The sequence below is a fragment of the Schistocerca serialis genome, chromosome 9, assembly GCF_023864345.2.
Source record: "Schistocerca serialis cubense isolate TAMUIC-IGC-003099 chromosome 9, iqSchSeri2.2, whole genome shotgun sequence".
NCBI classification, from domain to species: Eukaryota; Metazoa; Arthropoda; class Insecta; order Orthoptera; family Acrididae; genus Schistocerca; species Schistocerca serialis.
This window is the reverse complement of record NC_064646.1, coordinates 447,645,674-447,717,762: the sequence shown is the minus strand read 5'-3', so window position 1 is coordinate 447,717,762 and position 72,089 is coordinate 447,645,674.

The following is a 72,089-nucleotide window of genomic DNA, read 5'->3' as shown; positions in this document are numbered from 1 at the left end:
GTTGAGTCCCATAGTGCTCAGAGCCATTTGAACCATTTTTTCATATGAAGGCGAGTATCAACTGCTAGAAGGGGCAGTATTCACGGACTTGATGAACAGATAACGCCTTTTGTCCGCTGAAGCTTCCTCTTCTGCCTTGACTCTAACTGTTAGACACAATCGGTTTTGCAGCATTGCAATTCCTCTAGGAAGGAGAAGATAAGTTTCAATTTTTGTACGAGTTTACTATTTCCCACATTCATAGACAGATAATCAAATGACCTCAAACTGACTGCAGCTGAATTTAGTATCTTTTACGAAATTTTACAAAATGGTAGGGAGAGTTGGACTACAGAGTGTTGTCGCAACTGTCATCATAGGAAACGTGGACAGGAGCAGAAATGATTGGTGAACATGTGAATATATCAAAGAGATTTACTTGTGTATCTCCAAAAGCATATAGACTCATTACAAAAAGTGCATCAAGATACAGAGTCCAGCTATTTCCATGTCAACAACGACAGGGCACCCGGAACCAAGTGTGAATGAAACAGTCATACTGGAGGATCTCAACGTTAGAGTGGTGTGAGTGACTGCCACCACCAGCCCCGTATCGCAGAGGCAGAGGGCGCTCATGGCACGGAGTTATGGACGTATGGCTTAGCAGGCCTGCACCATGGGGTCTTTCAGGTCTCACTCGACTGCTCAGCGTCTGATGGAAACTTCCAACCCCATTACCAATTGTGTATCAATATGTGATACGGCACTTAGCTTCCAACAGTCTGTGCATCAATCCAACCACTTTACATCTATATATAAACCCTGCAAATCACTGTGAAGTGTATGAGGGAGGGTACATCCAATGGTGTCTCTTATTAGGGCTTCTTCCAGTTCCATTCACATGAAGTGTGCAAGAAGAATGTTTAAATATCTCTACAGACACTGACTAATCTAACTGTGTATTAATGATCCCTATAGAAATAATGCAGTGGTGATTTTGAGTACATTCCTAGAGTCGTCAGAGTCATGTTCAAAGCCAGTTCCTCTAAATATAGATATGTGGTGTCTTCTGTCAACATGTCTGACAGATGTTCTGTCAACATGTCTGACAGAACAGACAATCTACATTACGTGTGAGATATTTGAAGCATAAGGACGACAGCATCCCAGTCCTGGATTGGCTCAAGTGGATATATATATTTGATTTCTTACTTTGTTATGCTAATTATTGCTATTCTGATCAGATGAAGCGCCATCTGTCGCACATTTTTTGAACATTTGTATGTTTTTGGTTGTAATAAAACCCCATGTCATTCCAAGCATGTGTGTCAATTGGCACCTCTCTATCTACATTTTCCGTGATTTATTCAGTTTTCCAATTTATACTGAATTTTTGATCACCTGATATACACTCCTGGAAATGGAAAAAAGAACACATTGACACCAGAGTGTCAGACCCACCATACTTGCTCCGGACACTGCGAGAGGGCTGTACAAGCAATGATCACACGCACGGCACAGCGGACACACCAGGAACCGCGGTGTTGGCCGTCGAATGGCGCTAGCTGCGCAGCATTTGTGCACCGCCGCCGTCAGTGTCAGCCAGTTTTCCGTGGCATACGGAGCTCCATCGCAGTCTTTAACACTGGTAGCACGCCGCGACAGCGTGGACGTGAACCGTATGTGCAGTTGACGGACTTTGAGCGAGAGCGTATAGTGGGCATGCGGGAGGCCGGGTGGACGTACCGCCGAATTGCTCAACACGTGGGGCGTGAGGTCTCCACAGTACATCGATGTTGTCGCCAGTGGTCGGCGGAAGGTGCACGTGCCCGTCGACCTGGGACCGGACCGCAGCGACGCACGGATGCACGACAAGACCGTAGGATCCTACGCAGTGCCGTAGGGGACCGCACCGCCGCTTCCCAGCAAATTAGGGACACTGTTGCTCCTGGGGTATCGGCGAGGACCATTCGCAACCGTCTCCATGAAGCTGGGCCACGGTCCCGCACACCGTTAGGCCGTCTTCCGCTCACGCCCCAACATTGTGCAGCCCGCCTCCAGTGGTGTCGCGACAGGCGTGAATGGAGGGACGAATGGAGACGTGTCGTCTTCAGCGATGGAAGTCGCTTCTGCCTTGGTGCCAATGATGGTCGTATGCGTGTTTGGCGCCGTGCAGGTGAGCGCCACAATCAGGACTGCATACGACCGAGGCACACAGGGCCAACACCCGGCATCATGGTGTGGGGAGCGATCCCCTACACTGGCCGTACACCACTGGTGATCGTCGAGGGGACACTGAATAGTGCACGGTACATCCAAACCGTCATCGAACCCATCGTTCTACCATTCCTAGACCGGCAAGGGAACTTGTGTTCCAACAGGACAATGCACGTCCGCATGTATCCCGTGCCACCCAACGTGCTCTAGAAGGTGTAAGTCAACTACCCTGGCCAGCAAGATCTCCGGATCTGTCCCCCATTGAGCATGTTTGGGACTGGATGAAGCGTCGTCTCACGCGGTCTGCATGTCCAGCACGAACGCTGGTCCAGCTGAGGCGCCAGGTGGAAATGGCATGGCAAGCCGTTCCACAGGACTACATCCAGCATCTCTACGATCGTCTCCATGGGAGAATAGCAGCCTGCATTGCTGCGAAAGGTGGATATACACTGTACTAGTGCCGACATTGTGCATGCTCTGTTGCCTGTGTCTATGTGCCTGTGGTTCTGTCAGTGTGATCATGTGATGTATCTGACGCCAGGAATGTGTCAATAAAGTTTCCCCTTCCTGGGACAATGAATTCACGGTGTTCTTATTTCAATTTCCAGGAGTGTATATGCCAGACAAACACGCATGGCGCAGGTGCAGAGCTCTAACCACATTTTCATCAGACATAGAACCCCCTCCCCCCCAGGTTAAAAAATCCACTTGAGCCAATCCAGGACTGGGATGCTGTCGTCCATATGCCTCAAATATCTCACACAAACTGTAGATTCCTCCCTGCTGTACACTTTATTTTCAAAAAAATCGGACCATTCTGGCATTTCCACATCGCTAAGGTATCGTTACTTCTTGTGATAACCCAATACAAATGTATGGTATAGGCTATACCACCTCTACGTTTTCTCTCATCAGTTGAAAAAGTATTCGTATTAGTTTAATATTCGCTACGTCCATCATACAGGACTAGAATATTAAACTTGTTTTAGCCCATGACAAGGTGGTAGGAGCATGTTGTACCTCTGTCACAAGATATCTCCTCACACACTTAATACATTTAAATGCCTCATTACCTGTCTCTTAAGGTAGCAAAATAGCATCACAGAAGAGATGTAAATATCAAGTTAATACTAAATGTCACGTTATAAATCTGATTCTACCACGATGCCATTTTTCCCAGTGCAGATGGGAGATTTCGTTGAAAGATTTCGCTGCAGCGAGAAAACGCCTCCTGATAGTTCCATCTAGCGTATCATATCTGTGGTAGTCTCGCCCTCGATTCCTCCTACCTTGAGGCACGTCATTGATATCTAATTGTCTGAATAATTAATGAAATTGATCACGAGAGTCCCTACAAATGGTGAGTAAATTTTTTCCTCCAGTCGGATTAGACTCGCCACGTAACCGTTGCAGACGCTTGTATGACGTCACTGGGTGCTTCCTAAAACTAGGTCGTCACTTCTTCCGATACCAAAATGGGTAGTATCTGGCGCCAAATAGCTGAAGATATGCACTGCTAATTACGTACAGTCTCTTGGTTACCTTGTCATACTACAGGAAACAAGTCACTTAGAAATCCGGTGTGATGCTCCCAAACTAATGCTGCTGATTCCTAGGGCTCTATAGGCCCATCACTGACTGGGTGGAGAGCTATCACAACGTAAAAAGTAACACATTCACGTACATGAGAAAAGTGACAACCATGACTAGTATATGTGGACTGCACAATGAAATTCAATACCACAACACCTATAATTCATCGATATCGAATTGTTGTTTGTAAATACCCCCCTGAGCATGTTGTAGTCTCGTTTATCGTATTCCTGTTTTTACTAGTCTATAAATACGACAGTGTAATAGTATCAGAGTCTTCCTCTTCGTTGATAGCATAACGTTTCGTGAGAAATACGTGAGTTTTTCTTAAATGGAGCATACATCCATAATACGAATCTAACGGCCACAGAGCTTTCAATCCACTATCCACTAAATCATTTACATCGGTGCAGCAGCCTCATAACTCCGCGCACAATTCAGAGCTACTGCAAGATTAGGGGATATTCGTGAAAACACAGCACTATCCAGTTTTTACTCCCACGTGTTGCTCGATAGCGGACCGACCATGATACTGTATTCTGCCCCCTGGGTAGTACACATATGCAAAGTGATAGTTATTTATTTAGAAGCAAATCAAGTACTTTCGCGCTTATCCAACTATCGTACATCGAGAGCCTATTAACAAACAATTAAAAACCAGATAAAATCAACGTCATTGTTTCTTTCCAGCAACAGCAGCCATCTTAGTACCACTTACACTTACATCGGATTTGCAGCACAACAGTCTGTAGGTGATAAACTGACGGGATTTGCGGTAACTCGGCTCCTACGACATCACATCTCAGTGTATCGACGACACACCCCTTAAAAATCCATGCAGCTGAATTAGAGCTTGACATATTCTTCCGCTTTATCTCAACAAATTGCCAGTTCTTAGTGTTTGCATTTTTTCCCTCAAGATTCCTGCAAATGAATCTGAATCTGACATGTGCATTCTACTTCAGCCCGCTCCAGATGCTTACTGCTAGGCATATTTTTACCGCAGTTAACGATTCCGATGACAGTGTATGGGATATCTAGTCCTATTAATGTGCAAGAGATTTTTGTTTTATGCAGGTCAACTGCCAGCTGCACAACAGGTCGTCCAGCTTGCAGACATCTCCTTCACCTACTAACATCACCATCTAAAAGAAATACACTGAAATCGGCTGTACAGTGCGTGCTCGAGGGTTCATAGCACCAGTATTGTCGATTATCCATCTGCCCAATCTCACACGATAATTGAGTAAAAATTTGCCTATAAACTTCCATGTACACCCTCATCCATCGCTAAATTCCTGGGAGAAATATGTCATCTCGCCCAGAGATATTCTTCCCCTCATGTATTCCAATTTACATGTACGATGCTAGCGGCCTCCACATGACGCCTCTGCTTCGCGTATGTCATATAACATGAACAGATACCGGCTTACACGAGTGGTAGGTGGCGACTTTGTTGTGTCGACCTGTCGAATCGATATTGCTATTCACCAGTACGAATGGTTTAACCATAAACGTTTCTATGTGTGTCCTGACGATGACCTCAAAAATATAGAGGAAACTAGGAATATATAGTGAGGTATAAAGGATATGCTCGTTCAGATAGAATAGGGAAAACTGTGCGTCAAAATGACATATACATCGAGGGGCAGCTGACGGCTAAGTAGGTTATGTTGTGTGCCAGGATTCATGTCTTCGGCAGTAGCAGTGTTATGCATCAAGACATGTTGCGCTTGGTATTGATACACTAAAATTAACAGCTTGGGAGTCATCACAGGAAGTATTTCTAAAGCAACGAAGTGCTGTGAACACACATGGTCTGCAGATGTGGTATGCGCTACAGTGGAGCGAGAGTAGAATTGTGGAATCGTATTCCTTCAGATATTGGGAGGACTGAGATGGAGATGTACTGTTCGAGATTTCGATCACTCAGTTACTTTAAGATCAACAGAAGTGTTCTGTGTGTGGAACTCCCTACCACCATTAACAAATGTTCTGTTAAAGCTATAGTCTTCCATTCCACGTACATGCTCATAAACTCCAGTCTGATTTCGTTGCTTACGACGAACATACAGTCCATCTAGAGTAGCAATGGCATCAGGTGTCTGTAACATAGGTACCAAAGGTTTGTCAGGGATATATAAGTAAAATGATGATGCATATGCTGCTCTCTCCCACCATTAACAAATGACTTCCATTTCATGCACAAGCATGTTGATGCTATTCTAGTTTGGAAATGTAATTTGCTCAGGAAGAAAAGAATTCCCTTCAGCACTACAGTGGAGTTAGATGAATATAACTTAATCTCAGTCTGTCAGGACTATTTATATACAGTGACGCTATGTGTGGTGATCCCTTCCACCATTTACAAATGTTCCATTAAAATTAGAGTCTTCCATCTCATATACAGGCATATAAACTGTATTCTAATTTTAAAATGTAATTTGTCTAAGAAAAATACCCACTAATGCTACAGTGCACTGGAATCAGAAGCGTGTAATATTGGTCCCAAACGACTGTCAGGGCTATTTATGAACAGTGATATTGTGTATGGTACTCTCTTCTGTAATTCACGAACGAGCCATTAAACATTTATAGGGCAAAGTTTTTGTCAAAATTTTAAAAATATTGAGTTTATTACATTCCTTATTACTAATATACGCATCTAATAATCTTAGAAGTATTTTGTGTTTATTTTCCTTGGGACTGAGAGTAAAAAATAGGCGCCTGAATTACAGATCACTGTCCATCTTGCGTGGGGTTTCAACTACTGTGGATGGTGGTCATTTAAAAGACCACTTTCTTATGTCAGAAAAACATGTACAAAGAAACATGCCATTTCGAATGCAAAGATGATACAATAAATTAATTAATTTGCTGAATTACAAAATTGGAGCACATTACAATATTCGAACGAGATAATAGATCTAAACACAATGAAATATTACAAAATGCAGGGCCACACATTTTCTTTAGAATGTAATGGGTGAAGAAAGAAGGCTGTTTTGTACTACAATGAGCACACCCTTTGCTCATAACCTCACATGAAAAATGTACCCCTTCATTCGTCACTATCTGTGGTTAACTGTTTCGGACATTTTTTCCATAAACTTTGCATTTGTGATAAAAACTTTGGGGATGCCTGTGTTCTACATTTCGTCTTGGTAGTAAAATCTCCAGTTATTCCGTTGGCCAAGATACTTCCTAATTTTAGGTGTGGCATTAGATTTCAATTATATTCACCATCAAAACTGATTTTGTACCTCTGTCTCTCCATTTTGATATGGAAATATCACGTTCCATAGTATAGTCATCCTGTCATGATTTAATCTGCTTCTCTGCCTTCAGTAAAGTATTAGGAAAATATCTTCTATTTTGGAGCATTTTTCCACAACCAAATGCTTCTCTAGTTAATAATTTTGAAAGAAATGGCAAATTCGTAAATATCTGTCAAAAATATGCAGTACCCAAAAATTGGAATGGTTTTTACAGGAAGCCAACGACTTTACCGCAGTGGTGAGACCGGTTCCCGTCAGATCACCGAAGTTAAGCGCTGTCGGGCTGGGCTAGCACTTGGATGGGTGATCATCCGGTCTGCCGATCGCTGTTGGCAAGGGGGTGCACTCAGCCCTTGTGAGGCAAACTGAGGAGCTACTTGATTGAGATGCAACGGCTCCGGTCTCGAAAAATGACATACGGCTGGGAGAGCGGTGTGCTGACCACATGCTCTTTCATATCTGCATCCAGTGAAGCCTATGGGCTGAGGATGACGCGGCGGCCGGTCGGTACCACTGGGCCTTCATGGACCGTTCGGGAGGAGTTTTTTACAGGGACAAAACAACTGTCTCTCCTAGGGGGCCTCCTTCCTTAAGTGAGAAATGCCTACATAAACCTGAAAAGTTAACACTACCCTGTAATGCTATACCATGTAACCCAAATTTTGAATCCTCGTTTCGTTGGCTTTATTGACATGTACTGATTTAGGAAAGTCCTACTTTTGAAAACCAGCATGCTTTCATCAATATTGGAAGATTGGCTTCGTCTTTCTTTTTTTAAAGAATTGTTTTAGATGGGAAAGAAGAAGGTGATGCTCATACAATTTATCATATACATATTCTCCATTTTTTGGTCTATTAAGTGAATCATTTACATGCAAAACCTTTAACATCTTCAAAAATCTTCTGACATACATAACTGAAGCTACAGTGTTTACAGATTAATTAGAATCACATGACCAATAATGTTTTATGTCGAGAAATCAATGGCTCATTATAAGACATACACCAAAGAATGCTTTCAATTCAGTTGTGGTCAAATTTAGGTCAGTACCTTTCTGACTAAAAACAATATTACATTCTCTGACAATATGTTCTAAGATGATGCCAGAAAAATAAACAGTGAGAAGATAGCTATAAGAGTTGTAAATTCACACCGACGTTTATTTCAAAACCCTCAAAGAATGTACTGAATTGTGAAGGGAAGGATCAGTAAAGAATTCTGAAAAAATGTACTGCACGTTAAGCCTATTTTTGCATTGTCACGTTCATCCCACTCTTCATTTTCGTCTTTGTCCTTATCAATTACAGGGATACATATGTTTGTTGAGATAATGGGGGAGTGACATCACTACAAGAGTCATGGAATGAATTATCTCCATTGCTAGTAATGCGGTCAGTATTCGGGGAATGTATCTTTGGCAGCTGAATCATCTCAATACTCAGAATCAACAGCTTGATCATCTTCTATTTCATCTATCAAGCATTGGAAATCCTGTGCTGACATCTCTTCCAATTCTTGAAACGATATGTCTTCGTCATTCTATGCATCGTTAAAAAGGAAATCTGAGAATACGTCATTTTACATTATATCAAAGTTCATTTGCTAATACTTCGTTAACCAAACACTAAATCTAGTTTGTATGTAATGTAAATTACTCGCATGATATCTAAGTATAGCGTAAATATTGTGTGGTCCCTCGTACATATATAATACAAGAGAACGTTTACAAAAACGTAATAAACAACCCTCCAGTTTCGCTACCATGCTCTCGGATTTCTTTGTGTTATTACGTGAGTTTTGTATTTAGGTTGTATAAACATACATATAATGCAAAACACAACAATTAACCCAATAAATTTCCTACATTATTTTTAACTAATTTTCTCATCAACAAATACTTACATGGATGAATATATCTCGCACACACACAATGGCGGCAAAGACACATTTCACGTGGACTGTGTTCTCCTAGCCGGCTACCATCTCAATATGAACGTTCTAAAAACCTCAGATAACGAAAAGTGGTACCTTAAGACTCAGTCATCCATATAGAAACACATAATGTGTTGTTAAGGGCCTACTTTCAATGTAATAAGTAGGATGTTTGACACCTATTAAAGGTGAGCAATATGTCAACCACTAGCCTACAAAGGGTTATAACTGAAGTATTTTGCACCATATATATCCCATACCGATTTTTTAAACGTACATCTGTACCGCTAGCATTTAAGCAGAATCAAGCTCATTACAATCCATTTCCATAGTTATAAATCAGACCATTAAAATAAGATTCTTTTTAGTGGAGGGATCTCTATATCAAGTTACTAAAAGAGTGGGTAGAGTCTGCGACACAGTCACTGCGAGGAAGGTTGTTGTTGTTGTGGTTGTTGTGGTCTTCAGTCCTGAGACTGGTTTGATGCAGCTCTCCATGCTACCCTATCCCATACAGTAAAGCTGCATGCCCTCGGAAAAAATTACGGCCGTAGTTTCCCCTTGCTTTCAGCCGTTCGCAGTACCAGCACAGCAAGGCCGTTTTGGTTAATGTTGCAAGGCCAGGTCAGTCAATCATCCAGACTGTTGCCCTTGCAACTACTGAAAAGGCTGCTGCCCCTCCTCAGGAACCACACGTTTGTCTGGCCTCTCAACAGATACCCCTCCGTTGTGGTTGCACCTACGGTACGGCCATCTGATTCGCTGAGGCATGCAAGCCTTCCCACCAACGACAAGGTCCATGGTTCATGGGGAAGGCGAGGAAGGTAGATCCTTGAAATTCTAAGAAAATAAACATAAGATACAAGAAAAAGATTTGAAAGAACTGGCAACTACGGCAATGTCCCAGACACCTGCTTCGTCAAAACAGCACTTTTTAATATTAGACAGTTCTAACTTATATTGTTCTATCATGATTCTTTAGACGCTTTCTTGTTCTTTATACCTAATATTCCTGCTGACATCGCATTGTCACCTGTATTTGGCAGACATGGTTTCTCAGTCCTGACAGAGATGTAGTAGAGAAATTTACCACATAGGTAGCTCCGAAAGTCATCACACAGATATGAAAGTGTTTGTCTGTTCGATTCCTGATTCTACCAATAAATTGAAGGGTAGAAAATTTAGAGCAGAACAAGCCAACATGACAAATCGCAGACATTAATATACACTGAACAGGTGGAGCATACACACACACACGCACACACACACACACACACACACACACACACACACACAAACTGCCCATCATGAGCTTCGCTCTTACATGTAGATGGTACAGCGCAATAAGCTTAGAGAACAACACTGTACCTGGGTACAGTTTCAGGAGGGGTGGTACAGCACATTAGACGGAGAGTATAGTGAAGGACTGCATCTGGCTGCTGTGAGTGATTCCGCAGTACTGTGTAATCATTTATCCAATCAATTTGATATTAGTTGCAGTCAATGGCCTGGTGCAAGTGAGGGCAAGAGTGCAATAGATATGGTTAGAAATTTGTAGCTGTAGTCAGGTGTAACAATCTCCCACCTACACAGAGAGAGACGGGCATCGTAATAAGATCTGCTACATTACCAAATTTATGAAGTAATATGCAGTATTAACTAGATATTTACGACAAATCGGTGCTGCTATTTCAATAACGTAATAGATTTTCTAGATACTGAGGCAGTTGGATACCTCAAGAGAGCACAAATGTGAGAAGGCATCCTTGAGCAGAGATGGAGCATGCTCTTAGCACTCTGTCATGAGCAAAAAATGAGTGTAATATTCCAGAGCTGTAATGCAGAACGTAGCAGATATCAGATTGATAGGAAGAGTTTCTTCTACCTGATGAGATAATACATAGATAATGTATAATCTATGCTATGTTGTTGTACAAGGTTTTGACAACAACTAACGATAATTTAACGATGTGAAAACGGATCTATGCTCCGTTTTCCTGTGGCTTCTAAAATAACACATTAAAAAGCGAAGAATCTACATTTCCTGTGAGAAGTTGAAGGTGGATGGACAACCTGCCCGTCTCGGTTTAAGTACAGTGAATTGTTTAACCTGTGAAGTGTATGTCAGGGTGGAACTGCAGTACGAGCTCCATGCGCAAGCCACGTCTGCTGGCCTCTCAGTGTGTTAGGAGTTAGCGAGGCCTGTATGCGGTCAGTGGCGGACCTGAAGATGCGGCATACCCTCTTGCAACTGGCCGGTACAAAGAGACGTTCTTAAGTTAATCGGCTCTTGGCCGCATCTGTGGGACAAGTCCAGCGGCGTCCCTCGTAGCGTAAAAATTGCACACCATCAGTTTAGAAGCCAAATTTCACTTCTCACAATAATATGCATGCAGCAACTTCTCTAATATGCTACTGGAAAACAAAAGTTGCTTACTTCATATGGATAATAAGACTCTGACAGTTTCATAAGGCTCCTACCTGATTTATATCACTTCTGTTCACTGCAACTGTCCACTTTACTCTTCTTTAAATCGTTCGGCAAAAATATGAGTATATAAAATGGACCTTCTTCTCTGTTGAAAATCCTAAATCTGTACAATATGGCGTTGTTTGATTTGGACGATTATTCCTCCAATGTAAATTGGTTGGTTGACAGGTGAGCAGTTACACTGATAGTCCCTTAGTCCATTGACTGTTGTGGACGGTTGACGTGTGGACACCGGGAGATGGGCAGAGAGGCAGCTGCCGGCACGGCCAACACACCTGCAGGTCTCGAGCCTTCCCCCGGCCAGCACAGCCACGTCTCCTGGCACTGCTGCAGTCGGTGCGCGCTTCATGTTGGCGAGTGTGTGCCATCAGATGTACTTTTCGCCACATGTGTTTAGTGTAAGGTGGAAGCTTTGTGGTGGAGAAGAGTGTGTGGCAGTCCATGGAGGGTGTTCCTTGTGTTCCCAAACATCAGTGGATATGTTTAGCTCTGTGTCCTATTTTAGGCTTAAATGTAATTACTTGATTTGCATAATGTATATGTGTCTCTCAAACATTAAAAATACGTTTTATTACGAAGATGAAACTTTGTAGCGTGACCATGAGTGTTTTAATTGATTTATTTCACTCTTGCAAATTGTGAAAGGATTAATTTGATAGGGTGGTGCAAACAGAGTGGGCTATTTTTCCCACCAAAAATTAAGTCAGCACCTTTCTCTCCAGCCTTTTTCCCACCAATTCACAAGTGGGGAGGGCAGGATCCATGTCTTCCACAAACTGATTAAATAAATAGTATACAAACAAAATTGAACAACGTCGTATTGTGCCAATTGAGACTGATTTGTTTTTCTTGTTGTGAGATTCCTCCACACCAGCAACTCAGCACAGATTCAATATTTAGGAGAAAATCTGAGCAGTCATCTTAGCTTGTTTTTCGTTTAGTAAAGTCATCAGAATACCAAAACAAATAGCAAAGTTCTTTAGACAAAATATCAATACAGTGTGAAAACTGACAAATGACCCTAAAAAATAAAAAGTGAGAGACCGTTCACATGAGTACTAAAAGAGATCTGTTAAATTTCAGTTGCAAGATGAATCACACAAATATAAATGTTGCCTATTGCACAAAGTATCTAGGAGTAAAAGTTACGAACAAACTACATTGGAACGATCACGTAGATGGCGTTGTGGGATAGGCAAATCTAAAACTGCAGTTAATTGGCGAAACAGTCAGAAGATGCAACAAATACGGTGAAGAGAATACCTATACTAAGAATGTACGTCCTCTGCCAGAATCTTGCTGTGCATTGTGGGATCCTTACCAGATAGGATAGGCGGAGGACATCAACAAAAATTCAAATAACGGCAGCTGGTTTTGTCTCGTCGTGAAACAGGGGACAGAGTGCCTGGGATATGATACATGAACTGGACTGGCAGTCATTGAAACAAAGGCGTTTCTTGATGCGGCGAGACCTTCCACCAACTTAGTGTCCAACTTTGCTCTCCAGTTACGTAAACATTTGGTTTGACGTCCACCCACATAGTGAGAAATTATCATCGTAATAGTATAACAGAAACCAGAACTGACTTTGGGGTTATTCCCCCCCTCCCTCCCTACCTGCCACACTATTCGACGTCAGAAAGACAGAGAAATAGTATGAAAGTGGTTCGATGAACCCTCTGCCGAGCACTTAAGTGTGAAGTTCAGAGTAGTCATACAGATACGAAACATAAAAGAAGGAATAGTAAGATAAAATATTTCATCAAGTAAAGCCAGTGCCATATGCGTATGTAAGGGTGAATATCATACAGGATTATGTCAACAAGCGCGGCGCTCTTTTTCTTCTTCCGGCGTTAGGATTTTGTTTACGCTGTTGTTCATTTACATTGTGGCGTCGACGCGTCTCGAACAGGGCCACAAAGCACCCCACCTCCAACGGCAGATAAAAATGGAAAAAGATGTTTGGTCGTAAAATAATCGCATAAACTTAAGTATAAAGAAGCAAACGGCTCTAGGCACATCTTTCTCATAGACAAACACATACACAGTGGAATATAAACGACTTGCACCACGCTGAAACGAAGAGAATAATATCATCCCTCTACTTTACATGTAAGAAGCACGTCAACTTATCAAATGGATTTTGCTTTGTAGACATATGGAACTCAGTTGCCGAAAATATTACTTTAGATCTTACTACAATTTTCTGCAGTAAGACGTACTTCCTACTAACGCCAGAAGTATATTGTTGATTTTATAGAAGAAAATATACTGTTAACTTAACGTGCACAATTCGTTGTTTTCCAAAATTTGCCATAGGCTATTCTCACATACCTTCAGTGTCGAAAGATACAGCAAATTGTACGGACAATTCCAAACGCCGGGATGTGTAAGTTAGCATAATGATATGTTCAGTATCTCACTAAGAGTACTCTTAATGTGCTTTCTTTCTTTGTGTAAGTATAACTTGCATAATACTGTCCGTATTACGATAAAGTATAACCTTGTCTCCATAGTAAGCATATGGAGTGGAACAATGTTGTCTGTGTGATTTTATTTTCTTACATTTTCCGTGTATTTTTACTAATATGCACGTTTTACTAGCAAGCACAACACCCATACATTGTATTTCCCTCCACTAATATTTCCAACTGCTAAATGTTTACCAAGCGAATGATTTCCAATGATTGGTTTCGCTTCCTCCAGAATTAATCTTTTTTTCTCACCACATTCTATGTACTTTGAAACATCCATCATTTAAACTAAAGAAATAATGTAAATGAATCGCTATAACTGTAGATGCTATTGCGCTATGAATGAAGCTGAACAGGAATAATTTGCATTATTTTCAGAGAATAATTCCACCACACTCATCTAACCTATCGGGAGGCTTCTCTAAAATTCCATCCACTGAATTTGCGTGCATTTCTACTTTGAGACTATATCGCCAACACCCACTCCCTAAAGACTGCCGTATGTGCGAATTAATTCGTCAAACACAACTTAGCTTCGCAACGTAATTATTTACTACACAGTAGCAGCTACGATAATTTGTTGTCTCCAATTGACGTGGTAAATAACGGAAGAGGGGACGCTGAAGATTCACATAGGCTACGACAATTGCTTTAGATAATTATAAGACATTTAATATATATTGCTCAATACATGTCACCTCGCAGCATTAGCTCCAGCGCCCCAAATTCATGTTTCTTGTGCATGTTAAGTACGTCTTCCACACCTGTACAATATGGCCGCTAATAAATTTTCGTGTCTTTCCTATTAATCGCTACAAGCATATCTCCATTACTCAGTAATCATACTTAAGTTTTATGATGGTTTTCACATTAATACCTTATGGCCACAAATCTATACTATCAATACTCAGAGATAGTAAACTTTCTTCGTTTAGGTAGTCTACTCATTTCACGAAAAACATTCATGTCCGTTTTATTCCTTCAGAAATGAAGAATGAAAATTTTTGTAGGATATCTCAGGAAATATACGTTACTAGAATACCATGGATCACGTGAGGAAAGTATTTTGTGAGACTCAAGTCTGGAACGTGAACCACCTCATCGAAAACTTCCAACTCATTGGAGTTTAATGACAATTTCATAGGCGATAATTGCGTTGCAGATTTATGATCAGCACATAAATGGTACTCCGAGTATCAGATCACTTCATGAGAAGAACTCGCTGTGTCCTCTGAGATGTAGACGGGGACATCCAGACGATGACTGGGACACTATTGCAGATGTTGATCTGTAAGACAAATAGCAGGTATTCGAATACTTTAATGTACGAGGATACACACTACCACTGGACCGATACAAGGATGTAACTAAGCGTCGACGACGTCACCACTGTACATCAGTTCAGTCATAGTTCCACATACCGAAATATGCTGGTATGTACGTCGAATGGAAAAGTACATTAACTAATTCGCAGACCGAATTTTGTTCGAAGACTTAACAGCCGTCTGTATCTCATAATCTAATTCGAGTGTGTTCTTGATACGAAACCTGCTGCGACGGAAGTCCTTTGTGCAAGGAATGATTTCATGTTGGTCAGTATTCCACACTACTTGTACATGTCGCGGTGGCCACTTCGATCGTCTCATCCAGTTATAAATGGCGAACGGTACACACGCTGGTCTTCTCCACCCACACACGTGTCGACAATTAAATAGTATGAGCACAGTGAAATGGGGCGTCTCTATCCCAACGGCTAAGACATCCGCAAGGTGGGAGGGAGGGACATGGTACTGTTATCCGAGTGCGTAACATCAAATGTCAGACGTCGGTTCCTGAGACATTGTCAGCTAGATTAACAAGATGCTGGATCTTACGATACACTCTATTGCTACTATTTGCAGGTAACAAAAGCACAGACATTAATCACGTGGCCTTGTCTGTCTCACCATCACGCTGTTTACAGGAAATCATATCATGACAGCCTCATTCAGCTTGTCTATTAGAGGTGTTTTGTGAGAACAGGGATCACAGAACAGACAGCATTATAAAATGTGCTGTTGCTGCTACCTCGATTGCTGAGACTACTATGAGTATGAAAACGAAATTTATATTACGATTACAAAATAATGTAGTGGATTCGTTTGATAACACCAATTCGGTTACGTAATCAATCCAGCTATACTCGATTGTAATACGGAATAGATAAATTGCCATATCACAGGTAATAATACCCTTGGGTTAATGACGGACACTACCTACAATGGTGAAATCACAAAACAGTGACGTTGTTCCAATTACTGAATCAACAAACTGGAAATGCGTTTTAAAAGCTAAATAATCTAAACGATCATTCTATCAAATTTTCAACGCCTTGATAAAGATGGCGTCGCAAGATAATCGAATTAAAGAATCATTCCCTGGAAAATGTCTTTGGCTCGCCGCAATGCTACCTTCTGGCTCGCTTCGATTCATGGACATAGAAAAGTTTCACTGGTGCTTCGTTTTGAACTCAACCATAAGAATCTCCGAATTTATCAGGTGTCTTCTTCCATTCCTGCCAGTCTATCCACTGCTACTTGGAACATGGGCCTTCCATCCACTAAATTCCAAATTCAACCACACCATCAATTAACGACTCATCTTTTGCTTAACTGACATTCACAACGTATTGGAATATACTGTCATCTTGAGGCAAGCTCTGCATGCCTCTCTCTCCCCCCCCCCCCCCCCTCTCTCTCTCTCTCTCTCAGGAAAAAGTATTTCCTGTGTAATTCTCAGTTTGGTTTATGCGAAATCTACTTTTTTCACCGCAAACACTCCCATGTGTCACGTCCTACTTACGTTTCAGAAAATTCTCAAGTGTGTCATTGCCCGCTCTAAGTTCGGGGGAAATTTTCCTTTAGCCGGTCAGTGGTCTTCCCAGTCTTCAACTCCAACACGGAGCGACAACAGTCCCAGCTTAGTCTCCTAACTGCTGCCTCAGTGCTGGACGTTGCTTACCAGACCAGTGGTCTTCAATGCTGTCAACTGCAGCGTGCGTGTCTATAAGCAACAGTCAAAACATTTTTGCGCATAAATGGAGGCTCTCCATGTTTGACCAGCCTATTACCGTCTGAATTAAGAGAAACTTGGAATTATTTACGTAGATTTCATAAATAATCCTTAGTACATTTGTACTAAGAACTCACGGATTACATATGCACTAAATCCTTAGGCACTGAAGAATGTGGAAAATAATACGGAATACAGACGAATATGTTGTCTCGACTGTGACACGATGTTTACTCCCGTGGCCTCTGTTATCGATGCAGGCCTAACGACAGAGACATTGTAGTGTCCTGAGTTGGACTGCTCTATTGACTTGTAGGTAATTTCCAAGAATGTTTGCCTATCGAAGCAGCGGCTACCAAACGGTAAATATCGAACCAGCGATTCTACATCGATTACGCGATGTGGTGGCGGGCGTTATGAGCATGTTTATAGTAGTCGCTACAGAAACGACAAGAGAAGAGAGTTGCTAAAATAGTTGTAATTACAAATAAACGACTTACCTCACTCGTCGTCAACGTTGCCGTCATGAGAAAGTCCATTTGATATGTATGCTACGGGAAGCATTCCGTTTTTGGGTTAACATGGGTAAACTCTGTCAATGTCACGCAAAAATATAGGTAGAGTGTCACATTTCCGATAAAAATTCAAACAATTTTCTACATTGCACAACCATGGCATTAGATTCTTCCACGTGAGGCAATCGGCCGAAGAAACGCCTTCAATACGAGACATCGCACTCACTACTGTCATAAATCTTTTGGATTTCCCTAGCATCCCAAAAATAATTCATCATAAGGCCCCCCTCCCCGTCACGTGATCGATTTAGAATCGCACTTTCGATATCTATCGTTTACTGCCCGCGGCTTTGATAGGCAATTCTTGGAAATTACTGACTGGTCGATATTTACAGCACCACCATCGTTTCGTTTTCGTATCTAAGAGGCAAGTTGTGTCAAAGCGATTTTAGAAATTAGGTGATTTACTTATTACGAATAATGAAATCAGTAAGTTACATTTCGGTACACCATTCGGCGGACAATGCTGTTGCATTAGTATCCTGAATCACTATATTCGCTAGACACATTTCTTGTAATACAATATCAAAGTAGAACTCTGCGAAACACAAAAATATTTACAAAAACTGATAAAACCAGGCATTCAGTGAAATAACTATCTCGTGTCAACGTTCCACATCATAACATTGTTCTAGCAGATGCGAAACCAGTTCCCGCATGACGTGCCTTCTCGCTGAATCGGATGCACATAGCACCCACGTTACGTCATTGCGCACGCAACAAATGAAGACAGTTGACGATCGGTAAATTCATTTCCGGGGAAACGATCCCTGTCAGTTGGCTCAAGATTGCCGATGCGATGCCTTGCGAGCCGAGTGCTCTTGTGCGAACGATGGTAAGCCAAATTTCCATATCGGCTCAGACTTACGTGTGTAAAAGCTACATATATCCTGTATGTTGTGTTATGCGAGTACGACATTTGATATTATAACGAATGACATGACAACCTAAGCAGTTGCCCAGCATTTAGCAGATCGAGATACGAGGCGGGGAACGTTTATCGCTTATCGTCCAGCGATATTACACTTTTTCCAGCGACACAAAGCGATTCGTCACCTTTATTTATTTTTTTATTCCTTCGGCAGTAGTTGCATGTGATTCTTGTTGTACTGCATTTACGGGAGTTTGTGGGATCTAAACAGAATTTGATACTGTATCTCATGAAGTGAAGTAAAAACGCTGTTAGCAAGTTAATGAGAATTACGAATTTTCTATAATTTCTGATACGTTAACGTTACTTTGTTTTTAGATAGATGTGAACGCTCGTAAAGACCGTTAGTGTTAGAATCGTTGCATTCGATATGAATTGGCAACACATGTAGGGAAGTCTTATGTGAGTAATTGTATCTTTATGCATGTAAAGGCGTGTAGATAAATAGGAGTTAACATAAATGTATTCACGTAGACACACAAATTGCGCACCCATATTGTATCCCTCCCAGTTTTAGGTCTACCTGTTACCTGTGTGTCCACGTTCGCATCTCTATTTCTTACGTTCCGACAATATTTGTTTCAATTAATGTGTTTTTTTCATATTCTACCGTTCCGGTAAACGTGTTTGATAAAATTATGATTTTTTGTTTCACGTTACAATGGTCTGTGCACAGGTATGGCCGTTGCTGGCTTGTCAATTCCGAACTATAGATGTAATCAGCATGAACCTGTGAGTATCGACTTTAAAATTGTTTCATCAGAATTTGTGTGAATAATATTCTGCTTTTCTGTGTGCATTCGCATTATAAATAGTACTTCAGGAGAATATCACTATACCTGTATTTCGTTTTACGGATTTACATTCGTTACTAAAATTTTCGTATATATTACGCATTTCATTGTATCTCACATAATATTTTATTGTTTTGTAGACAGGAGGTGGTCTGGAGGACTGTCGCTGTGTACCACTGGTACACAGTTACTCCAGGGATGAGCTGGAGGCAGTTCTTAACTTAATTCAAGGCTCCTGTGGCGGTAAGTATCCTGTGGAAGAAGACGAGAATCCCTGGGACGGCGACTGGCCGGGTTTGCCGGAATATTACTGTAAGTACCCACAGCTCGTCTAGAGTTCAGTTTTGAATTTAAAGTTAATTCTAGTGGTACTAAATGATTCAAGACCGTAGTACATTATCGCATATTTTGTGCATCGTGAAGATTCTAGAAGTTTTTTGTTTCATTGTAAACAGTATACTTAAATTGTGATGTATTCATAGACATATTTGAGGTGTGGAAGCGACTGATGCCATTACGTAATTGAGGAATATTTGTGGAGGGATATTATCTACACACTAGCTTGAGAATAGTCAAGGAGGGAGAATAATCAGTTTTGGGAATACGCACCGAGAAGGTGTTGTTTCTATTTTTGGTGTTCCTCAACACTTTATTTCTCTGTCTCCATTCTCATCGTAGTACTAAGACAACTATTCCATCATTTCTTGGATTATGTAGTTCGTCCGTTGTTTAATGTGACTTAAATGCTTAGAACAGAAATGGTAGCAGCTGATACATGGTCATCAGGGCATTGATTTGCATAGTGATATCAGACAACTACGAAACAATCTCATTCTTACGTGATAATGCAATTCTGTGAGACTACTGAGATGAAAAAGGATATGAACACTCTGACAGCATTAATCCGGTTAGCTATATCGCATATATGTCTACAAAGAGAAACGAATTTGCCTTATATCGGTGTAAATTTTGTTCTTGTGTTTTGAGGAAGAAATAGTAAGTGTGATGCGCTCTTGGCGAAAGCGTAAGTAAGAATGATATATAACCAGGAAGAAAAGAGAATCGTTTAATATATTGCGCAAATGACTCTGCGAAGAAGCATTGTAGAGGACAAAGCGAGACAGAGAAGAGTTTATCCGTTTAAAAGAAAGGTGTCTCGTGTATGTAATTCGTATGTAGTCATGATACCAGACCATTAGGTTGCGTACGAAAGTAGATCCCTGAAACTCAGAATGTTGGAAGCCCAGTTAAAAGCGATAAATCACGTGTGAATTACAAGCAGTACAAATGCCAGTTCTTCATCTATCACATTTATTCTACCTCAGGTGGGGGTTTCGAGCAGCCGCTGCCACAGGAGGGAGCAGAGGACATTGTGCCCAGAGAACGCCGGCTGCTGGAGGTGCTTCCAGAGGAGGAGGAGCAAGAAGAAGATGCAGAGAAAGGTAAGGAGTCGGATCAGGTAAGACATGGTTCAGGTCTTGTGCGGGGGCAAGCACTGGAAAACCTGGCAATAAACGAAAGTGACACAGAAGAAGAAACTGATGACGTAACATGTGGTTCAGGTGTCGTTCGCTGGCTGCTGAAATTCTTTTGTGTTCGACTCTCATAGAGGTGCTCCAGCACCCTTCGCACATTTTAGTACCATCCTAGGAATAATGTAATGCAAGCCTTGTGTTAAATTATCTGTGTGCACCATTGTCAGTTTAAATGAAGCCTAAGTAGCTTTCCTGTTGCATAAAAGTAAAGACAGCCAGAGGATAACATCTTCTTCCCATTGTTAATACGTGAAATGTAATTAAAAGCATTTGGCAAAAATTATCGTTAGTAATAAGTGTTTACCCGCCCGGATAGCCGAGAATGCTAAAGCATCAGCTTCTGGGACACGGGGAGGCAAGGCAGCCTCTGATTAAATCGCGGCTTAGTGGTGAGAGCTGGTGAGCTGGCCAGCCTGGATGTGGTTTTTAGGCGGTTTTCCACATCCAACTAGGTGAATACTGGGCTGGTACCCACGTCCCGCCTCATTTACATGCTACGCAAACATTCTGAAAATGTCTTCGCACTTGAACATATCTACACAAGACACAGGCAGATTGGGTACACAGTATCTGCTCAGGTTGAGTAATGACTGCAAGAAGGGAATCCTGCAGACAAATTAATGTCATTAGCGCTGACAAAGCTAATATAACAATGTTGACCCCTCAGCTAACAGTGAATGGATAACAGGAAAAACTCGTAGCATATTTCTTCTGTCAAATATGCACCTTATAGTCGGTGATACCATGAGAGAGCTTACCCCACACAGTATTTGCGGCTCCCCTTTTGATAATTACAATTCATGTATTTCAGTTATTTAAGTGATTCGTTGTGGTTCATCATTAGTGTGATGATCTAAATGAAGGAAAACATAGTTGTAAAAGAAATTGTTACTGATTTTAGCGTTTCACTACCGTGCTGCATAGAATTGAATATTAATATAATCAGACAAATCACAACGACAAGCATAATTTCAGTTCGTTTAATACACGTATGAGTCATCAGTTTAAAAGACAGAAAGTCAGATCGAACCCAAGTAGCATGAAATGTGCATTATTATACAGACTTTTAGCAGTCAAGTAAGCACAGTTTGCTGTTGTTGTTGTTGTCGTCTTTAGTCAGAAAAGTGGTGTAACGCAGCTCTCCACATTGTTCTATTATATGCAAGCCTCCCCATCGCCGAAATATTACTATCACCTAGTTCCATTTGAACATCCTTGCTGTATTCAGATATTGGTCTCTCTCTACAATTTTATCCCCCACACGTCTCTCTATTACTAACGTGATGATCGTTTCCTGCCTTAAAATGTGTCCGCATGCTTCTTTATTGAAGTTTTACTGTAGTACCACATATAAAAACTTTCTATTCTCATCTTGTTTAAACTACTTTTCGTGCATGTTTCACTTCCGTATAAATCTAAACTCCAGACAAACAGATTCACAGCAGTTTTCCTAATAGTTAAATCTACATTACATGCGAACAATTTTTTCTATTTCGGAACTGCGTTTCGTGCTATCGGCAGTCTCAGTACTCCAACCATAATCAGTTATTTAGCTTCCCAAACAGCAAATCACATCTTTTTCCCTTCAGTGTCTCATTGGCTCTTCTTATTGCATCAGTCTCACATGATTTGAAGCAACTTCGGCCCACCATCCCTATTCAAAACTTATTCTTGTCAAACCTCTTTCCAATACGCAATTCATTCCATATCGTGCTCTTCTATGTCGGTAACTCTGTCTGACAGAATTAAAATACCATCTGCAAAACTATTTCTTCTCACTGAACGAAAATTCCTTTTCCAATTTTCTCCTAGATTTCCTTTATTGGCTACTCAGCATAGAGAATTATTATTGTATGGGGATATGCTACAAAACTGCCTGATTTCGTATTCAGTCGTTACTTCGCTTTCGTGCCCTTCGACTGCAGGCTCGTTTCTGTACAATTTGTTTATTGGTTCTAGTGTCATATTTTCTCGTTTCGCCGGTTACACTTAATATTTTGTGCATCATGCACGATTTTGTACTGAGTTTGTCTTTCAGCCTATTTAATTATTTTGTCAATTGATTACTTCGAGTCCTAAGGCTACTCACTCGTCTTTTGTTGCATTCTTTGCACCTCTTTCATTCAATCGTTACCTGATGCTCTTCTTGAACCCGTTAACAACCTCTGCTTCTTTGAACTGATTCAGGTACCATGTCGTTAGTATCCTATATTTGTTGAGTTTTTTGTTCAGTGTTACGCTGCTGTTCGTAACCAATAAACTGTGGTCATGGTCACCATCTGCCCATGGATATGTTTCAGGATTTAAAATGTGTTACAATTTAAAATGTGTTACAATTATATTATCCCTCCTGTTTCTCCTCGTCTGTTCCTCATCCACAGATCTCTTTTATGACTTCTAAACATGATACGTTACATTCTTACCAACATTGCATATTGATTTATTAGAATGTAAATTAGAATCGGTTTCGAATACGCTACAGTAACTTAACAAAATATTCATCTACTATACTTTCTTCTTTTTCTTTACATTGAGTGGTATCTCCATATTCCTAAAAATTATTCGTTTCCAGCCGTTATGAAGCCCATTGTATTACTCAAAATTAAGATTTTTATATACATATTTATATAAATATCTGTTATTTATATCATACGATTCACCAATGTACAAAGATCTCTCAAAGAAGTATTAATAATATACAATTAAGTCAAATAGGATTTCTTATTTTATTTAGTCACAAGATACATTTTGGCTCCTGTTAGTCCATTATCTGGGTGGACGTCACTTAACACACTATTTACGGTGGCCCTTGAGCGAAGTCACGCAAATTGTATGTTTCTCTTGTGCGAATGGTAGCTGTTAAACTGCAAAATTTGCGGATCGACCAACGGAAAATGGAATAAAAAACAGTGAAACACTTGCAAAATGATCCGGGATAACGTTTTAAATTCTTCAATGTCAGGAATTTCCATTAATTAATGTCGCAACTGCACAACACATTGCTCAAATCGCTCTCTTGTTTATACACTTTAACCCACTTCACAAATATAATATAATGCAAGACGACCGAATATGAAGCTTCTTCTTATACTTTAGCGTTATAAAATAATTTCACACATGTAAAGAACGAAATTTATTATAGTTCTTAAAAATTATTTAAATATTAATGTTTAACGAAATCTTTTAATGGAAAAGGACATATAATCTCGTAATCTGCTTAATTTTTATGGGAGAGATTATCAGCAGAAAGGGGTCCAGCCATGTGCAGTAGTATAACAAGCTTCCTGGCAGATGTATCTCTGAATCATTTAGAAAATAATGTTTTTAGGGAGTAAATAGTCTCCAATAAAAACAATATATTAACTGAACTATTTTGATGATAAATTGGATCTACATCATGACACAAGACACGGAACTCAAGCACTGCTTACCCAATAAAATAGTTTCCACGATTGTATGATATTCATTGTGTGACATGAGGATTACAAATCTTAATTTTCGTTGCTATTAAACTTTACAACATACAACAAAAATTGACGATACATAACATCAACACATGCCACACAAACACACAACAATTAGGCCCTACTCCACAAAGCATACTCAGTTAATTTGGAAGAAAACAGACTTACCATCGAATTTGGCACAGTTATAAAATATTGCCATGGTCATTGGCTACACAGAAAACAGAAAGGTTATACACACAAAAGCACGAAAATAAAGCATCACTTACCTAGGCCCAATTTCGCAATTAATTGCTCAACTATTTTTTAAAACTAACGTTTCCGTTCTGCACTGTGAATGAGTTAGGATACCTTCTAGTACACAGAATAAACGAAATTCCCTAAAATTCAGCAACAGCGTGGTATATAAATTATCAGTCACCAATTTACTAGCCTCTCAGGCAGGAGATTCAAAACCTGTGTCAAAGCACACAAGACTGTCTTCATACCGAAAAACGGCTTTGCATTTACCGAATGTCACTCATATCTCTTGCCTATACGTTAGTGCTTATAAACCCGCATAGGGTGTCCCGCTACATTCCATATGCGCTCAAATGGAAACGAAATCAGACGGTCTTTTTGATCATCCTTTAAATAAAACAACCCTTTGGAAGTGTCTATAGAAATTTTCTTGTTCCATGTTCATTATTATATTATCCCTCAACTGTGTTATAACCATTGTTTACCAGTGTTTGGAGTTACTGGAGTTTTCCAAGGCTCAAGAACGTCATGTTCCAAGCATGTCGATGTTTGAGTTTTCGCAGAGGAGTTCTCAAGAATCTGATTCACATCTATATGTTGAGGTGTTGAGTTTCTGCAATCAACTGACCCTTATTTTCTTTTTTTTTTTTTTGAGAAATATATCAGCGCATAGCGTATAATTTGCCGACGACTACAGAAATGCGTCGCCTATGATATCTGGCCTTTTGAGTACCGCGCGGAGTCCTGTTACCGCGGATAAACAACGAAAATCCGCCGATTTAACATACATTCGCTGTTAGAGGTCTCTGGTCAGATCAGAACGACGTGGCCTGCACTTTAGTGGAAAAGGACTGGTCTGACATGGAGGGTTGGATCCGTCAACAATCTCCGCAAAGCTTGCCTAGCGTTGTGGCTCTTCACTGAAATCTCCTCGCGTGTGGGTAAGGTATTGCACGGCATGCGCACCAAACTTATCACATCATAAAAAAGACAAAAACCAATTTGGTAACATTACACAATCATCTGTTCGAGCAAATAGCAATTCACTTGCATAAAATCACGAGGGTTGAATCAATTGGCAGCTTCTGCTACTCATGGTTATTTCAGAAATTTTAAAAACTCGTTTTAAATTACTACTTTACGTCTGTCATTAATGTACTTTTCTGCACCAGTAATATGATGCATGGAACGAGTCCGATATCTGTTGTTAACGGCCTGCAACAGTAGCATAGGACAGAATCATTTACATATTCGTACAATAACTAGTAGCGTACGGAAACAGGTGGGAAGAAGATAGTTGCACGGCAACGACAATAAAATACGACGTACGACAATAAAATAATGGCTTAAGCTGAGTGAAGGGACTCAGATAAATGTTACCAATAACAATAATGGATCCAAAGGACCCGAAAGCGATGTGTGACTTAATAAAACACTATATAATCGGTGATTCAAGACGTTATTGTTCATACTTCCTTTGTACTGAATACTATCCCATTCACCACCGCGAAATATAGTTCCAAGAAGAGTCCTTCGCTCAATATTATAATTTTTGTGTAAAAAGGTAAGTATTTATTATCGTTAGGTAATGAGATATAGGGTATTGCTATGGCATCATATGTTATGTACGAAGGTTAGTCAAGATCTAATTCCACCTACTTTCACCTTTATAAATACTGTTTGGTAAATGAAAAATTTAATTTGTCGCTATTCCTCATCGCTTCTCTTCTAAACCAGTGCCACAGTAACATCCCCTGTCACCAGATGTAGTCACTTTCCAAAACGATCTTCATCGATGTTCAAATTACGCAGCGATCTGTGATAGAATTTTTGAATGCAGAACGTGAACCTCCCATTCGTATTAATGGAAGACAGAAAATGTGTGCGGTGATTCAGCAGTGGATATCAGGAACTTTTGAAAATGGATTTATCGCTGTAACAAAAGTGAAGGGCAAACACCGTTGGCTGATGAATCTCTGAGCGGCAGACTGGTGCTTTTAAGGCTTCCACATAACATTCAGCGAGTTGACTTCGCATGTGGTGGTCACCGGGTGACTGCATATGATTTGTTTCCCATTACCTCCCTCAGTAAATTCAGGGTGATTAAGATTATTCAACAACTAGGATACTCGACTGTTTGTGCAACTTGAGTACCAAGAACGTTAACCGATCACGACAAAGAGGGCAGAATAAGAATGGCCTCTCCACTCATGCAGCGCTTCCGTTTGGACAGAGAGGAGTTTCTTGAAAGAAACTACCCAAAGAAGAAACTTTTAACCAGAATCATGGAGGCTGTAAATGGAATAGCAACACAGAAACTCATTGGAGGAGGAAAAGTTCAAAACATATTACCGTATTGTGGAATTCAAAGTGTGTGATTATGGTCGGTTTTTGGAGCAGGGATCGTCAATCAATACAGACCGAAACTTCGCTACCTCCTAGCACTTTAAAGCACATCTTCAGAGAATTTGCCCAACGAAAGTTATGGCGGATGTTCTACTTTTACATGACGATCAAACTTCCAATTTTTTCGGCCCTAAAAGAAGCTCATCGTGGGATTCACCTTGAAGATGAGGACATTGTGAAAACGTTCTTACATCAAATGCGTCGGAAGCAGGACCAAGCTTTTATCTGTATTGAAATATATGCCATTGTTAAAAGACGGATCCAGATAGTGAGAATAGACGGCAATTATATTGAAAATAATTAAATTAATCGTCAATGTTGTGTTTTCAACCCAGGTAGTTGCATTCTTAATATCTTAAAAATGAAGAGTTTATTACTTTTTGACTTCCCTCGTATAATACGATAAATGTAATTTCACACATTCATATCTCGAATCAGAATAAAATTTGTTAGTACTCCGGTATTATTCTTCTTTGTTACGGTCCTATTTGCTTGCATCACTCAAAAAGGTAGAAGAAGGAATGTTTACATAGCACATGAAGATCTATTGTACACTGTATTCGAATAAATTGGTACCTGATACTTCATAAGTATCTGGCATACCAATTCCCCTCCACAGCTTCCCCACCTCAGCAACTACTCCGTCCATACATGCATATGATTAAGACAGCTTTTAAAATTAATAGGTCGCATGTGCATTTGTGAGTACTGCTTTGCCAGTGAGACAATAGTGTGGATGCAGGCCACTCTTAAGCAGCACGATTGTTAATTTACATGTTTTCTACTTTAACTATATGATGAACTGAGATAGTTAACAAAAAATTATTACTTCAGTTGACCTTGAGTTTTACAACACGTAGACTCTTGTATTTGTGTTCAAAGTGGACTTCCCATCACAGGTAAGATATGGTACTTGTATTGAGAGTGGACTTCCTATCACATGTGTAACCGAATACAAATGTTAATCTATAACATGCAAGGATGGTTGAGACGTAACGAATTTTTCTTATACCATGCATCAGTACATAATAAGAAAGCACAAAAATACCATTCTTTACAGTAATTTCAATAATATTAGAAATCTGACCTTTTATTTCTCTCCAAGTTAACAGCAGTCTACACACATGAGACGAACTCACGCTATTTAACAGCATTTCATAACCAGTGTAAGAACTCACTGTTCAGAAGAAATCAGGACAGTCAGTTTTACGGTCTTCTAATGGTACTGATCTTATTTCGACTACACTCCAATCCCCTTGTTTTGCTTTTGTTGATGTACATCTCACATCCTCCTTTCAAGATACTGTCCATTCTCTTTGGCAAATAAAAATCACCAAACAGCCGTATATTTTCAGAAGTTTTTATTTTATTTACACGACCATTTTGGGAATCTCATTAACGCCAATTCTACGCCACTGCATGTTAAAAACAACGAGTATACGTGTACGATATGTCAAGATATACAACCATTGACATTAGAGAAAATAATGCATAGAAATAAAATCGCTTAAAACCTAAGTAATGCAGTATGCAGCCTTAAGAAGTGTACCCATGCACAAATAGCACAACAAAGCAGAGTACGTACACCCACTGGTTAGCATCGAAAATAGTTCCTTTGAGATAATAGACTTGCAATAGATCATACCAAACATAGAAAATGTACAAAATCAGAAGGTCAAACGAATATATCTTGTCTACATTTTTATAAAAAATATCCATAATTCTTATAGATGAGAATCCCCCTAGTTCTTACGAAAAACTACTCTCGCTAAAGTTAAAATCTCTCGATATGTCATATGGAGTACACTATATTCTGCATACATAAAGTCTAAATATTATCAACAGGAGTGATATATCAGATGTAGTCAACACAATACCAAAGAGCGCTAAAAGAGGAAAAACCCAAAGGGCGACAAAATTTCTAAGTAAATGACGGTAACAAAAGAATATGCGGGCGATACTCATGAAATACCTTGAGGGCGTAACACTATACACCAAAATGAAGATGAAAAGATGTAATATGTTGTTCCTAAAACATCAGCTAACTGTCCGGAAAATATTAGGTAGGAACAAGTAGAGAACCCCTATAAACATGTCAACCATAGGGGTCTCACTTGACTATGTCATTACTGTTCACTTGTGAATATAAGATACCAACCCGTGTAATGAATGATGAAACCCAGCCAGATAGTAACTAACGCATAGAAAGCTGCAGCACAGAAGGTACTGAGGGAAAGGGTAAGGTTAAAAGCAAAGTGAGTATACGTAAACCAACCGGACAACAAAGCAAAAGGATACTAATTAACGTTCATACTGGCGCAAAAAGGAGGATCATTTGTTCTATCTAAGACTGAAATGTCTGGCACCAGAAGGTAACAATGACAAATGTAATAAAATTGACTCTAAAAGTTCTTGTTGGTTGCTGTAAAAATCGTGTAGCTGTTTTGGGGATTTCTTACTGGTGACCTGTCAGCAATTAAAGTTTGTGAATAGAAACTCTTCCCATAATACGAATGCAAGTATACACAACTGCATGGTTAACACAGGTACAAAAATTTAAAAAAAGTCGAAGGTCTCAGTAGGCGAAAATGGACATACCATACGCAATTTTACGAGCCCAACAGGCAGTTGTAAATACCGTACATCAAGAAATGATGCGGTATTTCAGGTACAATAGCTTCCCACTCGCATATACAGAAACCAAATTATCCAGAGCCAGAGTAGCAGTTAATGCGCCCTGCGGCCGATAGAGGACACTTGGGCTAACACAACGCCAGGTGGCTTCGCCGTGAGTATCATAAGGATGTTTAAAACAGTTGTATATCCAGATTACTTACAATGACAAAAGTAAAGCGAAAAGGTACAAAAACATGTAAGATGACAACAAAAATACGGATGTGAAAATTACAGCATATGCAAATATACTCAAAATTGCAGCAAACGCCACTGTACATTTGTTGTTATAAAGAGTGGCCGCAAAGGGTGTACGATTTTTACTTCCAATCGCTACTGAAAACATTATCAAAAGTATGAAAAAACAATTTCTTTTTCCAGTGATGTGCTCATTAAGTAAACTTTCATGGAAGGGTCTTCTATGTATGAAAAGTTCTAGGTCTTCCAAGATATCCAGTTAAACAACTTTACTCTCACAATGAAGACTGTAATTTGTTTTCTGTTCACGAAGCTGACGGGTGCACTGACGTAAATGAGGTCCTAGTACACTACCACAGCTAGGATAACAGTGTTCCCTATTTTGCGTCCTGAACTCGCTCCCAGTCTGTCCGATGTAAAATCTGTCACAAGCTCCACGCTCAAACTTGCAGACCGGCCATTGAAAATTGTAGTAACAGGCTGCTCTATGCTATGTCGAAGGAGCTTCCCCAGTCTGTTAATAGCATTGAAACTTACCACCATATTATGCTTTTTAAACTCATTACTAGTCTTCAGAGAGGTTGGGCCAACATGGGTCTTAACAGCATATCTGACATCTTCCTTCTTTACACTGGTCTCTTTGTGAGTCTTTGACAAAATTTTTTCACCCATGTCCATAATATTACTTTCTCAAAATCCATTAGCAGTCCCTATATGTACAGTGGTGGCTAACAGCCTGTCGGTTTCCACTTGGTGAATTGCAAAATGTCTTAACCTGTGAGACACTGAACAAAGGAAACACTCCTTGTGTAATCGGGGGGGATTAAAATTCGCAGCAATAATGATATGTATTGTTGTTTGCTTTCCAAAAATCTCGTATTCTGAATAATGGCCATCCTGATTACTTGTAAGCGAAAAATGTAAAGCTAGCCCTCAACAAAAACTCCGTAATGAAGTTACAATTTTAGTGTAAAGAGTTGAAATTTTATTGTGGCTTGATCGACTCATCCATGCACTTGTTAAAAACGACTGATATATATCGTCAACATAAAAATTTGGTGTTTGGGGTTCTTTGTTTGTTCCACTGTGCTATTTCGCCCCCCCCCCCCCCCCAATTAAGTGGCATTTAAGGGATACCAAGTCATGACGTTTCATTCTTCACTTCGCATATAATATGATGCCTTCTAGATGTGCTATGAGTATCCCCTGCAAGTTGTTTGCTTACTGACGTTCACTTAATAATTGGTAGGCCGCTATGTTTTGCCTCTGGTAGCGTTTTTTGATATTGTGATAACTACGTCTGGAATACAATATTACTAGTGTTACTTAGGCTATAGGTAAGCACACTACTTTGTACTCCATATATCATATCGCGAGTTTTTATCTTCAATGGGAATAATTTTTCCCAAGAACTAGAGTGATTCTCGTCTGTAAGTGTTGTGGATATTTTTTATAATAAAGCCAGACAAGCATTATTCCTTTGTGTTGCTGATTTACTAAACTTTTTTAAAAATGTTTGACACGTTCGATTATAACTCTGTGATGTGAAAGTAGTTAGTTTCGATGCTTTGTTATGAGTTGTGTGCACAGATACTCTTCTTACAGGTGCACACTGCATTTTGTAAGCTTTTGAGGATTTTTACCACTGCAATTTACTTTCTGTTACATCAGCTCAACTGCTGTATACCTTGTCACCTAAAAAACGTATACTCGTTTTTAACATGCAGCCACTTGGAGATGGCATTATTGGGATGCCAAAACTGGTCGTGTTAATAAAATAATAATTTATAAAACGTACGGCTGTTTGAATTTTGTTTCCCATAAATATCTGACCAGCCGCTGTCCCGTATCCACGATGGATCGACAGAGGCAGTCCGTTCGTTTCAACTTCTTCTTTACGCCCTTTGTTGTTTCTGACATAACTACATTGCCATCGGCAAACCCTATAGATTTTAATTCTTCTCCCTAAACTATAAGTCCTACACAAAATTTTGCTGTGGATTTGATTACTGCTTGTTCTTTGTATACACTTAATAGGATCAAGGATATGCTACAACTCCGTCTCAGTTCCTTATCAATCACTAATTTCCTTTCACGCGCTTTGACAGTTTCAACAGCCGTCTCGTTTATGTAAAAGTTCTAAATAGGCTCTCACTCACTGTGTTTTACCTCTGTTACATTGTAAATTTGAGTATTCCAGTCAACAATGTCAAAAAATTTCTGTAAGTCTACAGACGCTACAAAAAGAGGGTTGCCTTTCCTTAAACTATCTTCTAAGATAAGCCGCACGTTCAGTTTTGCCACATGTGTTAATACATTTCTTCTCGATCCAAACTGATCTACTCAAAAGTCTCTTTCTGCCAGTTTTCTCATTCTTGTGTAAGGAATTCGTGTTTGTTATTTGAATCCATGACTTATTAAACTCACAGTGCGTAATATTCACATCTGTCAGCATCTTCTATCTTTGAAATTGCAATTATTAAATGTTCTTGAAGTTTGAGGATACTTCGCATGTCACATACATCTTGCACACCAAATGGAAGAGTTTGGTCTTTGTTGGCTCTCCCATTTCTACAGCAGTTCATATTGTTTTCAAGTTCATCTCCCTTACATAGACCATCCATGTACATCCGGTATTGTACCTTACACATACCTGTTATCTACATAATGATGCTAGTACCTCACTTTAGAAAAGTGAATGATAAATAATTACTGTCTTGTTACATTCGAAATGTTTTTTGTTAGGATTTATTGTTCAACACAGCAACAATTTTGTCCATAACACCGTAACATTTATGTCATCGAAATAATTTGCAGAATTAAAATTAATCGAGTTACATGTCAGTTGATCCTGAAGCAAGTTGGATGAAGAAAGAAGCCTGTTCAGTTTTAAAAGCTACAGAATGGTTGAAGTATGTAATCTAAAATGTACTTAGGTTTTTGGTAAATGTGAGATAATATTGAAATGATAAAAATGTAATTGGAGTAGTTCTCAGAGTGTTGAAGCAGCAGAAAACGATAAGCTAGATAGGTAAATGAAAAAAATGGGATAATAATACAGCATAGGCCTGCAATAGAGGATTGCAATCTTGCTCTGTCTTCTGATTTTTTTTTCAGTTTCTCCCATCCTCTTCCTTGGTATTGACCTTGTGCTTTACCTGATAATCTCCACCCCATCTTGAGCCTGCCTCGTCCTCATCGTCCATGCAGCATAGGATGTAGTGCTTCCTACGCAATGTGTTTATTTGGTCTATTAAATGTGGGTCCTAACCATGTCAACTTCCTGCTTCTTATCGGCAGCTCAGCTATCTTCTTGCTGCTTCTTTCCCTGAGTGTTTCGTTAGAGATAACATTTGGTCACCTTATCTCCAGGATGTTCCACAGAAATCTGTTGTTGAATGTCTGCAGCTTAGGGATTAGCTGCTTTGTCACTTTCCATGTTTCACATTACACAGAAGCACAGATTTTACATTACTTTCAAGTTTCAGCATTTTGGTCGTCAGTGTTATTTCCTTCGTTTTACAGATGGAGCGGAGAGGTATAACGTGCCTTTGGCTTTGTTGGTGATGCTGTTGCTGTCCTCAGTTGCACCACAATATAGTTTTGTCATGCACTTCCCTACATAAGTAAAATATCAGTCAAAGTTGGGTCATAATGAAACCTACATTCACAAACATATCCAGTATTACACATGAAACTAACTTAATAATAACAAATTTCACAACCAGCCGTGTACCTTGCTGGAAACCAATGGAAAAAATCAACCTCACTCCCATGTTGAGAAGACAATTAACATCTAGAAAAAATTCTTCCACAATAATCTATCAATTCACTAACTTTTAAGAAATGACACAGGCATAATCTAAGCTTCACAATATCCAGTAAAACAGAGAAAATCCATATGTACAATTACTGAAACTATTATCATGAAATGACCAAACATGGTACTTTTGCCTCTCCACACTCTTCTCAAAGATATTGATATAAAAATTTCTCCTGCAGCACTTTTTGTGCTCAGTTACACTTTAAATTCTGATACTTCAATAATGATGAACTTCTGAAAATTTCACGTAAATATTTGGTCTGGTATTGAGTTCCACAGCTTATCCACATTTGCAGATAATTCGTTTGATATATCTGATATGCTCCCAAATTTGTTTGACAACTCGTCGTCACCGGTTCACCGTGACGCACAAAAAATTTTATGAGTTTAAACAATGATCGCTACAACATCAGAACGACTTGGTTTGCCACCCGCAATTCACAAAGGAGAAAAAGTTCATAGATGCTAAATCAGCTGATAGATGACAGTGTAGTGCGTGGTAGGATCACTCATGGGAAAATTCCTGTAGCAGCGATGGGCCAGTACCCCACTCAGAGACGGAATAAACGTACTTGTAGTACCCAAACTAGTCTCGTGAACAGAACGGATAATTGGGATACGACATGGGTGAGAAACAGGAGCACGAGACATTGGGTTAGTGAACCTGGGAAAGCTTCCTTCTAGTACATTTGGGAATTGATCTTAGGGGGCTCGAATCAGCTAAATATTTGAAACAAAACGAAACAAACTTTACAGAAATTACAGAAAAACGTAAGAAAACACCAGGAGGTCAACTGTAGATGGATATACTACGTTCTACAGCGGTGTAAAGCAGTTAGAAAGAGAAGGTAAAAGTGTTGCCTCTACATCGTAAGAAAACAGTAAGCTAAAACACTTGACTATGAAATGCAAAATGACGCACTGTATTAATAGAGATTGAAGGTACAAGATCAATCCCAAGAACAATAGTACCTAATGCTCCAGATGAAGGAAATATTGACTACTAGAAACTCTTTTACAACTTATTACAGATGATATTGAGCACCTTCCGTAGAAATAAGATTTTCTTCACGGGAGACCAAGACGATAGAAGTGAAAACATACGAATTTCAATAGCAGTAGGCACATTTGGTGAAACGATTATGATGAAAACTGAAAACACCCAGCAATTTCGCAGTTTTTTTTTTTCAAATCTTAGTAGAGTATATACGATGTTTGCCTTCGAAGTATCGGAAATTACTGACATTATGCAGGGAATATGGTTGCATAATTCGATTACTTGCGATGGGAAAGTTTACCAGAAGACAGAAGGTCTTGCTACTACACACTGGCGCGAGAGATGAGAATGAAGAGTTGCTTACATAGTTTCATATTATATACAAGGAAATTAAAAATGAACAAATGTCGTATACAAAATCAGGCAACAGATATCTGGGCTAAACATCACTAGTAATTGCCCAGCAGTTTTTAAAAACGATTTATTTCGCCACTGCGAATGAGTTAGGGTATCTATTAGTCTAGAGCCTAAAGACTGGTTCCGTAAGATTCAACATTGGAGTTAATAAACTATCACGCTCCACTTTACCGCCCGCTCAGGCAGCAGTTTCCAAGCCTGGTTCCAAGCACACGAGATTGCCTTCTTACCCAGAACTATGGAGAATCTACCATTAACTGGCCACAGAAGAGTCTATTTTAGCTATGGGCCACGGAATTTCCAATCAATTCTGAAAACCTCCCTGGGCTCACATACATGTTAGTGTGGACACGACCTTCAAGGTATTATGCGCAGTTCGCAAATGAGGCGTTCCCACCAAGAGTGGATTTTTGCGAGTGGTTACATTAAGAAATTCCGAGTGGTTTCTCATGGTTTTCCAGTGACAGGAAGTTAGTTTTTTCGAGTATTATGAAGGAATGAACCAATGACTTCATCGCAAAACATAAACAATTACAAGTTAAAGACCTTCTTTGTGAAAATTAATCTATGAACGTTACGCGGACAAGATAGTAAACAGTAGAGTGTACGAAGGGATGGTTGAAACAATTCACAGAATGCAATACATATTTTCCATCGGTTACAGAAACAAAGAAGAAAACATTTGGAAATGAATATATAAAAAACTATACTTTGATCTACAGTAGGGGAAAAATGAGCAAAAAGGAAGTAAAAATGTTGCCATCTCCAGGGCGAGAATATAATAAAATACCTGACTAAGAAACGCAAATGAACGCATTGTATTAATAGTACTTACAGGTACAAGTGTAATCCAAAGAACAATAGAAACAAATGCTCCACAAGAAGGAAATATTGACTTTCACAACTAATGTTTAAGAGCTTGAAAAAAACCTCATGTCCTTTATGGGAGATTTAAATTTTAGCATTGGAAATATACCAACCCCAATACTAGCAGGCACGTATTTAATAAAATAGTAAAAATACTCAGCGACTCTGCTATTCTATTTAAAAATTTAAAAGACATGAAAGGGATTCTGCCTCAGGAAAATGAGAAGTTACCTGCATTTGCAAATGATATAGTCTCACAGTTAGCTTACTTTTAATGGGAAAGTTCATCAGCAGTAAGAGGGTCCTACGTTATTTAAAAATGTAGTAAAACATAAAAGTGTATCTGTCTCAGAAAAATTAGAAGTTACTGGCACTTGCAAATGATACAGTCTCATAATCAGCTTATTTTTAATGGGAAAGTTTATCAGCAGAAAGAGGCTCCGGATCAAGCTTCCTGACAGAGGTATATCTGATTCATTTGGAAATTAATGTTTCAAGGTAGTAAATAGGCTCCACAAAAAACAGTATACTAGTTGAGGTATTTTGATGATAAATTGCTTGTACATGATTACACCTGGGAGGGGACTCGAGCGCTGCTTACACAATACAATATTTTCCACGATGGTATGAAATTAATTGTCTAGCATGAGGACGACAATAGCATAAATTTCATTGCTATTAAAATCTACAACATACAATAAAAACTGAAGACATATAACACCAATTCGCGCCACACAAACATGGAGCATTTACGCACCACTCCGCAAAGCACACTGACTTAAATTGGAAGAAAATAGAATTACCGCCGAATTTGGCACAATAATAAGGTATTGCCATGGTCAATTGCTACACAGAAAAAATGCACTCTATGCACACGAATACAAATGAATGAAGCATCACTTATATAGCCGAATTTCACAAATAATTGCTCAGCTATTTTTAAAAAATAACGATTCTTTCTCCACCGTGAATAAGTTAGGATACCTTCTAGTCCACATAATAAATAAAATTCTCTAAAATTGAACAAAAGTGTGGTATATAAGATATCATGCTCCAGTTTACTGGCCCCTTATTCAGGAGATTCAAAACCTATGTCGAAGCATACAAGATTGCCTTCTTACCGAAAAACGTCGGAAAATCTACCAATAATTGACCACATATGAGTGTATTTTAGCGACGGCTTCGGAATTTACGATGAATTCTGGGAAGCCCTGTGGCACATATCTTATTACTTCTTGAGTACAAATAGCTAGTTGTGGTTCAGAAGAACGATATTTTTTGAAACCGTGCTGACTATGTGTCAATAAATCGTTTTCGTCGAGGTACTTCATTATGTTCGAATACAGCATATATTCCAAAACCCAACTGCATTTCGACCTTGGGTTAATACAACGCCATGTGGCGGAGCCGTCAGTATCATAAGGAAATATAATATAAGATGTATATCCACATTACTGACTGAAATCCCTGGGATAGCAGAACTACGTTGTCTACTCCAATGACTTTATTTATTCACCCTGAACTATGACCTCTAGTCAAAACTTTTCCGTGGTTTTGATTACTGCTTGCCCAGTGCACGGACTGAGTAAGATCCAGGATAGGCTGCAAGCCTGTCTCAGTTCCTAATCAACCACAGATTCCCTTTCATACCCTGCAACACTTGCATCTGCCGTCTGGTTAATGTTATAGTTCTAAATAGGCTTTCGCTCCCTGTATTTTACCTTCGAAAAGATTGTATTCCAGTCAAAAATATCAAAAGATTTCTGTAAGTGTACAGATGCTGTAAAAGTAGGGGTGCCTTTTCTTAAACTATCTTCTAAGGAAAGTTGCACGCTCAGTATTGCCACATGTGGTAATACATTTCAAAATAAATCCAAACTGATCTACTCCAAAGTCGGCTTCTACGAGTTTTTCCATTCTTCTCTAAGAAACTCGTGTTAGTATTTTGCAACCATGACTTATTAAACTGACAGTACTGTAATATTCACACCTGTCAGCAGATGATATCTTTGAAATTGCAATTATTATATTTTCCATGAAGTCTGACGGTAATTCGCATGCCTCATACATCTTGCACACGAAATGGAAGAGTTTTGTCTTTGTTGGCTCTCCCATTTCTACAGCAGTTCTGACGGAATGTCGTCTATTCCTCTGGCCTTGTTTTGACATAGGTCTCTCAGTGCTCTATGAAATTCCTCTCGCAGTATCAAATCTTCCATCTCGTGTTCATCTACGTCCTCATCCATTTCTATAATATTATATTCACGTTAATATCACTTATATAGACCATCGATTTATTCTCATCTTTCAGATTTCCATTGTTTGCTTAGGGTTGTTTTTCCATCTCAAGTCTCGATATTTACACAGCTACTTCTCTTTCCTCCAAAGCACCCTGCAGACGGTATCTATCTTTCTCGTAGCAGTATATGAGCCTAATTTCTTACATATGTCCTCTGGCCATTCCCGCTTAGTCATTTTGCACCTCCTGTCATCCTGATTATTTAGACTTTTGTATTCCGTTTCCCCTACATCTTTTGCTCCATTTCTATATTTTCTTCTTTACTAAATTGAATTCAATATTGTCCTACCTATCTGATGATCTGCTGCCTTCCTTCTTTCATCTCTCAAATTGATTGGCGACTCCATGGAGTGCTGTGTACACAACTACCATATCATAAATAAAATTAGGAGGAAGGTCAGCAGTAATTGTTATGCTTTATTAAGAGTAAAACATATTTTTGATCACATAATGATCATCTTCACTGCTTTTGCGTACAAATTACAGCTCGTAGGTAACTGGTGTCTAGTTATTAGCAGTAACAGAAGTTATGAAACGATCACTGCTAATAACTAGACACCAGAGTCTACGAGCTTTAATTTGTACGCTAAAGCTCTGAAGGTGATCATATTGTTATCGAAAATCAATTTTGCTGTTACTAAATCGTCAAAATTACGGCCAATTCTGGCCTTCCTTCCAATTTCATCTCTCGAAGCTACTCATTCGTCTTCTGCTGTATTCCTCTTCCCTGTTACAGCCAATCGTTGCCTAATGCACCCTATGAATATCTCAGCAACCCCCAGTTCTTTCACCTTATCCAGGTCCTATCTCCTTAATGTCCTACATTTTGGCAGTTTCTTCACTTTCAGTCTATAGTTGACAAGCACTAAATTGTGACCAGAGTCTGCATCTGGCCCCTGTATTGTCTTATGTTTTAAAATCTGTTTCCGATGTCTCTGTCTTACCATTCTATTATCAATCTACAAGCTTAAGGTGTCTTCAAGTCTCTTCCAAGCATATATTCTTTTTTTCATGAGTCTGTAACTAAGTGTCAGCGATGATTAAACTATTCTCTGTGCAGAATTCTACTAAGCTATTCCTCTTTCATTCCTCCCCCCCCCCCCCCCAAGTCCACATTCACCTGCTACGCTTCTTCCTCCTCGTTTCCAACTATCAAAATCCAGCCCACCATTACAGTTAAATTATCGTCTCCCTTAACTATCTGAATAATTTCTTTCATGTCATCACACACTTCTACTATCTCTTCATCACCTGCAGAACTAATTATCATATGAACCGGTGCTACAATGGCAGATGCAGCTTTAGTGTCAGTCAATTCACTGTGCTGTCCAGGCCAGGTAAAGGACTTTCCTACTTTGGTATTCATTGTTAAACATACTTCTCCATTACCATATTTCATTTTTTATTTATATCCCTGAAATCATCTTACCAGAAGAGCTGCTCCTTCCTCCTGCTTCTGAATTACACCAATTCCAACTATATCTAACTTCAGTCTTCTTAAATTTTCTAACCTACCTGATTAGCAGTCTAATATTACACTCTACAATCTATAGAATGACAGTTATCGTTCTCATGATATCTCCACCCAGAGGTGTGAATGGGTAACGACAGCATTTACCCATACATTAAATTTGCATGCCCTCAGGAAAAATTACAGCTGTACTTTCCACTTGCTTTGAGCTGTTTCACTTTACCATGACAGCAGGTTCGATTTCGTTGTAGTTACAAGTCCAGATCAGCCAATGATACAGAATGTTGCCCTGCAACTGCCGGAAAGACTGGACCCTCTCATCAGGAGAAATATGTTTGATATTTCAACAGAGATCCGTCCACTGTCGTTGTATCTACGGTATGGATATCTGTACTGATGAGGCACCCCGTGAATGCAAGGTCCGTAGCATAAGGGGATCACCCATAGTGAAGGGTAAGCAGGTTCTCCCTTAAATCTCAGTGAATTATCGTTAATGTTTCCATCTTTTATTAGCTATCACGTTTTGTTTGTCCATTACAGCAGTTGGTAACAAGATTTAGACAGCACCAAAATTTTATCATAATATAATCCTCAGTTAATTATCACTAATTCATTGCTCTATCTATAAATGGCAACCGTTCTTCATTGTACAAAAACATTCATAGTTGCCATGTAAATATCTTTCTTGTCAATAACCATCCCCTCATTTACTAAAATAAATTGTATGCACTTGCAGTAAATGTACATCACTTGAATGAAAGTAAACATCATTCTACATTACATGACTATTCGTTGACCATCCAGTTATAAATATCATAGCATTTTAAACAATTATCCAACATTAAAAAGTTCAAAAATTTGTTGAAAAGAATGCTATCGTCATCATGATCATAAGAAAATTCATTTGTTTTCCAATCATTTCTTTTTAATCCTAACATCTTACAAAAATCGTTGCTTCATAAGCTCACTTTTACTTGTCAGCTAAGTGCAACATCTCAATGATGTTCATAATTAGCTTAGTACACCATTCCTAGGTAATTACTTTATTGAAGACAAAATTAGCTGTACATAATACATAGTGACTTTTCAATAGAGTTATTTCTCGAACCTCACAGGAATATGTATATATCACTCTTTGGCTTTTATTGTTTGATTCAATGTTAAGAATGTTTTTTTCCTTTTCTAGTGACCACTTGGAATTGTTCTGCGATGGTGCTACTTATAATATTATACCATACACATACATGTTTCCCATATAACAACTAATAGCATGCAACATTATAAAAGTTAGTGAGAAATAATTATTGTCTTTTTATTTTCAACAAGTTTCTAATTAGGTTTTGTCACTCAACACAGCAACAATCCTGTCTATAACAGTGTTACTATCATCGAAATGATAAATAGAACTAAAATTAATCAAGTTATATATTAGCTGAGCCTCAAGCAAGATGGATGAAAAAAGAAGCCTGTTCAGTTTTAAAAGCCACAGTCCAGTTTAAGTATGTAATCTAAAATGTGCTCGGGCTTTGTGACAAATGTAAGATAATAGTAAATCGCTAACAACGTAATTGGATTACAGCTCAGAGTGTAAACGCAACAGAAAAAGGTAGGTCCCACAGTTAAATGGAAAAAAAGGGCAAATAATATAGCGTGGAACAGTGAGAAGTGAAACACTGCTACATGGCTCAGAGTCATGTACTCGCAGGGACATAATGCGTCTATATACCCCTAAGCGTGAAACAATATAACGAGTTGTTTAAAACACACCATATCATATTCACCAACTTGTTGAGAATAATACGCCATTTAAATTACGGTAATTCACCATCATTTTATAAATATTCTCTGTTGACCTTCTGCTTCAACTGGACCTCATTTTGGACCTGCCTCGTCTCCATCGTCCATGTAGCACTCAATGAAGAACTTCCTTCGCAATATGTTCACTGAGTCTCCTAAGTGAATTTCCTAACAATCTCCACTTTCTGTTTCTTATTTGCGGCTCATTTAGCTTCTAGCTGGTTCTTTCTCAGAGTGTTTCGTTAAAGATGACATTTGGCCTCCATATCCCTAGGATGTTCCTCAGATATCAGTTGTTGAATGTCTCACAGTTATGGACTGGTTGCTTTCTCACTTTCCATGTTTAACAACCTCAGTGACGTATTGAGAAGACAAGTAAAACTTGGTGGAAATTCTTGAACAATAATCTGTAAATTCACTTATTATTATAAAATGGCTACAGGATAATCGAAGATTCCCAATATCCAGCAACACAATTACAATTACTTAAATTTGTATCATTAAATGACCAAACATGATATTCTGGCCTCACCTACTACTTCTCGACTGATCTCGATATGATAATTTCTCCTGCTCCATCTCTTGGCCATAGGTGATCAATTGCTCTTTAAATCATTAAATTCCGGTAATTCTGAACTTCTGCAAAATGTATGTTAATATGTCGTCAGGAATTGAGTTGCACATTGTGCCCACATTTATAGATAATTCGTTTGATAAGTTTTGTATACTTATAAATTTTTTTGACAACTCGTTATCAGTGGTTCACCATGAAACAGACAAACTTTTATGTATTTAGACAATGATCGCTACAATCTTAGTACGTCACTGTTTGGTATCCTCAATGGAAAAAGAAAAAAAAATGTTTTAGGTATAAATCAGCTTATATGTGTCAGTGTAGTGAGTGTTGGGACCAAACATGGGAAAATTCCTGTAACAGAGATGGGCTAGTAACCCATTCAGAGACAAAATAAACGTACTAGCACTACATCGTCTAGCCTCGGGAAAAGGACGGATTAGCGTGCTACAATATGGGTGAGAAATAGGAGCGAGAGACAGTTGTTTAAGGAAGCTTGGAAAGCTTTGTCCTTGTACGTTAGATAACTGATGTTAAGGCATGCGAATTAGCAAAACACTTGAAAGGAAAGGAAACAGATTTTACAGGTATTTCAGAAAAAACATCTTGAACTAGATCGGTATATGGCTATACTATGATCTACAGCGGAGTAAATTAAAAAAGAAGAACAAGTAAGGGTGTTACCATCTACATTCCTACAAAAAAATAAGGTAAAACACTTGATTATGAAATGGAAAAGGACGCACTGTTCTATTACGAATTAAAGATACAAGAGCAATCCAAAGAATAATAGCAGCTAACGTCCAACATGAGGGGAATATTGACTACTCTAAGGTCTTTTTCATACTATCGCAGGTGATATTGAACAGTACGAATAACAATCAGATTTTCTTTATGGGAGATCTAAATGCTAGACTAACTCCAATAATAGTAGGCACATTTGGAGATACGTATGTGGTGAAAACGGAAAATACTCAGCAATTTCGCTATTTTCTTCAAAACTTAGTACAACATAAAAAGGGTCCTGCCTCCGAAATATCCGAAGTTACCGACATTATGCAAGTAATGTGGTCACATAATTAGCATACTTTTAATGGCAAAGTTTACCGGAAGAAAGACGGTCTTGCTACTACATAGTGACACAAGAGAGGGTACTGAAGAGTTCATACATAATGAAACCTTTTGCACACAGGTATGACATTTGTAGTTTAGCATGAGGACGAGAAAAACATAAATTTAATTACTGTTAAAATCAACAGCACAAAAAAATAGACAATGCTTCATGCTAACTCACTGCCCAAAAATAAGTAGCATTTAGGGCAACATTCTACAAAGACCACTGTTTTACTTTGAAAAAAAAAAATAGACTTACAACCAAATATATCACAATGAAAAAAAATACCGTTATGGTGAATTGGTCCAAAACATATGCAAAATAAGGCATCATACTTCTGGGCCAAATGGAATTAATAACTGCAGACCTATTTAAAAAAAAATAACGAGTTCTTTCTCTACTGTGAATGAGTTACGATACCTATTATTCCACAGCAATAAAGACTGACTCCGTAAAATTCAACAGTGGGGTTTATAAAATATAATGCTCAAGTTTTCTGCCTATTCAGCAGCAGTTTCAAAACCTGTTTTCAAGCAAACAAGATTATCTTCTTACCAAATACTACGCAAAATCTATTATTAACTGGCCACACATCAGTGTATTTTAGCTACAGACAATGGACTTTCACGTCAATTCTGGAAAACCGTTGGTGTCACATATATGTTAGTGTGGACACGACCATGAAAATTAATCTATGAACGTTAGATGTACAAGACAGTGAAAAGTAGAGTGAACAAAGAGATGAATGACACATTGTAGATGGCATTCCAACAGTGGGCCAAAATGTATCGAAAAGTAAGCTACATAATATGAAATCAGTTTTATGAAAGATATGAGAAAGAAACTTAAAATGTTTCCTTTAGAAGCCTTACAATTTAGAATTAGTATGCTGATTAGTCAACTCGCCTTCAGCACTGGGGCAATCACCCCATCGACGCACCTTTATGAAGACACCCGTTTGGTAAATATCGTATACTGCTGAGTGAAGAAGCCTTATCTACCTGCTGCACATCTTCGTACAACAAAAATCGTCCATCCTTCAAAGTCTTTTTTGAGAGACCAAAACCGTGATAATCGCAAGGTGTGTGTGTTCGTGTGTCTCCCACTTGGATTGATGTGGGGTTTCCTATCGTGAGGTTTCCTACAAGGGTGCAGTAGGTAGCGAAGCTGTCCCGAGCATCCGGTTCCCTAACGAGGTGTTTGCGAACTGAGCCTCCACCACTGCTTGCCTACCCCAGTCGCTCACCCTGAGTACATATGTTGTCACCGTTTCTCAGACAGTGTCGTCGTCGATAGCTTTCGTTCCTTGCATTTTCCTATACGACTTCTGTTCTATGCAGTGTACACAATGGAAGTGATAACAACAACTAAAGGGAGGCCGTGTCTTATCAAGGATGGTCATTGCTACTGTATTTACAGGAGGAATGAAGAATATACGAACTGGATGTGCTTCAATTATGAACGAAGTAGGTGCAAAGGTAATTTAAAAATTGCAAATGGTGAAATGGTTGCTCAACAGCAACATTATTGTCCACCTGACAAAACAGATGCGGAGATAATGAAAAGACTACATAACTGCAGAAAAATAGTTCGTGCAGAAGAGACAGTGCCTGTAGCCCAAACTTTTAAGCAGAAATTTCAAGATTTGAAAGATAAAGTATTAGAATTCGTGGCATATATTCAGAATTATGACAGCTCAAAGACTATTGTGTAAGGCGAGAGGAAGAGCTATTGGGACAACCCAGAACCCTGGCTACAGTTCGGAAATTCACCTTAGCGAAGACCTTTCGAAATTAGCGGAATGTAATAGTTTTTTGAAGATTGCTGATGGCTCTGTTCCAGACAAGATACTTCTAGTATTTTCTTTCGAAGAAGCAGAGAAAATCCTTTGTGACAATGGAAGTGTGCTTATGGATGGGACATTTGACAGCTCTTCGAAATAGTTCAAACAATTGTACACAATCCATGTCGACATCGGAAGTACAGAAGAAGCAACTAAGATATTTCCTTTTTTTATTTGTTTTTTGACAGAAAAAAGTAAAAATACATATGAAAAACTTTTTTCTGGATTGATATCTAAGATGCCTGGGTGGTCGCCAAAAACTGCAGTGCTAGATTTTGCAATGGCTACAATTAAAGCAATGAATTCAGTGTTCCCTTAAACACAACTTTCCGGCTGTAATTCTCACTTTGAGCAGTGTCTATGGAAGAAGATACAGGAACTGGGACTAACGGAAGACTACAGGGATAGGGAGGAAGTGCGATTATTTTGACGCATGTGTGCTGCAGTGGCACATCTTCCACTTAACATTGTCCATGAAATGTGGATTTTAATAATGGAACAAATGCCCAGCGGAGAGAAGATCGCAGCATTTACAGACTATACAGCTGATCAGTGGATGGAAAATCCTAATATACCTATAGAAATGTGGAATGTTTTTAACCAACGACACAGAGCGACGAATTCTGTTGAAGGTTGGCATAGAAAACTGAACTCCTCAATAAACTAGAAACATCCAAATGTATAGTTTCTGATTCAAAAGCTGAAGGTGGAGGCAGTGAACGCTATTTTTGAAGTTCAAAAAGATTCCATTGGCCTACCTCTTCAAAAAATAAAGAAGAGGTGCATAGATCTTGACAAAAGATTAATAGACGCTGTGAAAACATATGAAGACTCTGGAGATTTAAAAAGGTGTTAAAAATCTCTAGCCTTTTTAGAAAAAACTGAATAAGAGTTTACGATTGATAAGAAGAAAAGGTTATCAATTTGCTACTGTAATGTTGAAAAACAACAATAACATAAAAAACAACAAAAAAGTAAACAACAACAGGAACAAAATAAATAAATAAATAAAAATAAATAAAATGAAAAAAAACATCTAAACATGCCTATGTACTATGTGCATAGCCAGTCCTAAGCCTGGATAAAATGTGAAGGGATGTTCTTATGTTCATGTCAGTCGGAAAGTTCAGGGTTACGATATTTATTTGCAGTCAGAAACACGAGCGTCACCACGTAGGGGGCCTAGAGATTCGAAAAGTTGGATGATAAAAAATTTACCGTGAAGTTCTGTGTGAAAAATTCTAGGATTTTCTGTGGGCTTTAAAAATATTGTTGTTTTAAAACAGTATGTGTAAGTACAGCACACATTTTACTAGCATCAATAATTTCGCAAAGTTAACTTGCCGATTCTGGAGTTTCGTCATAAATGTCATTCGAAACTAATTACTTGTATTTGGCGGATCTCAGTCGCAAAAGTACGCTTTTAACGGTATTTCTAAAATTCTAATACAAATTCTGCTACTTATTGAATTTTCAACTCAACAAAACTGAAATTTTACTTGGGAAATTTATTATATAACATAGTCACTCGTCGTGTGAAGGTACCAGAATTTTTGGTGAGGAAGGAGGAATGAGGACTCAGACAGCTGATTGCCCACTTTTCTGTCAGAGTCTTTTAAACACGATCATATTTGCCTTTATTGTGCTCCAACAGGAGATATTGTGATGTATGTCATCATTAAAACATAACAGACAAACACGCAATTTTTGCGGATATTTCGCGTTAAAAACGCGCCGTCATTTCTCCAGTGTTGCGCACTACCGTTCCCCAATGGTTAAGACACCAGGGTCAGTGAAATCTTCAAGCAATGGACACCGGTAACCAAAACAACAAATTGCTGACCCTTGAACTTCTTAGGACGAGGGGACGACGGATGAAGTGTTGTTCATTCTCCGAAGAGTGTCTGCGAGCGTTGGTTTCGGTAGCTATGAAAAGAATAACAAAATGGTTAAAATGGCTCTGAGCACTATGGGACTTAACATCTATGGTCATCAGTCTCCTAGAACTTAGAACTACTTAAACCTAACTAACCTAACGACATCACACAAAACCCAGTCAAAGAATAACATCGCATTTATTCTGTTTGGTAGTAAAGTCGACATAATTCACATTTGTGCATTTACGGCGTGCACTTCGGGAAGACACGAATCCTACACAGATCCGTTGCCTACATGTTAGTGTTTACAAATGTGCACTGAAGCCCCGCTACCTTACATAAACACTCAAATGGAAACGCCCTCAAACGCAATTTTTTATCACTCCTTTGATCACTCATTATATAATCAAACTCGCCGGCGAGAGTCAATAAATAATTGTTTGCACTTTGTTCATTATTGTATCACCCATAACTGTGTTACGACCATTATTTTACCGGTATTTGAAGTTACTCTACTTGACAAAGGATTAAGAGCACCGTCTTCCTAGCATATCGACATTTCAATAATCTCAAAGGGGTTCCCACGTTTCTGAGTCAGACCCATGCGGCAGTGTTATGACATTCGGCAATCCAATGACCGATATTTCTTTTGAGAAATGTATGAGCGCATGGCGTATAAGTCACCGGTGTCTGCCCCAAATTTCTTCCTCTTGTCGTGCATGCTAAATTCGCCTCAGCTTTCATAAATAGTTACAAAATCCAAAAATTCACCATAAGAAAAAATGCCTAAAAGCATTGCACTGTACACATTACTTTCTACGCCACATTGTCGGAACTACAGAAATATGTCGCCTGTGGTATCTGGTCTGTTGAGCATGCAGCACAGTCCTGGCTTCCCGGATAAATCACGAAAATCCACCGGTTTAACATACACACTATGGTTCGAGTCCTGTGCTCGGAACCCAAAGACGGGGCCTCCATGTTAGTGGAAATCCGCACGCTTCATATCGACAGATAGGATCCGTCAAAAATCTCCGCAAAGCTTTCCTGCAGTTCTGTCACTTCACAAAAATCGCCTCGCGCGTGGGCAAGATATTGGACAACATATGGGCTGAACTTAACACATCAGAGAGTCTGACAGGACCCTTTTGGAAGTTTCCCAGTATTTTCATCTCTTTCGACATCGTTTAAATTGAGAATTTGTAAGGTTAATATGTAACACTCTCACAACAGGAACCCACATTTCGCGTCATCTTGGTGAAAAGCAAACGTTTTCAGCTGTGAGCGGTATTGTATGAATAAGCTGCTATTATAAGCAGTTTAGTAACGTCTTGATGTGTTAAGCTATACGACAGTTTATGACCCCGTATACAACTCAATATGTGATCTTACTACAGCTGTTTAACGTGATATTCACCGAGTCACATACTTAACATACGCGCAATGGTGGTAAACATCAGTAGCTATATATTCTAAAGAAAAGTAGTAGGTAAGCACACAGCAAAGGCATCTCCTAAAGTTAAATAATGAGTAGTTTTCTAATTATAGAGAAAGGCGGTGCCCATCGTATCTGTAGACTCAAGAGGTATAACCAGACAAGTCTACAAATAAGCTAGTGAAGTCGTAATGGGATTCGAAATCGAAACGTCCACATACTTTTGGAAACAGTGTTCCTGACTATCCTGTATTGCACAAAATATTTCACTGTTTTACAAAAACACAATTAATGGCCTAAGAAAGTCATTTCATACCAGCAACCAGTAACACAGCTCTCTGGCTTGTAATATGTTTAATACGAAGCACAGGGTATCTGTTATTAATGGCCTGCAACAGTAGGAAAGGACTGAATCATTTAACATTCGCACCATAATTGAAATTTGATAAGAGGAAGCCTATAGATAAGATGGTTGCACGGCAATGGAACCATTTCATGTATGCCAATGAAAGAACGGCTTAGACTGAGTGAAGGGCTCAGCAAAAGGTTAGGTAAAACGTTAATGGGCACACTGGATCCGAAATGCGTTGTGTGACTTAATAAAATATAAAATTTTCGGTGACGCGAGACGTTATTATTCATATTTCATGTGTACTGAACACGGTGATGTTCAGAACCACAAAATGTGATTACAAGAATATTGTCGATTTTTATATAAGAGAAGTAGAATTTTTTATCATTAAGCAATGAGGTATAAATTATTAGTGTTTCATTGTGTAAGGAGGTCATTCCAGAATGAATGCTACCTACTTCATCCTCTTTGAATAGTTTTGGAAGTGAACTAATTAATGTTGCGCCATTACTGAACGCTTTTTTTTTTTCAAACTACTGCCATAGTAACTTTCTGCGTCACCAGATGCCTACATTTTAGTCGCTTGCAAAATGCCCATCATCGATGTCCGTATTAGGCAGCGTTGTGTGACAGAGTTTTTGAATGCAGAAGGTGAAACGCCCATTCGTATTCATGAAAAACTGACAACTGTGTACGGTGAAATGCCCATTCCTATTCACGAAAAACGACAACTGCGCACGGTGATGCATCGGTGGATATCACCAATGTTAGAAGTTGGAATCCACACTCAGTAAAGGCAGCGTAATAACGATTCTCAACAACTGGGATACTCATATGTTTGTGCAGCTTGATTACGAAGAACTTTATCCGACCAGAATGAAGAGGCAAGGAAAAGAACTGCGTCCCAACTGATGCAGCGCTTCCATTAGGAGGGAGAGACGATTCTGGAAAAAAAAATTTCATAGACGAAAGTTGGTTTCATTTTCTTAAGCAAAATGAAAGTGGCAGTAAAAGAAATGGCGTGAAACAAACCCACTGAAGGAGAGAAAGTTCAGTACTATGCTATCGCCAGGGACGTTAGGTTGCAGTAATCTCGAATGCAGAGCATATGATTATTGGAATTAGCAATGTTCATATTACAGATGAACATAAATTGTATAATCGATGTGAATGCAGTGATACCGGACACTTGATAAATATTCGGCATGTCAGATACGTTTAACACTCCTGCCTCTCTGCCAGCTCACGATTCCATGCATACATAAGAGTCGTACTGCTTTTATAGGTAACTGGTAGTGAGTACTATACTCATATCTATGGATGCCGCCCAATCGTAATATTCACGGGTGTTTATCTACATTCTTCGTACTTTAAATATACGGTTAAGTGTGATACTTAACAAAACATTATAAATGTAGTTGCTCCGTGACTTTTAACACAGATAGTATCTGATATTTGTGTGGAGAGTGGACTTCCGATGGCATGTGTAACCGAATACAAATCCCAAACTAGGATCGTTGAGACATCTAAATATCTCGTGTACCATCCATCTGTAAAAAATAGAGAAACGCAGCAAGGATCAACAAACTGTCGCACCATTGGATATGTCAATGTGTATTTGTGCCTGGCGTTGGATGGAACAGCATGAATGTGTCTTTACAAGCCACGGAAAGCAGGAAAGGACGTTAACGCTATCCTACGCTGTTTTACTACCGTATGGGAAAAACCGCCTCACACTGCAGGGAGAAGAATTGTGATGTATAATGGATAGATGTACTAATGGCTCGAGCAACTCAGAAGTGGTTTAGGGGACTTCGACCTGGAATTTGGCCCTAATAGACCAACATCCGATCTGGTCGGCCAATGGCTTAATGATATGATAGTCAATAATCCACAAATGACAACGCGGGTGTCGCCATTGGAGCTCCATGACGCTCGCGCTGTTGCAGCCAGGAACTTGAAGCTGGGTTCGTAAATATTCGCGATGCGTGGTTTCCTCATGAACTGAGAGAAGCGAATCCACAGCGTGTCCGGCTGTGGCTTCTTTTCGTTAATGACTGCTAACTGAAGATGGAAAGTGGATCGTGTACAACAACGCCCGGAAGAATAAATCGTGGTGCAAGACATGACAGCCGCCACTATCGGGTCCTAAGCCAGGGATGCTTCTCGGAAAGATTCTGCTATGCGCCTGGTGGGATTGCAAATTAGTCTATCACTTCAGAGAACTAGTGTTCGCTGTTTGATCGTCGCAAGGCAGCCATTGAATGAGCGGATTTTGGACACGATGTCATCTGTCACCAAAACATCGACAGACCACATATCGCCATGGTGACCCATCAAAAGCTGAGTTCTTTCCTTTGGGATGTGTTTCCCAACCACCTTAATCGCTGGACGTTGCCTCATCTGACTTTCATCTACTCCGTTCCCTGCAGAATTTCCTCAATGGCCAATACGTCAACTCCTTCGAGAACTACAGACCGATCCTCTCAGATGTAATCAACTTCAAAAACCCCAAAAATAAAAAAAAGACATTTACAAATTATCGAGGAAAAGTCAATATGTCGTCGACAATAATGATGTATCCTGCATGAAATTAATAGTTTGTTTACAAAATCGATCCGTTTTTTGGTTATGTTGTACCGTACCTTGGTGTAAAGTGTATGAGGTGACAAACTGGGAAACTCTCTACCGTAGCTGTGTGCAGGTAAGTGTGTTCTAAGTCGTTCTGTGTGATTCCACTGTCGCGAAAGCGAATCATCTGTCGAGACAACCCAGTTTCCATTTCATTCCAGTAAATTTTATAGCTGCGGCAACACCGTACTCCAATTTTCAAATGCTTATCAATATTTTATACGACTATAAATTGTTTGCAGTGTTTGTTCCTTCGGACATACATCCATGTCTGAAGGAACAGTGCACCATCCTTTACAGACACATTCATATACGCACACTGCACGAAAGTATTTCATACCAAAGCCAAGGAACCTTGTCGAGAAAATTAAATAGTCCTGTCCTGTCGTTAGAATCAAGTAATAGTGGTAGTACTATGGGAAGTGTAAACTGGGACATATTGAACTTTGTGTCTAACCGTGAAGCATGCTCGGATAGCGGGACGGCTAATGGGATCGTTCACATGACCCGGGAAATCTGGGTTCCAGCCCTGGCCGGTACAAAGTTTCATTTGTTCCCAGTAAATTATACAGTTCTGGTGTTTCCATATTCACATTTCGCGAATACATATCACGGTGTAGTATTGTGATATTTTCTCATCAAAATCTGTTCCTTTTTACATGCATGCATGTTTGAAAGAACAGTGTATCCAGCTTTACAGAACATTCATGTTTGCCAGATGAACACTGCATTGAACTTTACAGAGGCTGTCAAATACAGACACTGCTTGAACGTAATTTATCTGAAAGACAAAGCAACCTGACGAGACAGCTAACTTCTTTCCACGTGTGGGAATCAGATTTTTATACATACTATGGGAACCAAGGACCGAGACATACTGAATTTAGGATCTGCCTGGGAGAAAAAAGAGGGTCTCTGCGTCTGCCACGCTGATGGCAGTGTAGGTACTGTGGGCGTCAGTCATGCTCTGCGCAAGGAGGATACTCGAACTTCCATTTGAACTCCCAGCAGAAGACGCCGAGTCGGCATTTCGCCCATCTGGCATGTTAGATAGTCATGTCCAGGAAAGATGGACGTAATTCCGGACATACCTTATCGTAAATGGAGTCCGACAGGCCTGAAGTGAACTTAAAATACATGTTCCGTCATCTCTCTACATCGCTAACTAGAATGCCAACGCCATCTACGACGGACAACTAAAAAGCTACTCTGGATGTGGGAAAGAGGCGCACTTCCAATTAGAATGCATCCACTGCAGGATCACAGATGTACCGCTGTTGGATATGGAGCCGCTGTAGCAGCTGACACTACTTCCTGTGACTTATTTTTCAGCCCCCACGACTATTGGCACTTCACCATGTCATCTGACACTCCCTAAAGACCCGTCGCAGCATCCTCTGATGCACTGGGAAGATGAAACGCCCGTTGTAAGTGTCCTATAATTCACAACGACGACGCCACCTCCGTCGAGAGGTGATGAGTTTCATAACTGCGACCTTTCTGACAGAGCTTTGTGAGTCACTACCTTCATCTGACACAGAAAGGCACTTCTGAATGAATTGATCACCAAGGTGCCAGGGTAGCTTCAAAACCACCCACCAGAGGACTTCTTAGGCTGCCAGAACAATGCTCTCAAAGAGGCAGCCGCTGCCAGCTGCAGTGTGGGAACACAGAATGGGACACATGTCCTTGCAGCTGATTGATACGTGAGACTTTTGCTGACCCCCATGTGCTGGGATGAGGGTACCCATCCTGTAGGCTGAGGAGACAATGGAATACGTTCTTGTTCTGTGTTCAGTGGTGTGGGGATGACAAGATGACACGCGGTGGTGGTGCCGGCACTTTAAGAACGGTTCCAGCCAAGGTGCTGCGGGCGCCCACAGTTGCCGTAATAACTTGATGCTCAGTAGACATTGCCGACCTAATCAATAACTTCGCTTCCACAGCTCGGCGACAGATTTATTCTATCGCCACAATCAATCTTAGCAGTCTAGGAGCAAAGGTAAAGATCCAACTGCTGCGAGGGATGTTTCGTGTGTCAGATATTTACTTCGCTTCATTGCAAGAAATGTGCATTGCATCCCTTCACGGCTTCTGTGGTTATGTCACATATATGACACTGGGTGATCAGACTGGAGCAATATGGCGATTCAACTGCATCATGGCATTGAAACTGCCAGGGGGCTGACAATCACGGCGCTAGGCACGTGTATTTCTATCTTTCATACTTATCAAAAACCCACAAATGCCTCAAGGAATCACAGATCTATTCAGTCTACTCAGAGGGTGTCACTTCTCTCTGTCTTGACTGCTAGGATCAATATATCTGTGGCGGTGATATTAATTGTGTGCTCCACGCTAAAGACCAGGCCCCACATCTTTCGTCTTGCGAATAGTTTTGGATACTGGTGTGAGACCTGCTTCCCACTGATATTTGGGAAGAAGTGCGATTTGACCACCCTGGATACACATATCTTATCTGTAACTTTGTCAGTTGGCTTGATCAACCCTATGTCTCATATGTTCTTGTGCCAGAGTTGTCAGATGCTGAACGATGGCTGCTTGGCTTCTCACACCATAGAACCTTCATATGTAGTGTCATCCACCAGCCACAACAGGTATGAAGCAGCCACTGGATGTAGGAGGTTAATGCGGCACACCTATGGATGGAGAATTCCATCAGTTTATCCCGACTATACTGGTAGACTGTCAAATCCTATAGACGTTGGCATGATGGATGCAATGTCTAACACTAGCATTCCGGTGGCTGCTAATACAATACGGAAGGAAATCACTGCACATCATCGCCATACTTCGGAATTTTATTACCCGATACTTCAAAACTCGCATCCCAACTACAGCCACCAGACCGAAAAATGATACCGCCGAATTAAAGCCAAAATATTGTTTCTTACATTGGGAAAATTAGAAATGGTCGTTGTGTGGTCGCAACGTCAAAACAGAGCGACAGAGGAAATCCCGTCTCTGCACAACATCGTGTTACATAGCTATCGACCCCAACGACAGCTCTTCACGGACCTCATTTTGCTGGGTGGCCGACTCTTAACGACCCAGACAGCCATGGTAGATGCCTGTGAAACCGTCATCGATGACATTTACAGGAAGAGATTATAGAGGATCACGATGGTAACGACGTTTGGCAGCACGTGTCACTCACACACGACGGCAAAGCAGCATCGACGCTTTTAGCGGAGATTTCGCAATACTACGGTGAGGACGCTATAGACAACGGTCTACATAGCATGTCGCCCAGGCCACACGGTATGTGTTTCGAAACCTGTCGGACATTGCACACGCTAACGGTGCCACATCGGATCTTCATGTATCAAAATCTAATGTCCCCCATGTTTTGCGTGTCACCTGCCTTTGGTAAAGTACTACTCATTTTCATACACAAGGCTTCAAAAAGATGAACTAGCGAGGACTATCATCCGATTACAATGTTAAATTCGGACTGTGAGATCTTCACCCAGCATCTGGCAGAGTACATAAAGAGAGTCTTGCCACAAATGCTTTCAGTGTAGCAAACGACAGAGGAATGGGAGACCAACATAAAAGCAGCCACTGGCGAATGCAGAGTTTCCAGAGCCCCTGCTTCCCCCCCCCCCCCCCCCCTCCATGGTAGAGAGAATGAACCACAAGTTTTTCACACCATTTCTGACTTGCTTCTTGCTTGACGAACTTTCACGCCTGTTATGTGGAGCATCGTCCCATGTATTGGTACATAATTTACCGCCGGATTTTTGTCAATGTGTCATTCGTTTACTCAAGAATGACCACTCTCCATTATTTTGTAACTTATCGCATGGGAAGTACTCACATGAGGGCTGAAAAGCAGACACTCAAGGACTAAGTTCAGTGGACACGTCTCCCGTAGCATACGGAATGCTAATATCGTTTTCACAGGCTTCAATAGAACAAATGATATCGATTGGTGGCGAGAAAAAACATGAATGTATCCAAGACTGCGGATTTTCATTTGAAAGGGACCTCCAGAAATGATGCATGGTGGCCCTCCCACAGGTTGATGTGATCAGATATTTGGACATTACTTATACATGGGGTTGTGTGTCACACACCTACCGTGAATTATAGGTGACTGCACAGGCGATGCACACAGAATTTTGCCAGAAACTACTTTGACGCATGGAATTACTGCATCGTGTTGAATTCCTTAATCTTCACATAGCGACCAAGGTGATACACATGGCGCACGTTCTACTACTACTGATAACGATAGCATGCAGTCTACAGGTGGCGCAGGCCTGTTACCTTACAGCTGCTTTCCTATTTAAAGTCTGGTATGACACCCTCACAGTCACTCCACATGAGGACCCATCAACATAATTCACGTACTGGTTATCTTTTAGAGTAACTGATGCCGACATCCATCCTGTAACATATTTCGATAATACACATCGCTACACTCTTTTGCACATCTCGAAATTCATACTCAAATATAGATATGTGCGCCCTGGTTTTACCACCACTCAAACTCTCAAGCTGAGAGATATTCGTTGCTCAAGGCTGAGATTCATCACTCGCAAAGTGATTGAGTGTAAAAACCTGGCAACGCTGTTGTCTGAGGTGTGTAAGGCAGTGCCACGGCACTACCTCCCTACACAGATACAAGCAATGTGGTACCAAGTTGTCAACTGGAAATACGCAACGAGACACCAGTGGCACACTTTCTGTTTACAGAGTCTTCCCTCTTCCCACAGTGCCACTTCACGCACACTGATGAACACCGTTTAGAATGTGGATAAGAGTTGGACATATGTATGCTCGTGCTGAAGATCCTCGTCTGCAACCTTCACGCTTCGACTTTGCTCGACTGAACACTAGATCCCCCTACGGCCAGGAGATACTTCCATCCTGACCAAGAAGACTCAGCTCTTTAAAGGCATTTCCATTACCTCCATGTCTCACAATGTTATAGTCTTTATGTTATACAACTATCTATGAAGAAAACTTAACATATACTATTACATCACTTTGTAGCTCCTTCTGTACTGTCTCCCAATCCACTCCCCTCTCTTTTTTAGAAGGCATCACTACTATAAGCTCCACCTCCAGTCATTGTGGACAATCTTGTAAGTAATCTACAACCTAACAACTAAAATAGAAAAAGATCAGGTTCTGCTTCATTCGATCCACATGAGCTTCTATGCAGATTCCCTCTTCTATTGGTTACCCTACCCTCTCATACCTACCAAATCGTCTCCGGTCCTTCCTTCTTTGGATAAACGTGACCACAGATAGAGATCCCCTTCTTCCTAGGTAAACCTACGTTCTCATCCTCCTGCCGCTCTCCAAATCTGGTTACACTCCACCTTCATGCTTACAATAATATGCCTAGTCATGGACCATACAGCTTTTAATAATAATAATATTGAAGATTTCTTCTCATCATAGGGATCCTACCTGAAGTCTATATAAATATTACTTCTTACTTCTTTTTCTTCTCCTACCACTCCTATGTCTCAAAAAGTTACTGTCTTTATGTTATACAACAACCTATGAAGATGAACTTAACATATATTATTACGTCACATTGTAGCTCCTTCTGTCCTCTGTCCCAATCCAACCCCCCCGCTCCCTTTTTTTAAAGGCATCATTAATATAAGCTCCAGCTCCAGCCATTGTGGTTATTCTTATAAGTTATGCACAGCTTATCATTTATAAATAGAAAAAGATCAGGTTCTGCCTTCCCCCGATCCACATGAGCTTATATACAGATTCCCTCTTCTGTAGGTCAACCTACCCTCTCATACCTACCAAATCAGTTCACGTCCTTCTTTCTTCAGATAAACCTGACCTCAGATATAGGTCCCCTCCTTCTAGGTAAACCTGTGCTCGCGTCCTCCTACGGCTCTCTAAATCTAGATACACTGCACCTTCATGCTTACAATAATATGCCTAGTCTCTGACTGTACGGCTTTTACTAATAATAATGTTGAAGATTTCCTCTCAGCATAGATATCTTACCTGAAATCTATATGAAATATTATTTCTTACTCCTTTATCTTCTCTTATCACTTCTATGCCTCACAATGTTTCTGTCTTCATGTTATACAACTTTCTATGAAGAACAATTTAGCATATATTATTACGTCACTTTCTAGCTCTTTCTGTCCTGTCTCACAATCCACTCCCCCCCCCCCCCCCCCCCTTCCCCCTTTGTAGAAGGCATCACTGATATAAGCTCCAGCTCCAGCCATTGTTGGTATTCTTATAAGTAATCCACAGGTTAACATTTATAAATAGGAAAAGATTAGGTTCTGCTTTCCCTCGATCCCCATGAGCTTATATACAGATTCCCTCTTCTGTAGGTTAACCTACCCTCTCATACCTACCAAATCTGCTCAACTCCTTCCTTCGTTGGTCTAACCAGACCTCAGATATAGGTCACCTTCTCCTAAGTAATCCTATGCTCTCATCCTCCTACTACTCTCCAAATATAGATACACTCCATTTCATGCACATAATAATATGCCTAGTGTCTGACCCCCTTTGCAAATCTGGATACACTCCACCGTCGTGCTTACAAAATATGCCTAGTTTCTGACCATACGGATTTTAGTAATAATAATATTGGAGATTTCTTCTCAGCATAGAGATCTTACCTGAAATGTATATAAAATATAATTTCTTACTTATTTTTCTTCTCTTATCACTCCTATGTCTCACAATGTTACTGTCTTTATGTTATACAACTACCTATGAATAAGAACGTAACATATATCATTACGTCACTTTGTAGCTCCTGTGTCCTGTGTCCCAATCCACTTACCTCACCCTTTTTTTAGAAGGCATCACTACTATAAGCTCCAGCACCAACCATTGTGCATAATCTTATAAGTAATCCACAACTTAACATCTAAAATAGAAAAAGATCAGGTTATGTCTTCCCTCTGATTCACATGAGCTTATATGCAGATTCATTCTTCTATAGGTTAACCTACTCTCTCACACCTACCAATTCAGCTCAGTTTCTTCCTTCATTGGTCTAACCTGATCTCAGATATAGGTCACCTTCTCCCAAGTAAGTTCAGACGAATGTAAGTAAGTTCAGACGAACTCCATGACAATCTCAGCTGCCAACGTTTACTCGGCCTCGTTGTTTTAAAAATACTTAATTTTTTTATTATCAATGCACTTTGAATATATGTCTCCTCTAACAAACAGTTTTTCATTTCTTTCGTAGTGAATAATAGATTTCCATCTTTTTTTCTGTTGCATTAAATTTAGTAACATGCTTAGACTCTTTTATCGATTAGCAATAGAATTTTTTTTAATATGGTATAAAATGCATTTGCAATTAACACAAATTATCCAGAAACCTTTCTCTCGCAAAGGAAAAAATAACTCATGTTGTCGCCCTGCGTATACTGAAAATCAAAATTAAGTAAGCATGAAAACCAGAAAATATAAAAGTATTACTTAACATTTCATCCTTTGGCTTAATCACATCAGAAGTATTCGCATCGTCTTTTTCACGCTACAGAAATCGAATCAAACGATAATGGCACAGTCTAATAAATACAGTCACGTCACTCTCTTGTGCGAAAGTTTATACCGTTTTACAGCTGAAGCGACCCTAGCGCTCCAAGCAGTGACAAAGCAGACAGTCGTTTGCGTCATAAGTATGATGTTTGTTTTTAATTATTTTATACTTAATTAGCGGTATAGTGGTTATATTCTTGCTTTCCACGCGTTAATAAGTTGCCAAGAGACATGAATTATCGTGAAATATGCGTAACAACAGCCGAATTGTATTGGTTCAGTGACATAAGCTACAACTGGTTCATGAAGAAAAGATTTTGAATATACCTAAATTTGCGGCTTATTCTGCCAAAAGCCAGGGAATATAAACACATTTCTTGCATCAAAACCATATATCTGTTGTTGTCTGTTATTATCATCATAGAACTTGAGGCGTGTGTACTTCCATCTTTCCACGGCTCGTTTCCTGAGAGTAGTGTGGAGACAATATTTTTGGTAATCGACAGTGTTTGGGCGCGATCGGGCACTAGCATCTCGTTGCAGTCTCATATTGCTTCTCTTCTATTTCGTTTTTCCGCGGTTGTTCAAGGTTGGTCTTTTATGAAGCTCTTTCGTTTGAACTCCCGCCCGTAGTGTACCCACTACCGATTGCAAGTTCTATCTTTGGTGTACTTAGAAACCGTAGGTTGGTAACACGACCGACTCACGTGTTTACTGCAGCAGACTCTTTGGCCGGTACTATTTATAGGCGAGCGCGGTCACACGGGAATACCGACTTGAGACTCTCACGAAGATAATCCAAAAACTCACCACAAGACTATACAGAAACTCCAGACATTCGCAGAACCCGTTTATTCTGAATCTGGGGAACTACGACCACAACCATAGACGGAAACATAAAAGACCAAAAGAAATACCTGTAAGGACCTAACATCTATGGCCAAGCACACACAATCACAACGGTACAGGTGAGCCCCTGTTAATCAGACGCCATTACTGGATATCCAGCTGGAATACACTGCCGAGTAACTGGCACCACGCAGGGAAGCTATACCGTACACTGCATGCAGACAAATTCCACACATCCCCCACACAGTGAGATGATCCATGGCTGATCTCCCACTACTATATAACGATCTTGATTGTTACAGGAATGTAGCGGCTGCAGCAACTGGGATACATTGCCATCGCTTGCCACGGTTATGGTGCATGATACCAATACTAACAAATCCAACCTTGCATGAACTATCGCAGCTAGTAAGCCACTACTGCTCTTACTACCCATCCCACTGTCGCAGAGGTTTTTTTCCCACGGCACGAGCCTTGGCACTTTTTCCCTCTGCTCTTCAAATCGCTACCTCACTCGCGTTTCGTCCACTACCTATCACCTGATGGACCGTGTTAATGCGTAGTCTTACTCAGACACACGGATAACATCACAGCCCACCATCCTGTGATACACCAATTAGATAACTAACATGTTGACGGAGGTGACAGTAGAACTTTTGGTTTGGTCACCACGTTGGTGCGGGCGTGGAGGGGCCTCATCTCTGTTACACGCTGGAGGGATTGTCGCGCAGTGGCCTTCGTGTCTGCTCTGGTGACTTCGACATCCAGCGTTCCGCGTACGGGTGTTGTTATCGAACCCGCACTTATACCCGTGTAGGAACGCCGGCCTGGTTGGGCCCCTCTGTCCGCTCTTCACTGGTTGTCCGCGGGAGGCAGATGACAGTCTAATCTTCGCCTGCGTCGACGAAGGAAAACAAACAGTAACCATCATGGGGCGGCGGAGCCGCCGTTCGGCGAGGGTTTGAGTCTGGGAGCAGTTCGGCTGGGTCGGTGTCTGCCGAGATGACTGGGGACGGCTCAGTATTGTGCACAGCAGTCCCAGACAAACGACGAAGTGCTCCGAGGGAAAGGAGAAATGAAGTTAAGTGTGAATGTTTCCAGTTGATCGTCTTTTGGGATTGAGTTCATCCAGTCGTCTTTCCCGCCTTGTGGCCACCGCTGTGGCAATCGTCTGTTCTGTTCACTGGTGCAATTCTGACAGTGCAGATTCCTCCACGCATCGTTGCTAACCGGTGCAGTGGTGTACTTTGGTAGTTATTTGTGTACTTTTGCACTTCTATGTTTTGGTAGTTCATCCTCCCGCCCTGTGGTTGCAGAATTTCGGGTGGAGAGTTAGTTCCTTGTCTCCCAAGATCTAGTGCTGTAGTATTAAGGTTAATACTAGTTCAGTCTAGTGTTCTGTTAATCCCTGGATATGTGTCCGCCATACTATTTGCACTGTATTTATTCTAAGTGAGTTGCACTGACAGTAGTTGGGGGTTCGAGTCCTGTCACGGAGATGATAAGGGTTTTGTCAGTTGGAGGGTGTTGTCTTAGAGGTTTGTTAACATTGGCATGTCAGCGTTGTCTCGCGCTACCAGGACTTAAAGAAGAACATTGTGCTGATTAGGGAATGTTGTTACACGTTCTTGTTTTCATTTCGATACCTGTATTTGTGAAGGCAACCGCATGAAATAAGATCTGTTCTGAAGTTATGCTTGATCTTGCGCTCTTGGGATTTTTGGTTTTGTTTTGATCCCGACTATTTGGATGTCAGGAATATGGAACTGTGTTGTTAATGTTTGGCTTGAACAGCGGATACGCGGCTAATTTAGTACGTGTGTAGTGGCATGGCGTCCTTGTGAAGGCGTGCCCGCTAGATTGCTATTGCGTCTCCTCAAAGAGTAATTTCCACCTTACTAAAACCCCCTTGTTAAAAGGGAGGAAGAAAAAAAAAACTTTAGAAATACCTTCTATTTGCATTAACTATCTTACCTGTTGCTTAAGTAAATATCTGCTCGGTGATTAAGCTAATGGGAGCACCTATCCTAAAAGCAACTAGCGCACTTCTGTTATGGTGGCCCTCTTGTCTATTTTGGTCCGAAAGATTGCATAAACAGGCTTACATGCTCCGTATCGAACTTCTCATGTTGTTTTTTGAGTGATTGTGGATTATTAAAATTGATTGTAGTGCAAACGTTTGTATTTTACCAACCGTGCTTGTAAGTTATTAATATGATTGGCTGGAATGTAATGCGAAAGTTTTAGGATCATAGGTTGTCCAGGTAGAAATTTTGAAGCCATGCTGTGTTGTGAATTCATGTATTTATGTTTTATATTGCAATGAGAATTTAAATGTGTTAAACCCACGCTTTGTGATTAATAATTAAAGATTTAAGAGTGCGTTCACTCAGCGCTAACTTATGTGTTGTGTTATTATTATTTCTAAAAATTATAATAGGCGTTTTAGTTTCTTAAATTAAAGCCCTTCCAAATCGAAAGTGGTGGCCCTCCCATTTTGGGCAATTGTAAGCATCGAAGCAGAATTTACATAGTTGGTGTTATGTATTGTATGTTATAAATAAATTATTTATGTGTTAAATCACGTCTGATATGTCAATTCCTTGGCCCCGTCCACACCTTGGTCGTAGTCTTTTAATATTAAATGATCCTTGACAATTAAACATTTTTTTTTTTTTTTTTGGATTCCAACTATTCTCCCTCCCTTACACTTCACTCGAGTTTCATATACAAGAATATTTTTACGAATGTAATTGCGTTTGCCTCAAAAGTGAGTGTTATGAAAATTTTTGTAGTTTTGAGCTCAGATTAAGCAAAAACTGTGGAATTGGTTTCCCCTGTGTTGAGAAACGGTTTTATTGCTTTCGACGATTGATTATCACGTCTTTGTGGTTTTCCGTTAAGCTACAGTTGTGGTGGCTTATCTGATAAGTTGAATAAAGTAGATTTTAATTTCCATATTTGTTTCCGAGGTTCCATATTCATTGATTTGGCTGAAATTGCAGCAAATACAACTCCGCTTTGTTGGACAGATATACAACGTCTTTTTGTAAAAAGTCAGGTCTTCTTTTGTTAACTAGAAATTTTCTGTTATTAAAGGAAGATGATATTATTCAGCAAACTTCCGCACGATACAAGAGAATCATAAGTGAACTGTCCACTGATGCAGCGTTTCGTATGTCCTAGTGCCCTTAGGACACCAAAGGATAACAAATGTGCCGTAATTTTTTTAGTTATTGATGACTTTTATGTCACTGCATACACAATACATTGTAAAAACTATGTTAGAAATCAATATAAATGTCAGTACTCGCACTCATCCAATATCGTTTTCAGAAATGTAGCTAGCTGACCTCCTCTGGCACTGCTATCACTGCGGCTAACATAAACGAGGCAGAGCGTCGCTAGTGTTATCATAGACTGTGCTAGTGGTGTTTGTACTGTGAAACAGTAAATCCTCCCCCTTCCTGCGATTACAGTTAATTAAGAAAGTAAGGGAATTGCACAGGAGATACAACTCATAAACGATGAACGGTAAGATATATTCCTACAGTATTTAGTAGCGTATAGGCGATCGGCTGCTTCGCAGACCAGATAAACTACTGACATGTAGATACAGTAATCAACGACTGCAGGAACTAGCATACACACTTATCAAGAAACTTATACGAACACTGACGTTTAAAGTGCGTGAGAGGGCTGAATGCATGTGAGGATCTTAACATATTACAAAGAGAGATGAAGCCATGACGTAGCGTTTGAGGTGTGGGAAGAAGCATGGTTGCGATGACGGCTTATCACATGGCGCAGTTCGTCGTCTCAGTGCAAGAGCGCGACATATTCATGGCTACCGATTGCAAACATTGGCAGCTACACGCAGTCGACATTCCTAACGTGTTGAGCATGCAAACATTACCCCGATTCAATGCGACGAGTGGCGGGACTGTATCACGTATTCGTAACAGCCGTTTGCAGCAGCCGTTGGTCCGAAGAGAAGCTGGCAAACAGACAGGGCAGCTGCAACTTGACGTTTCATCCTGTGGCTAAATCATGTCGAAAGTAACCACTATACAGAAATCGAAGCAAACGCTAATGGTCTTTATACTGTCATGAATTATCAACCTCTGCGCACTAGGTTGCTTCCGGCCACAATTATGGGGAGAGTACCAACTGATGCAAGGAGCAGTGGTCAGGGACTAGAAGGACACACAAAGTCTTTTGTACAAGATGTTTCCACTTCTGCTTTGACCTTTACCTATGAAAAAAAGTCGTCCTCTTAGTATTGCGAACCCCTGAGGGAGATGAAGAGCCATTTGAATTTTTGTCTGTATTTAATCGTGCTTCAGTCTCGAACAGATAACCAAATCATCTCCAATCGGTTCCTCTTATTTTTCTTTAGCGTCAGTCCCGCTGAGAGGATTTGCCGCTTCCATTTTGTTCGATCGTGGGGTACGACTGGATGTAGGTCTACAACCTTCAGACCGTTGTGCAAAGTTTCGCCCCATCGCTGACGTGGTCGTCCACTCGGTTCTTTCCCATGATTTCCAATTTGTATGATTCGTTTGCAATAGTATCGTTCTCTGCGCACAGCACACATCCAAACAATCGCAGAGGGCTTCCTCACATTTTCTTCTGGATCGTTGCGAGCCCAGAAGGTTTCCTGATAATGTCGTTCGAAACTTGATCCAAGCAGTGATGCCACCTATCCATCTAAATACCTTAATGTACAAAACTCCTGTCGTCGTTCTGCCACTTTTGCAGCTCTAGACACTCGATGCTGTAGAGAGCACCGGGACAGTTGACGGTCTGTGGCCTTCGGTAAACGTTGTACAACCACGATACTTAAATTTTATTACTCGTGGTTGATCTTCTCCATCAACATTTATAGTCCCAAATTCTCTTGGGTCTGATATCACGTATTCAGTATTCCTTTAGTTGAATCGTTAGCCATGATGCGCGAGTCTGTCGTTCCACTCATTTGCTTAGCACTGGAGATGAAACATGTTCTCCGCAGGCAACATGGCGTCGTCAGCATGGAGAAGTGTCCATGGTAGTGACATTGTCAAGTCTAATGTGATGGTGTCCATCACGAGAATGAACAGCAGTGGTGATAAGGCCAAGTCTTGGTAGACTCTTGTTTTTTGATGCGAAAGTTGTCAGATGCTCCTGCAGCCGCTTGGACACAGATCCTCGTTTCAGCATACAGAAGCCGTATCCAACTAACAAGCTAACCTAAAATAGCACGTCCTCCAATCACTAGGCAGATAATGTCATGCAGTACCCTATCGGAAGGCTTTTCTAAACCTGGAAACGTGAGATGAGGTATCTTTTGTTCTTTTGGCAGTATTTTTAAATCAGCGGCCGTGCAGCACCAATTACGTCAGTTGCGTCGCAGTTTTTCACAAACCTGGCTTAGTTCCATGCGACTTGGATTATCTCACGAATCCCTTTGTCGAGAATGAGTTAAAAGAGCGTCACTACATACCTACGTAATATTATCGGGCGTTATGAACACTCAGGAGGGCTTCCTTTCGTTTGAAGATTGATGCAGTGATGTTCTGCTGACAGTTCGTCAGTATTTTAGCTTCTGTGATGATTTGGTTGAAAAGATCTATTAGGCAGCATGCTGCATTCCACTGTTAAGCACACCATAAATCTGCTGGAATGTCTTTAGGGGAATTGGTTTTTCTTCTTTTCATTCCTTTGAGAGCAGCCGCGTTTTATTAAGACAGTTACATGTGTGTGGCGCATCTAAGATGTTAAATGTGTGGCCTACCACCTACAGCCTTAGTGTAGAGCTGTTGCACTCCAGCATGCTCACCTCACTCTGTAACCTCGACCAATGAGCCTGGAACACTTTGCTCGGTCCGCAGTGCTGGCGTGAGCTGAAGGTGCTCAAGTGTTTCGTCTGTGTTTCTTAATTTCGAAGGTGTTAAAGAAAAATGGCAATGGAAAGGTTTCTGAATACGTGTATGGCGGCTTACTGTTGAGAGGATCGCTGCTGTGTGTGACGTTACGGTTGAGTTTTAACAATATATCCGTAATTCTATTAAGTCCTGAACCCAGTGACGTTTACTGTAAACAGATGGCTCCTCATAAGATCATGTGAAGTATTCAACAAAAATTTGCGAAACGGTTATTTATACGGGACGTCTGTATTTAAGCTGGGGTGAGCAAGTCGTATACGAAATATGGGCTCCATATTTTACAACGATATTGTGAGTAGGGTTTCGTTTAGTAATGGAGGGAAATAAGAGGACACAATAAAGTCACGTTTATTGATAAAGTGCATGGACTTCGCTTTTAATCAAGAAATGTGTAAAAGAAGTTACTGTTACTTTCATGTGGTTATATTAACGTACATAACAATGCTTTGGCAAAGGTGTATAGACTCTGAATGGAAGTGGTGGTGAGGGAAATTAACAACGTCCACATAAACCATCAGTGATCACTGAGTTAACAATGAGAATGAAGATTCCGACCCACAGAAGGACACACATCCATCAGTTGGCTTGAGTAAGCGCACATTGATTTGAACGTGCTGAGATGCTTTGCACAATTAGAGACAGAGAGTGGCTGCAGTTTTAAAACCTGTGTCTGATTTAACATATGTGAGGGACTTTGAAGACCAAGTGTGCTCCTCAGAGGATAACGCGTCGCCTCTAGCCGTAACAGATATTATCCTGTGGAAAGCATTCCTTCCGCTGCTATTACGAATGTAGTTGTAAAACCCACTTATTACGGTACCCTGTTGTCTCGCAGTCCGTGACGGATGACTCAAAACCTACAAATTTAGCATATAAATATAATGAAATGGAATAAGAGTTACTAGTTTTTGGCAATCACTGGCACCTCGCTCCACCTTTTACTTCATCTACCTGCTAGAAATTTCTTTCTCATTTACTAAGTAAAATTTGGGAGTGAACGCTACGGCCCCAAGAGCCGGAAATGTTACTAGTTGCGGAGTTTTGGCTAAGAGCTAACAAGGATGGATCTCCTTGCAGAGTGTAATATCCTCGTTCAGTTTTTCTGTTATGTAATTTTGTCTTCTTGATTTAAGAAAAGTGTGCACTTGTATCACTGGGAATGTTACCTCTCAGCCAGTGGGTCGCTCTTAGTTGCAACTGATGAGTGGCAATACAAGTAATAACTCCAGTTAGTTAATCGTTAATTTTGACAAGTTTTTCGTCATGATCTGAAATAAAGTTAGTCAAAGTGGCTGTCTGTATGGACTGACATTCCCAAGTCGTCACGGCGGAGAAAGGACACCTGGTGTTGGTGTACTCTGAGTGTTTCAGGGCAGCGGCCAACGACGATCGCCGCCTGTCTGTGGAAGGGAGGACCAGCGCAGCTGGGGGAGCAGCACGCCACCTGCTGTTTCTCTCCTCCTCCACACGCTCAGAATGCGGCAGCCAGCTGGTGGGTCTAGTGACGTCAGCGGTCCTGAGTTGAGGTGAGGATTGTCGGTCGTCCCAGCAGGAGTCTGTTCACCGACACTGCACTTACTGTTGTTTGTGTGCTAGTCAGCTGAGTGTAACAGACACAACGTTTGCATAAGGCGTTCAAAACCTGATTTCGTACACTGGTTTTCCAATACCGCTTCTGGTTGACTATGTAAGCATATCAATATCGATTCTGGAAATGGGGTTATAGCTGCCCGATTTCCTCTTCCACAATCGAATGTTGCTCCCGTATAAATGCGCCACCATTTTTTAAACGCATTTATGTTGTCAGGTTACCACTTCATTTTGAAAATTTTCGGTATTGCGATTGTACAGAGAAGGAGAAATAAACATATTATACGACATTTATCTGAGGAGAAATAGCCATTTGATGACTAAATCGTGAATGAAACATTTAATTTCCTGAGGCCATTAGTGTAAAACAACTAACGATCAGAAAACCAACGTTCGGCTGGTGAAGCAAATACCCTGTCGCCCTTAAAATGTAACCACGACAGCAAAGTTCTTTTTTCCGAAATTCAGTTTTCGTCTTCTGGAAGTTGTATCTTGTGGAATATGGATATCAGTGCTACCACCGTAAGATTGAAGCTTTTTATTATTTTGAATATATTGAAGAACTCCTTGTGGTCATTGAGAGTCACAAAATCGTAGTTCCAACCATCACTCACCCCCAAGTAAATTCATGACAAGGACGAACAGGAGAAACGAATTATCAGTGTAGCTTTTAGGGTCTTATTTCAGTCAGTAAAAATTGAACCCTTATAGCATGACTTAGTTGTCTGTCTGCTGGCTTCCTGTCAGTTTCTCTGACTGATCAAAACCCTTTTTCTCCAGATTATGTAGACATATGATGTTGAAATCGTTGTCACATATTAAGATATATGTTACGTTGTGGATGCAAAATGGCCTGAGCACAACGGGACTTAACTTCTGAGGTCTCAGTCCCCTAGAACTTAGAACTACTTAAACCTAACTAGCCTAAGGACGGTTATGCGGTTCCAGACCGTAGCACCTAGAACCGCTCGGCCACCGCGGGCGGCTGGGGATGCAAAATCGTGAAGCACCTAAAGTCATTGTCATCGAAAAACACGAACATTGATGCGATATATTTTGATACTGCCAAACTTACTCACCAAAACCCACAGAGTACCTGCCATTGATCCAAAGTCAATTACGTAATTTTTCAAGAAGAAACTTTAATTAAAATCATCCTGTATATCTCCAAATGTGCGAAGGCTCATTACAAATAGTGCATAACGACAAAAATCCAGAAATTTCAGTGTCAACAACGTTAGGGCACTCTGAAGCAAATGTGATGAAGATGTCATATTGGAGGATCTCTATGTGAGATTGCTGTGAGTGACTGCCACCACGAACCCTGTATCCCAATGGCAGTGTGTGCTCATTGTACAGAGATATGTAGGTGTGGCTTAGCAGGCGTGCGCCATCGGGTCCACCAGTTCCCGTATGACTGTTGTCAATGTCTGATGCAAACTTCCAATTCCGTTACCAAATGTGTGAGGCAGGTGGGGTGTAATCAACATGTGGATTCAACATTTAGATTCCAAAATCCTCTTCTTAAATATGCCAGGAAAGTATGTTACTCTTCCTTTTCTGTCTAACTTATTAGTTGGGTGTAAATTGTATTTAATATTTTCAGAGTTTCTAAACAAAGTTGGTAACTTAATAGTATAATCACTACAATATATCTATATATAAACGCCCCCTGCAGGTCCCGGGGTAAGAATAGGCCCGAGGTATTTCTGCCTGTCGTAAGAGGAGATTAAAAGAAGTCTCACACGTTTCGGCCTTTCTGTGTTGGTCCCCTGTAGGGTTTGACCTCCATTCTTCAAAAGTTTTCTGAAGTGCGAGCCAATTGGGGAAGGGCGCCTTACATGGTTCATCATGCCCATTGTGCATTGAGATCTTTAGCCCACTTTTTCATCATTGCATTGCAGTCCTGCTCCGTCTCCGTCTTTTGGGCGAGGACTCCTTCCTGGGTGCGTTTTCCACCATGCACTATGCAGTGCCGCTTTCTGTGCCAACGATGACCATGGATTTCTTTGCACCTGATATCCAGCACAGTAGCCAGTCTGTTGTGATGGGGCCACTATGTACCCTGTTGGTTGTAGCTCCCTGACAGCTCAGGGATCGCTCTGCTGATGCCTGTGCCATTAACTCTCCATGTATGCCAAGGAGTGGATGCCTATCTCTATGGGGGATCTGGACTTCCATCAATGACCATCCTGCCAGGTGGCCCTTGATGAGGCTGGGTGGTGACTGTGGAGAGGGCCCTTGGTCAGAGTTGGTGGCATGAGGATGGATGACATGCAATGAAGTTTGGTACGTCATCTCTTGCTGGTGGCAACCCACCAGCAGTCTCTAAGCATTCTAGGGCTCAATTCAATGCAGAGAATTATGACCCCAAATAGTTTCCCTCCCTGGCCACACCATGGTAGGAACGCATGGCTAAGGATGGCAGTGAAGCTTATTCACCCTGGTACCTCGTCTGTACGAGGGTTGGTGGGGAATCATTCATGTCAACGAAACCTCAGTTTCTTGTGGAGCATTTAGAGGACAAGTTTGGGGTGGTGGAGGGTTTGTCCAAAACGCGTTCTGAATCAGTCTTAATAAAAACAGCACCCTCTGCCCAGTCATGGACATAACTCGCCAGTGACAATGTTTCCATCACGCCCCATGAGTGCTTAAATATGGTCTAGGGTATTATATTCCATAGGGACCATCTTTTACAGTCTGATGACGAGCTGTGAGCAAATTTAGAGCGACAAGGTGTTCACTTTGTCTGAAACGTCCATCGGGGTCTGAGGGTGAATCAGGTTGTCACTGGTGCCTTCATCTTGGCTTTCGAGATCAAGGTGATGATATACCGATGTGATATCAAGCCATATATCCTTCCTCCAAATCGTTGTTTTGAATGCTAGAAATTTGGTCATATCTCTTCCCACTGTACTTCCAGTGCCACCTGTCGAGATTGTTGACGTCCTTCCTAGCCCAATACTCCATGTGCCGTGCCTCCAGTCTGCTGTCAATGGTGGAGAGGAACCATTCCCCTTGCTCGCTGGACTGCAGGATTCTACAGAAAGAATGGAAGATAATGGAATACTAAACCCTGGACAGCCTGACCTAAACTGAGACTAAGCGAAAATATGATAGGCTCCATTCTGTGTGTATGACATCAACCTATGCGTCCCATACGACAATGGTTTTACCACCTCCTGTTTTGCCACATACAGTTGTCTCTCAGAGCTGTCAGACTCCACCTGCCCTTTGATGGGGGGAGGGGGCACTTTCCTCCATGTTGCTCCTGCATCACCTACTTTGGGAATTACACCCCCCTTTCAACCATCAGGCACATCAGTCCTCACTTCTCAGCTGGAAAAGTGTAAGTGTTCTTCAGCTCCTCTCTCCAGGAAGGGGTCGCTTTGGTCATTCCCTTCCCAGGTTGCGGCCAGTGGAAAAGCAGATAACCGCCAGTGCCACAAGCAACCACAGTTAGCTGGTTGTAGGGCTTTACGGTCCTCCTCAGTCCCTGAGACTGACCCAGTGAAGTCCCCCAAGCCAGAAACACCTAAGGAACAGCGAGAGAAACCAAAAAAGAAGAAGGCACCCAAGAATCCAGACCTTGTGGTGGCATCCATACCGCCACTCCCAAGAACCTCTGCATCTGAGGATGTGATGGAGATTCTGGATTCCGCTGAGGACCTAGATCTCGCCAGACCCTCAGACACAATGGATGTCGATCGCACAAGTACTCAATCTGTGGCAGCAGGTGACCCTGAGATGTACTTTGACCCTTGAGCGCTTCATGCCTTCCCAGTCTAACAATGACGTCGTCCTCCAGTGGAATTGCGGCGGTTTTTTCCATCACCTGGCTGAGCTATGGCAATTGTTAAGCTTTGCACCTGCTTTCTGCATTGCCCTCCAGGAAATTTGGTTCCTGGCAATGCAAACCCCTGCCCGTCATGGCTATAGGGGATATTACAAGAACCATAGCGAATATAATATGGTGTCAGGTGGCGTTTGCGTCTATGTCTGGAACTCGATGTATAGTGAAGCTGTATTCCTTCAAACTCCACTTGAAACTAATGCTGTCAGGATAAGGACGACGCAGGAAATGACTGTCTGCAACTTATATCTTCCTCCAGATGGTGTGGTACCCCTGAATGTCCTGGCTGCCCTGATTGGTCAACTCCCTATATCTGTCCTACTTCTGGGAGATTTTAATGCCCATAACCCCTTGTGGGGTAGTACCATCCTTACTGGTTGAGGCAGAGGAGTCGAAAATTTACTGTCCCAATTCGATCTGTGCCTCTTAAATACTGGGGCATTTCAGTGTGGCTCATGGTAGTTACTTGGCTATTGATTTAGCAATTGTCAGTTCAGGATTCCTCCCATCTATCCACTGGAAATCACCTGACGACCTGTGTGGTAGTGACCACTTCCCCATCTTCCTGTCACTCCCCTGGCATCATGCCCATGGATGCCTACCCAGATGGGCTTTAGACAAGGCAGACAGAGAAGGCTTCACCTTTGCTGTGACCGCTGAATCTCTCCCACATGATGCCATCAGTGTTATGGTTGACCCGGTCATCACAACGGTCGTTTGTGCGGCGTTCTCTAACGTGCCCCCAGCGAAAGACAGTTCAGTGGTGGTCGCCAGAATTCGCTGAGGTCATTAAACAGCGTCGGAGAGCTCTACAGCAACAAAAGCAGCACCCGTCCCTAGAGCACCTCATAGCCTTTAAAAGGTTCCATGCCCACGTTCGCCAGCTTGTACAAAGACAGCAAACAGAGTGTTGGGATAGGTATGTCTCAACCATTGGGTGCCATACGTCACCTTCCCAAGTCTGGACGAAGATCAAACGTCTTTTAGGGTATCAGACCCCAACGGGTGCCCTTG